Here is a 72,089-nt window from a genome sequence, read left to right as displayed (position 1 = left end):
TTAAACAAATTTTAAACTCTGTGTGTTTGTATGTAAAACTCATTTTCTAATTTGCAAAATACATACAATCTCATTTGAAAAAATTGAGAGTAAAAAACAAAAAAAAATATAAACAAAATGAGAATCACACCTAATTATACCACAGAAGAAAATGACCTTTTAACACATTACTGTATATCATTTTCTTCTTCCTAAGTATTTATATTTACGTTTATATTTATATTATTTACAAAGTTGTTTTCTTTTTTTAAAAATATATCTTTATTGATTTCAAAGAGAGGAAAGGAGAGGGAGAGAGAGAGAGACAGAAACACCAATGATGAGAGTCACTGATCGAGCCCGCAACCCGGGCATGTGCCCTGACCGGGAATCGAACCCCGATCGCCTGGATCCTAGGTCGACGCTCAACCGCTGAGCCACGCCCGGCCAGGCCAAACTTGTTTTCTTGATGTACATATTATTTTGTATCCTTTCTTCACTTAAAAGCATATTTACACATTTTTCCATAATATTAGAGATTCTTCAAAAAATCTAATTTTAATGTTAGATGGCTATAACATAATAGAAGCTAACATATAATAAACATATTAAAATGGCAGCATTTGAATTGAACCCTTTGAAAGACATTATAAGGTCAATAATATTATTGTATTATTATTCTACCTAATTCTTCCCCCCTCCCTACAGAATAATTTTTCCCACAAAGGGGACATTTGGCAACATCTGGTGACATTTTTGGTTTTCACAATTGTCAAGGTGCTACTGCCAGGGATGCTGCTAAACATCCAAGAAGTCATAAGACAGCCCCCCACAGGAAAGAATAACCTGCCCAGTCACTAGTGCCAAGACTGAGAATCCTGTGACAAAGTCATAACCTTTACTGTGTGATTTTTGTCACTCCTTCACTTGAGTCCTTGACTTGAGGCTTGTTCACTGTAACTAGCTTGAGCCAATAGAAGGAGGTGGAAATAACTATGCAACGTTATCTTATGCATTTTCACGCTTCCCTCCTGTGGCTTTTCTATCACCATGTAAAGAACATGCTTATTATCCCGCCAGGACAGAAGAGTGTGATGAGGGACATGTGACGCAGGACCACCCCGCAGCCCCACAGACCTGCAGTGAGAAGAGGCGCCCAGCCAAGCGCAGCTGCCAGCAGGCCCACTCCAGCCAATCTGCACGCGTGGAAGCGGTGATAATTAATGATTGTTGTTTTAAACCACTGAGTTCTGGAGCAGTTTTTTATTTAGCAGTAGCTAAATAATGGATTAGATGAGAAAACTAATTTGCTTCAGGTCACAAAATTAGTATGTCAAAGAGCTGGTTTTCAAACTCAGAACTGCCTGACTCCAAAGCCCATTCTTAACTTTGAGATGATTCTGTTTTTCTATTGCCATCTCTTGTGTGATCATTCTGTTGGATTCCTAAGTTATTTTCTGAATTTTGCAATTGCAAATAATGCTTCTGTGGTAAACTTTTTTTTTTTTTTACATGTAGAGTTACCTCCCATTCTGATTTCTCTAGGATAGTTTCTCTGTCAAAGGATACGGACCTTTTAAGAAACTTGATGCATTTTGATTGTATAATTTTTAAAAGAATCATCCAAATAATTCTACTAATTAAAAAATTCTAGTAATCATTTCATAATATATATGTATAAAATCATCACATTGTAAACCTTAAGCTTACATATGTCATATATAATATAATATCTCAATAAAGTGGGGGGAAATGAAATGAACCCCCCCCCAATTCTGTTAATTAACGAAGAGCTTCATTAATGTGTTTCATAGCCAACATTATAATTTTAGATAAAATACACAATGCATGATATATGCACTCTTAGACAATGTTTATGAAATTTAAGGATGAGGAATGCTTCTATTACAGATAGCCATGGGATTTGATGCAAGATTCAATATATCTGTACTTTTAGATTATATATTATTGGCTGCATCTGTAGTAAGATATAAATTGATTCTTGGATCTGGAAAAATGCAACCCACTTCTATAGCATTTACCCTCACTTTTGAAGAGCCATTTTTAACAAGACACTCCCTGCAGGTGAAGTTAGCAGCAAGTGTGTGGCAGCACAGCAGTTAAGGCTGGAGGGTGATACTTTCTACAGGGCCCATGTCTAATAAAATACATCTAACAGTGACATGTGAGTAATGTAACTTGGCCACTGTAAGCCTCAGTTAAAAATATAGATAGACTAAGTGAAATAAGCCAGGCAGAGAAAGACAAACATCACATGATCTCACTTATATGTGGAATCTAAAGCACTTAATAAACTGATGAACAGAATAGATTCAATGACATGGAAGCATAGATGAGACTGATGAATGTCAGAGGGACGGAGGAGGGCGGGTGGGTGGAGGAGGAGAGAGTAACCAAAGAATTTATATGCATATATACATAACCCAAGGACAGGGACAATGGTGGGGAGAGGGACTGGGGAGGGGGGTGGGACAGGGTGGAATGGGCCATTGGGGAGAAAAAGGGACATCTGTAATATTTTAAACAAAAATAAAATTTTTAAAAAATTAAATAAAGTAAATATATAGATAGATGTAAATGGCTCCCTAAAGCCAGCATGTGATCCAGTGCATAAGACAGGATTTATTAGTGTTTACTTTCACTTATCATAACCGCGTCAGCCCTAGCACATCATGGTCAAACCCTCCTCCCAATGGGTGATGGTCAACAAGAGCCGTCTGGTGGTGACGTCCTGGGAACAGGGTGCAGGGTAGAAGAGATCAATGGGGGGAAAAAGGAGTCATCTGTAAATCTTTCAACAATAAAGATAAATTTAAAAAAAAAAAAAAAAAGAGTGGATGGAACAGGTGAGTCTGGGGCAGGGAATCTAATAAACATTTGTTCCTCTCGACACTGGGGCTTTGGCTATGGAACATGTGCTCTGAGGCTGCCTTTAGAAGCCGCCACAGGCTGAAACAACCCCACCTCCCTCACCAGGCCAGCCACCCCTTGCTGCAGAGGGCCCAAGTCTGTTACCGCCCAGAGCAGGGAGAGAGCTGCAGCCAGAGGGACCCCAGGCTTGGGTTTAAGGCCCTGCCAGGGCCAACTTAAGTTATTAGTAATTTTATCTTTTAATTAATTAGTTTTACATCTGGAGTCTGATAAGACAATGGAGCATGAGCCGGGGGCTTGGGGTGTCAGCTCACCTGTGGTCCCACCGGCCACTAAGACCCCCTTCCTCTCCTTCCTCCCCACCCTCACCCAAGACTAATTCAACCCCCCACCCTGATGGTGATGAGTCTGGGAGGTTAGGAGGGAGCAGAAGCCCACTCTCTGCTCTCGGCCTCAGCCCCTAGCAGGTACAGGGAATGGGGTAAAGGAGATTAACTTCCGCCATGGTCATTTTGTCCTGGGCCCCTGTGTGGGAGGCTCCTGTCACCTCACACACTCTCTCCTCGCACACTCCACGTTACTTACTAACTTAGTGTCACCGGAGGTCGGGGGGAGTCTCTGCCTGAGAGTTGCCACACTCTGTCCCTGCCTGTCCCAGCAGTGAGGAGCGTGTCTGTTTCATCAGCCTCTAACCCTCCAGGCCCACAGCCATAAAGACAAGTCATCCATCTAGTATTAATATCTACATTTCAGTAAGGAGAGAGGTTAGAAGACTTGTTCAGAGTGACAGAGCTGGCAAATGGCAGAGCCTAGACTGGAGCCAGAGCTTGTGACTAAATCCAGGCCCCGAATCCAGGCCCCTTCCCTCTGCAGCATCACTGAGGTCCTTCACTAGGGCACCTCATAACTGATGCTGGAGCCCAGTTCCTGTCTCAGGGCAATGGCTGCATTTGGTTCTCATTAACTTCCTTTGCCAGATATTTAGACAGGAACTGAACAGAAAATGAAAGACAGAATATACCTGGTCCATTATATTATACATAATATAGTGCTGGGCAGTGGCCTCTGGAGCGTCGCTGCCTGGGTTTGAACTCGGGCTCTGCCGTGTGTTGTGTGTCCTTGGCCAAGTTGCTGAACCTCTCTTGCCTCAGTTTCCCATTTATAAGGGGAGGATAATAATAGAGAGGGAGCAAAGACAGATTTGGGGAAGAAAAAACAAAAGAAAAAAATAAGAGACTGATCATCTGACTTCTGCACTCAGGTTCACTGTGGCATGAAAGCAGGAACATTCTCTAAAATACAGGAGCCAAAGATAAGGCGGAGAAGGGGGACCTTGAGCATCCAGGGGTCAGAAACAACGAAGAACTAAAGAGAACAGGACAGTTTTGTGAGATGAGAAAAGGGCATTAAATCTGAAATATCCAGAAAAGAAGATTAAGATGACTAAATTGTAGAACACTGAAGGTCATGTTTAATTCATTTTTAAAAAATATCCATGACACTTGGGACTGCGTGGCACAGAAGAGACTCTCAGTAGAACATTTGCAGAGTCAGGGGCATCTGTTCCACAGAGAGAAGGTTGTTGCTTGTGCTCTTTAGGCTGGTCTGAAAGAGCTACCTGGGCCAGCTAGACACCTTCTAGATGCTACCTTCAGGTCCTCTCTTACCTTCAACTCAATTTGCACTCTTGGCCAGACTTGAGAGGGAGATAGAGAGAACTGGGATTTAGGATAGCATGTTGACCAGCTTCCTTCATTCCCACTTCTCCCCTCCCTCCCTCCTTCCCTCTCTACCTGTCTTCCTGCTTTTCTGCCTCTTGCCTGACTGCCTTCCTTCTTCCTTTCCTTCCTTCCTCCCTCCCTTCCTTCTCTCATTCAATATTCCTTGAACAGCCTCTAGTTGCCAGTCAAGTGTTAGGTAGCCTGCCCAAAGATGAGTAAGACAAGCCCTGCATTACTGAGGGGAACAAACAGGTAATAAGTAATTACCACTCAACCTTTAAGCGCCAAACCAAAGTGCCACAAGGGCCCAGAGAGGGGACTGACTGACTGATGGCCATGAGAGTAAAGAAAGCTTTATGCAGAAGGCAATGTTTGAGTCCCTTAAGAATGAGAAGCAGATATGATGCAGAGAAGGAGGAAAGGCTGCCTTGAGCAATCACAAAGGTGTGAAAGTGTGTGTGTGTGTGTGTAGTCAATGAGGCAACAGGTGGTGTTTTTATGTGACTCGGGCATAGTATGTAGAGCCCAGGGTACAGAGATCATAGGACCAAAACTTGCAGAAAGTGGTTGGCGCCAGTAGATGTTTTACGCTTAATCTGTTGGCATTGAGAAATGATGTAAGGCTTTGGGACAAGTGAGTGACATGAGTGTAACCAAGGTTTGGAAAATTATCCGACAGAGGATTGGGAGCAATGCAGGAGGGTTGGATAGGAAGCACTAGAGTTTGGTCACATCAATTTGCTGACACGAAATCCAGTGTTGTTCAATCAGGTACATCTTTCTCAGTCGTCTTAATGACCAATTTCTACAATCATTGGGCCAGTTGTACAGTTGATTCAAAGCAATTGTTAAGTCATCTAGAAACATAAAAGGGTTATTGATCTCATGTTTTGAGCATCCACACAAGTTTGGAAGAACATGCCTAGAATAGGTTCCATCGGGCCAGAAAGAACTAGTATTGAAAGAATAGAAAGTTTTTATTGGCGATCTTCATTGTGTTGGCCAAAGTAGAAAATTTAAGGAGGATTTCAGATTTCCAAAAAATGTGTGCCTGCTGGAAATCCAGCCCCAAAGCATTACTTGTAAGCCAAGAAAGCATGGCAGGAAAGGTTCACGTGAAGGTTACACAGCTACGAGTGGATTAGTGCTCAATGGGCTTTTGCTGCAGAAAAAAATCTTCCAGTTTATGTTCTGTACTCAAAAGTGGTATAAAAATCCTTACCAATACACTTTTCTTAAGCTAAGCACATAGCTCCCTCTGCTCTCTCTTGATTTCTGGTGAGAAACCGGAGTGTGGGAATTGCCAGCCTTACTCTCTTCACCACTGGGAGCCCCTCAGGAGGCCTGGGCCAGTTGTGCATATTATTGTTCAACAGCTTTACAGGGTGGAAACTCATCAAGTCCAAGGGAAGAGAGATCCCTTCTGCCTCTCTCAGGGTAGGCCTGGTTATGCTACACCAACAAACAATTTGAAAAACAGAGGTTAGTATCTTTCTCACGCTATGTGTACATTGTGGGAGGCTGTGCTCCACATGGTACTCACTCAAGACCCAAGATGTTGGAAGTTATGCCATATGGAATGCTACCGATTTCCAGAGCAAAGGAAAGAGGCCTCCAGATGGCTTTGCACCGGGAGTTAAATGCTCCTGCCTAGAGGTGTCACAAGTCACTTAGCCTACAACTTATGGTCTAGAACTAACGATATGATTCCATCCAATTAGAAGGAAATAAAGATATGTAATCTGTTCAGAGGATGGAAAGGAGAAGAGAACCAAATATAAATGAAGACCAGCAGTTGCTACCACAACTTCCAAAAGCAGAATTAGGCTTCTACTGAGCTGAGTTCCTGGGGAAAACTTCTCATTGTGTATCCAAGAAAAGAAACAGATCGTGTTGGTTCCCAGAGGCCTCAGGTGTGATGGCTCCATTTTGTGACTTGCCTTTTTCAGACCTCATTCTCAGGTTCCAGAGGAGCACACATCTCCCACCAAGAATTGAGGCGAGTTGTGCTACTGAAGTCCAGAGAACACCATTCTGCAAGAAAATATGTCTACCGACTACATTACACTGTTAAGTAGGGTGGAAAAGCGCTCCCTGGCATGACAAAGAAGACCTAGGGAAAAAAGGTGAAATCCACTCTTGGGCTTCATTCTTATATCTCTATTCTCCGCCCCTCCTTCACTACTCTACCTTTACGGGGGTCCCTTCCCCCGCTCAGCTGCCCAATGTGTCTATTATTTCAACTTCCTTCTCATCTTTCCCAGTTAAGTTCTACTCTCCATTCCTTCTTTCTCCAGTCCTTTACCTACTTAACTCCTACCCAAGTTTTAAGACTGTCTTAGTTGTCAGCTCTTCGATGCCTTCTTTGAACTTTCTGGGATGGACACTGTGCCCTTCCTCTCTATTCCTATTATAGCACTTTTTTACCTTATAGTCTCTTTTCAAAGTTCCTAGAAGTAAGGAACTCTGTCATTCATTCTTTTGTTCCTACTGCCTGTCTGGTGCTAATAGATGCTGAATAAATGGAAGTGTGAATTTCTACTAAGCCTCTTGGTTCAGGGTGGTGCCTGCAAATGTTCTGCAGAGTCCAGTCCTGCTCCTTTACTCCAGGTAGAAAATCCAAACACTCCAACAGCTGTGAGTGGCAGACCTGAGGAGGCTGTGGCATCCCTGAGAGCTGACTGTTCACCTCATACCTAGAACAAGCACTGGGTGGCAAGAGGGCATCTGAACCAAGAAGGTAGTTTCTTTCAAGGGGTTGGGAGCTTTCCGAGCTTTTTTATTCTTCTGTTATGGTCCCTTGTTCTGGTATTAGTCCATCATGTGGAAAGGAGAGCTAGGGCGAGAGGAGTGAGAAGGGGAGTGGAGAGCCTGTAACCACCATCAAAATGATCTTAGACCACAATAGAATCACATGAGTTTAGCCTAAACAGATGAAAGTTAGAAAGTTTCCAGCTCTCAGGAGAATTTTTGACCTGTCCCTGTTTGAGGCGTGCGACTGGAAGAGCAAAACCAACCAGAGCCCCCACACACCTCAATCCCATGTCACCCAACCAATGGAGCAGCAGCTGTTCCCCACTTGTCAAAGTTTTCGTGTTTGTTTGTTTGCTGGTTTTTATTAGTTAAGGCAGCCACCATAAAGTTATGTATAAATCAGCAATAGGCTAGTTTGTTGTTCCCAGCAGACCCAAATGACACTGTTTGAAAGAAGAGGAACATGAAATAAAGAAGTTGGCTGTGCTCTGCAAAATGGGACATTGCAACTGTTGCGAGAAAGGCAGTCTTGCAAATTGTATGCACAGCTGGTAATATGTTTCTCTTCTTCAAAATAGATTTATACTATGTAAGCCTAATGATTTATGTTTGGGGGAGGTGTGTGTGTGTGTGTGTGTGTGTGTCTTACTTAGCAGTTATTCACTGAACAAGTAGTTGACTAAAGAGGATTGTTTGCAACTCTCACTGTGAAGAGATCTGGAAGGAGACTGGACCTGGTCCGAAACTATTCTGAAGGGCTTGGATGGCCAGAGCCCAACTGAGAACTGTCTTGCTGGCATCTTGCAAAGTTGGATGGATGCATTGCTTGTGAGTGTGATGCTGGGATGAAAGGTTGGAGCTTCCAGATAAGTGGGTATTTCATATGCGGAGACTAATAAGGAGACACCGACACTGAAACATTCAGGGCATAGAACTGACCTTAGAATTTCAGGTCTTCGTAACAGGAACTTTAAAAAGAGCTTAACTCCTGCCTTTTTTGCTTTGACATATGGCACATTAGTTAGGGTAATGCTGCTAGCTAAAGTAACAAATAAACCCCAAAATATCACAATAGAAGTTTACTTCTCACTCACATAGCAGGTGTGCCTAACGAACAGCTGGCTTCCCTTCACTTGAAAACTCAGAGATCCAGCCCCTTCCATCCTGTGACTCTGCTATTCCTTAGGCCCTTAGAGTCTTCTTGCCTTCAGTCAGAGGAGTGCTCCTTAACCACTTGGCTTGAGGGGACATTTCCCTCTGCTAACGTACCACTAGCTGGGCAGACAATTCCGAGCAGCAACCCAGAAAGAGGAGGCACATATTTCTGAAGAACAGTTAGCAGTTAGGTGTCTCCGCAGCCTGAGTCAGTTGGAGAAACTTTTTAGAACTCAGTTCTCACTCAAAGCTCTCAAGCTTTCAAATGACTTGGTAGAAGTATTCGAGAACGTCCAAACATGAGATATGTTGCCTTCAGAATTCAAATTGGTCCCAAAGCATTGAGACACTGTGTTAGAAATAGAGAATGGAAGATGTAGCAACTTGTCCTACACTTTACACATTCATATCTTTGGTAGCCAGCACTACACAGGATTCAGAATGGACCTTTGACCCAATCCCTGGGCAGTCATTTTTCTGAAAATTGGTTAAAATTTTATTCATTATTTTATTGCATCCTTACCACATGCTAGACCATCTAGACTGTGAGGTTTTTAGGTTAAAGGGAAGGGCCAATAGACCGGGTGGTCTTTAATGAACTGGGTTTTTTAATGATGAAGAATTGTTTAGGCCACCATCTTCTTGGACTTCCCTCATTTTTACCACAAGGCTCAGCCAGGCTGATGGCTCACCTGCCTGAGAGAGGAAGGTTATAGACGTGCTCAGTGGAGATGAAGAAGAAGATGGGTTTGGCTCAGAGACTCCAAATCATTGCTACTTCAAGGACAGTTTAACCTTGCCCACAGGAAAGAGAAACTGACCCATTGCTGCCGAGATTGGAGTAAACTCCCTTCCTTCTTTCCCCTTTCTCTTCTCTTTTGGAAAAGAAAACATTTGGAAGAGATAAACCCAGTCTATAGAATGTGAAAACAGTTCAACAGGAGAAAAACCACTTGAAATGTCCAATCAAAGTAGAATTAATTTGAAGAGCTGGATCAACCTAGAGACCAGGGCATGAATTGACCCCAATGACCCCAAGAATCTTCCCTGGAGATGATAGCTGATTTGGGAGATGGAGCCGGAGCGGGTATGAATGGGCCTGATGTGGGAAAGCAGCATCAGGAAAGCTCCTGGATGTCGGGCGGGTCCAACTCTGACCTCACTGACATCAGAATAATGACACTGTTCAATCCATATTACATCTTTGTGACATGTTTGCACACTTATTATTTTACTTGTTCAACAACACAGGATAAAATATATGGCTATTATTATTTCAATTTTATGAATAGAAAGTGGATTTCAAAAAGTTAAGTGTCACATCCAAGTTATGAAACAGTTATTGACGAGACAAGACTAGATCTCTGATCTCTCAACATCAAATTTGCTCACCTTTCTGGTCTGTTCCTTGCCATGGGATTCTGTGTAAAGGCACTAACCTGAACAAAGCCCAAAATGCCAACATGGCCCCTTTGGCTTCATTGCCCCTCCCACTACTCACCCAACTCTATGTAGTCCCAGCAAAAAATTAGGGCAAAAATTCAAGGGACCCTTAAAAGCCGCACAAAAAAGCTGGGTTGTGGATGCTCACAACCGGCAGAGGACACAGGTGAATTCATCAGTTGTGTATTCAATAAGCCCCTGTCAAGTTCCCTGGTGCCATCACCTCTCAGCATCTTTGGGAACACAAGAGAAGCATGGAGAACAGACTCCCCTTGTACCAAAGCAGCCCGCACTCCTCTTGGAAGGCAAGGCCACGACTTAGGAGACAGCCGAAAGGTGGGAGAGACAAAAGATAACTGAGTCTCACGTTGTGTGGTGAAAACACAAGACAATAGGCGTTCACAAGAAAAAGCTGACTAATAGACTCATGGGGTGGTGGGGCTCACACAGAATTTGCAGGATGGTGAGAATCTGGCCAGGTGAGAAGTGGGAAAACATTTCCAATGGAAGGAACCACATCAGTCAGTGCCTGTGACAGCAAGAGCGCAGAAGAGGGGAGCCTGCTATTCTTACATTCAAATCTCCAACACACACACACACACACACACACACACACACACACACACACACACACACCACTCCAGATGTCACTGAATACTTAGGAGTCTATCAAATGGGTTAGTGAGGGTTAAACGAGATTATGAATAAGAACAGCCCTAGCAGAATGTTCACTTCATGGGAGACTCTCCACACTTTTGGGCTGAACCTGAAAAGAAAAGAAGCATGTCTTGCTCCTACTATTCCACAAGTTTTAACCCTGGGAAGAATACTGGGCTTAAGCCCATAAGCCCTTTTCAGTGATGAAAAGGAAAATTCTCTTTTGCAGAAAGACTGATGACTGCAGTGCTATGTTTTACAGATTGGATGGGCTAAAGGGCAGTGCCTGGGGCACTTGAAATGTAAGCTAGGGATGGAGAGAACATTTACTTCTCCATGTACTAGAAAGAAATTCGTTCTTGGCCCCAGGGCCATCCATAGGGGCGAGACTCCTAAGCATGTTCCTCCAACAAAAGGAACTATGCAGGGGGATTCTGATGAACTTCAGGAATCCTTTTGCCTGAGTGGGATATGCAAGTTTAAATCAGATTGGACCAGATCTGAACTGTTCAAGGCAGCCAAAAGGAGACTTATTTCTGCCACCAGCGACCCCCTTCTCTGCCCTTTCACAAGCACCACTCTCCTTCTCTCCTAAAAAAAAAAACCTTGAACAGATACTTTAAAATATTCATTTTAAAGTGGACTAAATTGCTCCACCCCTTTTGGTTCAGCATCATTCTGGTAGACCCAGGGAAAGAATGACTCCTTTCAGGGACACCAGTGACCACAGGAATCTCCCTAAGTCCCCGATAAAAACAAGTTAAAGACTGTAAACATCAGTATTAAGAGTGCACAACAAATTCTAAAGGACTTTAACACAGAGATAGGAAAGGCTTTCTAACCCTGTTTGCCCGTTTCCCCCCCTTTTGCCAGCTTTTACTGATAGAAAATCAGAATTCTTTCCAAGGTGTTGGGCAGGAAGCTTCACCCTCTTTTCAGGCCACTAGATGTTTCTACAGACATTGTAGTTTGCTGGGCTCGACTTCTATGGGCTAATATCTCAGGCTTAAAAAAGAATTCTTAGTTTTTTAAACACCAAATTTAAAACAAAGACTTTATTACCAACCTTTATTATATTACAAACAAATATGTTCAACTGACTTTAAACTCCTTTCAACAATCCAGTAAACGCACACACCCCGCCTTTATTTAATAGCTCTGCCACAGGATACTATCTTTACCCAAGCAGCTTGCATGCTAAGGGGACATTTCAATTAACTTGTCTCCGTCTGTCAAGCTTACTCCCTTGTTGAGGGCAGAAAACAAAGTTAACAAGTTGTCAAGTCATCTTTAAAAAATTAGCTCCGAGCCTTTGAGTTTGTTTAAGGTGTTCAAGAAAACATTCTCTTTCTTTGAAACTGTCTTTCTTTATCTGCTGGACAAATGGTGAAAATCAGTGTTAGGAGGGAATGAGGGAATGTTGGATGTGAAGCCTGGTTCCTGCAGGGTTTTTCATTCCCAAATTTCAGACACAATCTAAGTCAAACACTGTAAACAGTGAAGGGCAGCACCCTGGGGGGCAGTCACTTCGTCCCAGAACAAAAGCAGGCCCCTCACTCCTCCAGCTGGTGTGCTCGCTGCAGCCTCCAGCTTAAGCCTATTTGGAGCTCACAGGCCTCACATCGTGGGGATCGTGGAGCCCTAGATTCATTTAGTGCCAAAAGCTGCAAAGTCATCTCTCTATTGAAAAGATCAGTTTTAATGCTCTTTATTATTGAATTCAATGGCAGCAACAACAGTCAGGAAAATTTTGAAATTCCTAACACAGCAACATTCTCATATTTGTCTACCCCTCTGGGACCCTTCTCCAGGCGTTTGCAGTTTTAGAAAGTCACAGGTCCAAGATGGTTGCATCCTTCAGTACTCTATTTATTAATTGCTTCCCCAATCTCAGCCTCTTCTTAGTGGCTTCCCTGTTTCTCCCTGGAAGCCGTTGTTCCACTAAGAACTATATTAGGGTGACTGGCCCCATTAATGGTTGGGATTTAGAAACAGTCATTTGGAGGGTGTAGTAGGTTGAATGGTGGCTCCAAAAAGATATGCACACATCCTCACCCCAAGAGTCTGTGGATCTGACCCTGTTTAAAAAATGGGTCATTGCAGATGTAACTAAAGATCTCAGGATGGGATCCTCCTGGGTTATCCAGGTGGGCCCCCTAAATCTAATGACAAGTGTCCTTAGAAGAAACAGAAACTGAGGAGACACAAGAAGAAGAGAAGTTGGCCACAGACAGAGGCAGAGAGTGGCATGAAGCAGCTGCAGGGAGCTCAGAAAGCAGCCAGAAGCAGGAAGAGGCATGGAGGTTTCTCTCCAAGAGCGGGGCTCTGCGATGACTTGATTTCAGATTTCTGGCTCCAGAACCCTAGAGAATAAAGTTTGGTGTTATATTTTGTTTGTTTTAAGCCACCAAGTTTGTAGTAATTTGTTACAGCTCCAGGACAGGAGGGTGACAGCCTTTCATAGTTTCAGGGACAGCATTGCATGGTATCTTCCCAATTCCACCCCATAGGAGAGCTGTCAGCTGGCCCAGCCCACTCTTCCCATCTCGCCCATTCTGCCCGGGGATCATAGGCACTTGGGCTTCCTTCCCTGGAGCTCCCCATGTCTTGGCAGGGGGCACCACCCATACCCCCAAGCAGCTGGTCTTTGAGCCATTTCTTTGGATCCTGCCAGTCTCCTTCAAGAATCGAATCCTTCTTGAACCCTAGACACACTGCATTCACATCCCCGAGTGGCATGGGGGTCTCACAGCCAAGGTGCACTCTTATTACATTCCCACGGGCCTGCCTCTGCTCACCTCTCCTGTACTATTGACCTGAACTTGGATGGACTTGCCTTTTGGATGATGGGCCACCAGTGTTGGAAATTTTGTGAAAGAGAAGGGAATGGGAGGTGCTACTCTGTCTCTGGTGTCTGTCTGGCACTCTGTGGGTGTCTCTTCTCTCCGCCATTATACGTAGTGTCTCTGAACCTTGAGATTTAGGAAAAGTCCTCTAGATACCCCTGTCCTATTTCATGACTTATTTCCTGATTTAGGTATTTTCAATACGTCTTGTTTATTATTTGTGTTTCCCTAAAGTTGACTGTGAACTTTTCTCCTTTTATTTACTAAGGTCTAGGATGTTTTCCTTCAAAATGTGAATAAACTCCTTTAAACCTGACCAATATCCTCAGTGCAGGCTTTCCCACCCAGAGAAGATTCAAGGACCCTACCTCAAAGCACAAGCACCTCTACCTGAGGTCATGCCTCTGGCCTTGCACTTCCCTCTTCTTCTGGTTCTGCAGGCTGCTCTATTCTACATCTCACAGTGGCTGAGTAAAAGCTTCCCTTCCACTGGCTGCCCCCCAAAATGTAATAATAACAAACCCACATGACCACCTTGCAGCCCCCAGCACACAGACAGAGCTCCTTGCTAATGCTCACCTTATAGGTAAGTATTCCTGGGAAAAGCTCCACGAAGCGGGTCTGCCTTCCTCTGCACTCTGGAACTCCAGGAGAGGAACATTTTCTCCATTTTGTTACAGATTTATTAGAGAGATGAACTCTTTCAAAATGATTGCTTTTAACTCCTAATCCTTGAGCAAAACCGCGTTTATCATTAGAACTAAGGAGCAAGTACAAATCCTGGTAGTGGCCAGGATGCCCTACTGTGGACGGGGGGGGGGGGGGGGGGTAAGGAAATTGCACAGAGAGGGAGGTTATAAGAGAGTGTATAACAGCCTGTCCTAACCCCAGCATAATCTCATGAAAATACACAGCCAGCACAAACACATCATAGTTATTCAAATCCAAATATGATTTCACTCATATTGCAATGAAAATAAGCCCTCACTTGGTTAGGGGGGTACAAGCAAAGTACAGCACATTGTTGTACTTCTATTGTGGCATTAATTTTATTCTAGTTTAGTTATGGTTTGATTTGTAGATATTTATTTCATTCTTGGACTCTAAGTCCCTTGATATCTATACCCGGTTGAATGGTGTCGTCCTATACTCTGTGTCCACCCAGAACCTGCGGCCTTATTTGGAAATAGGGTCTTTGCAAATGTAATCAAGGTAAGATGAGGTCATACTTGATTAGGGTAACCCTACATCCAGTGACTGTTGTTTTTATGGAGAGAGAAGATTTGAGACACAGAGACACACCAAGGCACAAGGGAAAAGGTCCAGGTGAAGACACAGGGAAAATGGCCACATGACAATGGGATTAGAGTTTGATGCGATACAGCTACAAGCTGAGGAACACCCAGGATTGCCGGCAGCCACCAGCAGCGGGAAGAGGCAAGACAGGATTCTCCCTAGAGCTTTTAGAAGAAGCGTGATGCTGCTGACACCTTGATTTCAGATTTCTAGCCTCCAGAACTGTGAGAAAATACATTTCTGTTATTTTATGCCACCCAGTTTGTGGTCATTGTTACCTAGGTAGCCCTGGGAGATTAGTACAATATCCATCCTGGTGTGTTTCACAAGGCAGAGCACAGTGCTTTGCTCATTACCGGCCCTGCACAGCGGCTGGAGAAAACAAGGTCAAATGCTTGAGCCTTAGGACTGAGGATGCAGAGAATGGGAAAGAAGGATAATATTGGTGGCTCCTATTTGTTGAGCCTCTCCCATGTGCCAGTCAATCCTCACAACCCTTCAACACAGACAGAGTGACTCCTGCTTCACAAGGCAGGAAAGTAAATCCCAGTGACGGCCACCTGCCCAAGGTTAACACAGAGAGAGCTTCGATTCCAATTTGGATTGATGCCCAAATCAGGGATCATTCTTCCAAAAGATGTTCATATCTCGTAAGAAACTTCCGTTCCACCAATCTGAGATTGAGATTGTTGAGATGAGGCTTTTGAAAAAATGAAGCTTCTGCCGAATCTAGAGGAAAAGGGAGAATTTGGTTTTTGCCCACGAGAGTGACATCCCCTGGTTTTAGGACCCTCATATATAAACTTGAAATGTTTATTAATCTTTAAAGAGAGCTTATTGTCTCTAAAGCCAGCTCTGATCCCCAGCGAGCTCTGGGTACTACTAATGGAGTAAGTAACTTCTCACTCATTTCTTTGCCAACAGGAAGGGGCACCTCTTCGAATTTTTAAAACAAAAGATTCTATTTTGTTTTGTTTGTTTTGTTTTTCACATGTAAGTGAAATCATATGGTTTTTACCCTTCACTTAGCACAATACCCTCTAGGTCCATCCGTGTATGGTGACAGATGGTTACAAGACTTAGTGTGGAGACTGCTTCGTAAAGAATGTAAATGTTGAATAACTATGGTGTATACCTGAAACTGATGTAATATTGTATATCGATTGTACTTTAAGTTTTAAAAATGATTCCGCAAGTTTTCTCTGCAGATGTTGAAAACCAGTAGCAAGATAAACAATGTTATAACTAGTCCACATCTGATAAAATCAAAGAGACTGTCACCACAAATAGCTAGAGTACTGGTCAAGATGCAATAAAACAAGCTCCTGTAAAAAACAAACAAACAGTCAACAAAGGAGATGGCAGATGATTAGAAAATAGAATTTTTAAATGACAAGAGTAGAAGTATCATAAAAGTGTTATTAACCAAAAGGATAGATTTCTCTTTATAGTTAAAGTCTAACATTCGAGGTGTATGAATATTTTTATTGTAAAAAGTGACACAAGCCTAAATCATAATAATGTGAATCAATAACTAATTAGCATTTATAAATGCAGCTACTGGGGAACATATTTCAATTTCACAGCCTAGGAGTTAAAGAATCGATTAACAGAGCCAAAAGTGAAGTGAGGACATGCCTCGTGTGCCCAGAATGACTTCACAGGCTAAACGTGGAACTGAAAGTTGGATCAGAGTTGTGTCCCCAAAATGTACAAGTATAACACGAGGCCACTATCTCAAACCAAATCAATAATTGGACACGGAGAAAAGATGAGGCTTGAAGTGCTCGGACTCCCACCTGTGTCACTGAGAAAATAGGTCATCTTCTCTGGAGATTTTTCTAGGGTGGCCTGATGGAGAGGAATGACATGGAAGCAGAAGAAAAGGGGCGGGGTGAGGGGGAGCAACCTCACTGAACAAGAATTGCCAAATAGGCGGTGTTTTGGAAAGGCACAAGTGCACCTGACTCTGGTATGGTTGTGTAAGTTGACTCCAGACGACAGATGACTTTAAATGTTCATGCTTTCCTTCCTTCAGGTTTGACGTGTTGGGAAGAACATTGAAACCGAGTAGTTAAAATGAGCAAACAGTTCAATTTGCCATAGCATCCAGTACCTGGTTTCCTGACATGACCTTGTCGCTCCTCAGCATGTTTAGTTCACTGATGCTGAGGGTGGACATGATCTGGTTCCCTCTCAGTCAGAGGCAGGGGCCACCGGCGAAACTAAATGGTTCTCTGAGGCAACAGCCAGGGATTTGGGGTGGGGGGAGGGAAAAAACAAAAGGAAAGGATTACAACGCATACAGGAGAGTGGAAGTGGAAAAGGGGGTGAGAGAGAAGAAAGGAGTAAAAAGTGGCATGTGCGTGGGAAAAGTAAGGGTTTGGATCCTGCCCCTCAGATCCAGGAAAGCCTTGAGCATCACTAGGAAAGAAAAGAAGCCTCTTCCACACTTCCTCCCACATGCACTTGATACAGTTGCCTCCTTTGAGACACAGGCCAGTGTACACCGTTTCATATAGATTCATTGCAGCAAAGTTCTAAAAGTCCCTTTAACGTACATAAAAATCACATTACAGCCAAGGTCCTCTGTAGAGGACTCCCTTAGCATTGCAGCCCATCCACCACGTGAGTTCCCCAGTCAGGCTCGTGCCACCATGTGTTTCTCACTAGATCCCAGGTTCTTTCCATCCCTAGACTTCGAGTTTTAGCTCATCTTTGAGAGATTGTAAGTCAGCTGCAGTAAGTTAAAAATAGTAATGGATATTCTACATTCACTTTCGGAGCCTTTCAGCCCACCTCCTGTCCAGCCTGATGTCATCTCTAGACCTCCTGTGATCCCCTGCATTGGGTTGGGTGGCCTCCCCTCTGCTCCCACAGTGTGCTCCATGTGCCCATACCCTGGAGTCACCAAACTGGAACAGAAACCACTCAAGGGCAGAAAGAGTGCTATACCCAGTGCCCAGCACAGTGCCTAGCACATAGTTGGTGCTCAGTAAATAACATGGAGTGAACAAACGAATGTTACCTTTGGAAATTATAGAATCTCTTTACAGGAGCCAGGACAGCTAGTAAGGTTCTCTGTGCAAGACTTTGTGTCAGTGGGGAGTAGAGGAATTCTCTGATTGCTTGTCAAAATTAATTTTCCTTGAACCAAGGCTCAGCCATTGGGTTATGCAATACTGAAACCATATTTTGTATCAATCTATCTTAGATTTACTGATAGTTTTAAAACAATAGGTGCATTTTGGTCAATGATTGAGTCCCTGCCGCAAAGCTCTGATGTTTAGTACTTACAAGTTCTTTGTAACATCCGCTATTTCTTTTCTCCTTCCATCCTGTCACAACCACCAAGAAACATTTATCCACAAACATCCAGGTGCCTTAAATTATGACTGTCTGTGCTTCTCCAAGATGCTCGTTTTCTCGCATCTCTCAGCTTGGGTTGAAGAGGTCATGCACATACACGTCCATGAGCATGAGCACCAGTCTCCTGCTAATCCTTCCTCACTGTGGTAAGGTCTGAAATGTTCAGGGGCTCCTCCAGGTCAAACCGCTGCTCTGCAAGGCATTACGAACTTGTGTAAAATACCATTTTTTCCTCATAAGCATAACATAAAATTTTCCTTTTTGAGTGAAGAAGCCTCTGTTTTCTATCTGGCTATATTCTTGCATACAAATCCCTTGCAAATTATTTTTCAAATTCTAAGGCTCATTAATTTAATTGAATCTGTTCCTAATTTTTAATTAAATCTGCATTTCTAGGTAACCTTTGGAAATATAGAAGCCACATTAGCATATTGGAAAGGGCGAGGTCACAGAACAAGACAGATATAAAAGAGAAGCACAAAACCACAAGACAGATTTTCTTATAAATTTATTTTTGTACCAAAAAATTAACATTCAAAGGCAATGTTTTTATTGTACAGTATAAAATAACTTCCATTCAATTAAAAATGGTATTCTCTTGCAGATAAGCCACTGATAACTTTTCCATTTAAAATAAAAACAAAATTTACAATTTGTAGTACTTGTAGAAAAAACACCTGTTCAATAATTCTATAAATACTCTTGACAGATTCCAGTCGCCCAGTACGTATCCTTTTGACGATGTCAGCTTTCTAAAGTCAATTAGCTTCTAAATTTGAAAGGCACCTGGTGGCCAACATTCTGCTTATTATTCAAGGCATCCATTTTAATTTTTTTTTTTTTTTTGCACAGACTTGACAAGTCTGAAAAATCTATTAAGTTAAAAAGAATGAAGAAATATAGTACAGTTGATATTAACAAACAACATTTTTTCCCTTAGCTACAAGTTTTTCCCAGGGAATTTACAAAGTGCACCAGTTAAATATGTCTGTACATTTAAAACATTAAATATATCAACAGTAAGACATTTTTAAATATTATGAATCAAATACTATAGCACAAATATAATTTACAATACTTTGCACAGAAAACATTACATCTGAAATATAACTTTAGATATTATATAAAAATACATATATTTTCTCTCCTCATTAGAAAAAAAGTATTTATTTGCAGGTTCCAGCATGATGTAATAATTCAAAAGAACGTAACCCTTCAGATGGTCATCCATTTGCAATTAGATAACACCCTCTCTACTTCGGCCGCATAGTGCTACATAACCAAGGGCTAGATCCAGAGAATTAACCCCACCCGGGGCACAAATGCAGTTTTCCAAAGAGGCGACCATAACTGCTCCAGTCTGGTTTGATTCTAGGAATTCATTACAAAATTTAAAAACCATTGTGTAAGAAAGCCTTCAGGCTGTAACACACCTTGAGTCCAACATCTCCCTTTGGCTGTAAATACACATGCTCTCTCCAGAGTCAAAAGTTTGGATAGAGGCCTCTTATGCCTCGTGGGTCATACCTCCTAGTAGTCTCACACCTATATACATCTCTCTCGGCTTGTTTAAAAGACAAGTTTCCATACATCCTAGGAAATACACACTGATGCTCCACAAAATGGGGCTCAATCTATATCTCGAACTTTAAAAGCCCCAAAGTACGTTGCGTCTTGATCTGGATCCAGTAGTGAAGGGTTGGACACCTCGATGCTTATTTCCTCACCAGACCGTAACTTAAAAAATCCTCCAACGTTTATGGAGTAAAAGTGGAATTCAGAATTCCCTGACCAGTATTTGGTGCTCCCTCCTTTCATCAGGGTGTGAGAACTTGGGATTTTGATGCTGGTTTTAGTGACATACACCATCAGCTGAAGATACTCTGTATCGAGGTCTCCCAAAGTTTCATGATGGCGAAAGCAAATGTTGGCGTACAGGTAATAAAAGCCGTCTTGGTTGACTATTAGTTTTCCATTGCTGAAAGTCATGTTGGAGATCTTGGCCCAACCTCGGTCATGGTACCAGGAGGACAGACTCACTTTGTGGGAACCTGAGGAGAGGAGAGGCACATGACTTAAAATCCACCCCTTCAATGACAAGGACACCCTCACAATTCTGTGAGGTTAAAAAAATCCATAGCATAACAGTCACTGCTCCAATAGAATAGCTTTTCAGAATTCATCTTCTAAAAGGGGAGAGATACATTAAGAAGTGCTTAGTGCTCTCTGCTAGGCACCTGAGAGGGTACAAAGACACAAACTCATTTTTCCTGCCCTCGGGGATAAGTATGGCCTGTGTCCAGGTAAGAAGCAAGTCAGAAGGCAAATGGGAGGAAATGCACAGAGGCCAAGCTACAGGGGGGCAAGCCATCGTTAAGCCTGTGAAGGGAAGGCCAGCGGTTCCAATCCTTCCGTCTAGGGGCAGTAGATTTACATCTCAGCCATGGGAGGGCGCTAGCGCGAGTATTAGAAGACCTTACAGGCACCGCCCTCCAGGACCCACCACAGCACGTGTCCTTCTTTACCCGAGGTCCTGCCTCAGGTCATCTCAGATTAAAACATCCCAACTGAGTCAAGATGAGACTACAAGACTATTCATCACATCCTCATAAATACTAGTCAAGTAATTCCACCAGACTGATAGTTATGCAATCCATCGACAAAGCTAACAGAATTCAAGATGTTTTGCATCTCAAATGATCACATTTTCTTCCTTTTTACCCTACTCCTGAATTCAGCACTTACACAATCAATTATTTGTCTTATAATCTGCTCCTACGATGGCTGTTAGAGAGGAGCAGAATGACAAGGGTGAAGTCTACCCTCTCAACGGGATAGGCCAGCTGGTGTTAAACCAAGGGCTCAGAGATATGGGCAGGGAGGCAAGGAAGGAACATGAACTAGAGAGGGGAGAAGACAGGACCCTTGACTGCACACCACGCCCACTGAGAGCGAAAGTCAGGTGGAAGGGGTGGCATTTCCTATGAAGCATGTCTCTGTTTTTACCCACTCACTCATCCATTTGCTGATCCGTTTAGTTGATCAATCATTTAATAAGTGACCGTTGTGCTTTCTGTGGGTGTTCCCTCTGCCCATAATTGAGAATTATATCCAGCAGCGTGCCCTCAAGGCACTAACCACTAGTAGTGGAGAAAATGAGAAACGGGCATACACAATGAAAAATAGGACATTTTCATTTCTGCACGTCACATAGCACATGGCTGAAGTTCCGTTAAAGCAACTGAAAGTGAAAGCTGCAGAAATTAATGACAATCAGGAGAGCTCAGCCCAGTGAGGAAACAAAGGAGCCAGAGGATGGGAAGACTTGGATCAAATATAGGTGAACTGAGAAAAGGGAGAGTCCTGTCAGTGAGGGAAACTTCGAGCAGAGTACGGAATACACACAGTACGCAGAGGGGAAAGGACTCCTGAACAGACAATACTGGGAAACAAGTGAGGTGATTCGGCCACAATCAGGGTGAAGGGCCTCTCGTGGCAGATCTGGGTCCCCAGCGTTGGTGAGGCATGCTGATGGCCTCTTACCCCAGCCCCTCCCCAGTCTCTAGTCACTGCTGTTGGATGTTGGAAAAGAGGCCTCTGCAAATATTTAGCCTGAGAATCTCCCTAAAGAAAGCCACATATTCTAACCTCACAAAACATTTCCCAATGCATAAGCTAGCAGTCAGTATAAAGCAGATTCTGATTTTTCTTGTGTGTAAATAAGTATGAATCAGAGGCCCAAAATGAACACGCAAAATTAACGCCATCTTCCTGTGAAGGACCTAGTACTGGGAGATAGATGGACTCAAGGGATTGTTGGCCCAGCCAGAGAAACAAATCCTATTTTCTAAAACAGAAGCATACACTAACTCATTTCACTCAGTCTCAAACTCAATAACCATCAGAAAATAGCCAGAAATTGTGCCTTGTTTTTTGGCAATGATTTGATGTTAGGTGCCTGGAGAGAGAGCTTTGAAACTAAAACATGCTTGCTATTGCCAAACAAACGTTGGCACACAGTCTAATGCAATATTTATCACATGCCCTTTAAAATGAACTGAGGAGATAAATGCAGAGAACATCCACAGCACACACAGCTGAGACATCAGTATTAATTTGATTGCCTTTGCTGACATGAAAAATAGTTTTACACTCAGAAAACTGGTGTTGTTCCACTGTAAGGCATACATCCACACACAGAGAGAAAATGTGTTTATGAAGCAAGTATCTAGGACAGAATACACAGTTTCAGAAAATCTTCTAAAAACTTGAGTTGGCTTCTCACTTTCCATGTGTGCAGTCAGGAAAAATCCCTCCATGGCTCATGCTATGATGATGATGGCTTCAAAATTATTTACTAAAACATGGATTTTTTTTCCAACTCTGAGAAATATCTGCCTTAACTCATTTTTAGAACAAAGTGGAGTATGTATAATTATTTAATTAAACTCAAATAATAATAGCAAACTGTGTGCTTACTAAATGTTCAATGGGTGCTTACTAAATGTCAGCTGCCATATAGCAATGTTGGTACACCACCTCGTTAAGTCTTCATTAAGTCTGCACAGCTCCCCATGAGGAAGATTCTACCACCATCCCAGTGGAGAAGCTGAGGCACAGATGTTCCAATAATTTGCACAAGGTCACACAGCCAGTAAATAGTGCAGGGGGCCCACAAATGCAGACAAGTCAGACGTTAGAGCTCCTGCCTATTAAAACTACGATAATCTTCTTACAGAAAAAGAGGAACATAAGAGCTCTGAATTGATTTCCCTCTGACTAAACCAACTGACCACAAGGTACTTAGATCTGAGACCTATAGTGTAAAAAGCATACACTTGGGCATCAAAGAGAGTGGAATTCACCTTCTAATCCTGCCATCACTGTGACCTCGTGCAGGTAAACTATGTGGACCTCAGCTTCCCTGCCTGCAAACCTGAATGATAATCTCTACCTTGCAGGGTTGTAGTAAGGATTAGAGATAAGGAATACAGAGTGAAATGCCTGATACATAGTGTGTGTTGAATAAATGACATCATAATAACCATAATGTTCAATTGTCACTCGATCATAATGTTCTTGTAATCTTTTTGATGCTCAAACACCCCAAGATGCACTAAGCAGCGGGGATTATATGATGAAAGAGCTGGGGCATCCAGGTAGATGGAGGCACAGAGCTCTGGCTTTCCTCATTTCCAAAAGACAATCAGATCTCCAGTCCATTGAGGTAAAGTCTCACTCAGAGAAACTGATAACCTTCTGAAGGAGGAGGAGTATGTTTCCTATTCTAGAGGGCTACTGCTTCTTAAATATCACTCTGTCAAGCCCCTACCTGGAACTCGGCAGGAGACGGCTGAGTATCTGACCTGGATGAATTCACGCACCTCACAGGGCGGCAGTGGGGATGTGTCAGCTCTAGCTTGGGTAAATGTGGCTGAGCATGATACGGGATTGTCCTTCCCAGTTGTGAGATCTTAACTGGCAATCATTTAAAATAAACACACCCTGACGATCTGAAAGTGAAGACAGTAATGATGTCCATGCTGACATGACTGCCGTTCACTGTTTCCAAGGGTGGATCACCAACCGAAGGCTAACTAAGTGATCTTTCTTCTGATCTAGAAGTTAAGGGCTCTCAGAAATTTAGTAAAAGGCTAATACTAGGTTTGAGTACCCAAATGGAGCTGATAAATGACTCTTGAAATGTCTTTCAAGCTGAATGCAAATGAAACTTACCGGATGGGATGTCAGTGGCGTTGATCGTGAGATGAGCATAGGGCTGAGCTTCAGGCTTGCTCCTCCTGGCCAGATCTAACCACGGACCTTCCGCCACAGCTGAGTATGAGAGAGACCACGTCAGCCCAAAGAGTAGTGACTTCATGGGATTTCAAATATTCATACAGATCCATACTTACGTTTTTCGGCTCTGATGTGTTGAGATCTAACAATATGCTGTAACTCCTGAAATAAAAGGACAGAATCTTATTTATATATCCTTTCAATAAAGCAGTAAGAATTCAGGACTGTTGGGCATACCATAAATGAATCCTCTTTCCTTTAAAATATGCCAGAAGTACATAGCGAGTACAATCCCTTGATGTTCTGGCTAGCTATGAAGGGAAATACACCCCAAAGAATTCTGTGGATGTGCTTAAAAACTAGATTGCATGCATACTATCTAACAAAATAGGTTGGACAATAAGAGGAAATAAAAGACAATGTAAATTCTAAAACACAGACTAATTGAACATAATTAAAAGTGTATGGCAGGTTCACAAATGAAGATGAAGGTAACTAGGAAAACAACAATTACCACAGAATACAGGACCCTCTTAAATTTTTAGGGAGACTCTGCTTATGTCTATTCCATTAGCGAATTTCTGTTATAACATGGCAGGGAGGAGAATGATGCCTAGCTCCCAGTGGTTAGTTTTTTATTTTAAAAAGTCACAGTGTGTTTTAAGTACTACCTGGAAGTCTAAGAGCTGTTAGAGTACCAATAATTAACTTAAAATACTGCTGCAAACAGAGGTTTAGAAGCATGAATCACAGAAGGAAAGAATACAAGTCCATGAAGAGCGTAGGTAATTGCATATCTCAATTTGAGCCCACGAATGAAGGATCTAACGGGTGACTCCACGCTCACCTGAATCAAGACCTTAGCTGCCACTAAATAGGTGGAGTGAATACCTTGGGCTTTGACCTGGATTCAAATCCCTGCTCAGCCACCTACTTACTCTGAGGATATTAATAGCAACTCTATCATCAGGTGGTTGTGAAGACTCATTGAGATAGTGCATGTAGACACTTAACAGAGAGTAAATTCATATATGTAAATACTAGAATCACTCTGGAGAGATTCCTAATTTCTGTTATTGGGATGACAATGCATGCTAACCATGATGTTTAAAAGATAGGCCATAGAACTTAAGTTCTTTGAGTGTCTGGAGAGAATTGATTTGAGAAAGATGATAGATAGATGATAGATGACTAGATAGATAGATGATAGAGATAGATGATAGATAGATAGATAGATAGATAGATAGATAGATAGATAGATAGATGATAGATAGATAGATAGATATAGATAGATGATAGATAGATATAGATAGATAGATGATAGATAGATAAATAGATAGATAGAGATAGATGATGATAGATAGATAGATAGATAGATAGATAGATAGATAGATAGATGATAGATAGATAGATAGATAGATAGATAGATAGATAGATAGATAGATAGATGATAGATATAGATAGATAGATGATAGATAGATAGATAGATAGATAGATGATAGATAGATAGATAGATAGATAGATAGATAGATAGATAGATAGATAGATAGATGATAGAAAGATAGATGATAGAGACAATAACACAATTTCAACTGTTAACAATTGGAAGCGTTCTAGAGATAAGACAACACTGATTCTTTTCCCTACCTTTAGGACCCCCAAGAGAGATGAGAATCTATTCCATACTTGAATATCCTTGGAGGAGACAGCACAGCTGTCTTCAGTTACCTATTCTAAAGTCCTAAGGAAATCACAGTGTGACTGACTTTCTAGAAACCTTGCTCTGACCCAGGGCCCTGCACTGCACAGCTCTGGGAGCACCATCTGCAGGAAATTCTTGAGTTGTGCAAGGCAGAAGCCCTTACCAAGCATTGCTCTTCTCCCCACTCCATTCATCCAAGTTTTCTTTCTTTCCCCTGCTGACCTCCTGTCTCTCAAATCTCTTCTCATGACCTTTGGATTTCCAATGGTGCCCTGATTTCTGGAATTTCCTGATTTGGTCTCTCCTGCATTTACAACAAAGATTTTATATATGCACAATGTATCTTTATAAATTTATATATCTATGTAATATATATACCCATAATTATCCTTATACTTTTATAATGGGTATCTATTTATAATACAATATATCTTTATGCATTTATATAAACAATATGTGTTTACCTGAGCACCATCTCTGAAAAGATTGGAATAGGAACCTTGACGACAGAGTAATTAAAAAATGTTCTACCCCCCCTTTTCCTTCTACCCGGCCGTGCCTCGTCATCAGATGGAAGGAGGAGGCGTGGAGAAGGGAGCAAAGCCAAGCACGGCCTGCAAATTCCTGTCTCATGCTTTTCTACTGAGAAATACACACTTATTCTTGAGAAAAACAAGGAAAGAGCCTCTGTGCTGCTCAGTGGTTTTCAGACCTGAGCATCCATCACAGTCTCTGAGGTCATGTTGAAACAGATATTCTGATCCAGTAGGCCTGGGGCGGGGCCTGAGAATTCACATTTTTAATAGGTGAGCTGGTGCTGCTGGCCTGGGGCCTCAATTTGAGAACAATCCCTCTCATGTCCCAAAAGACATCAGAGATGGGCCAATCTGAGGTTTTCTTGAAGCTTGAGATCTAAGCCGAAGAAGCATCAGGCTCAGGTCACTGATTAGTAGGCAGGGGAAGTTTGTTCTCTCCCACCTGGGAATGAACTTCTGCCCATTTAATCAGTGGTTTCTAGGTCAGAGCTGTCACAGATTTGTTCTAAGAAAATTCAATAACCAGCACCATTCAGAAACACTTGCAATGTGTGCTATAAAAAAATAAAAAACTGTGTCATAACCGAGGATGAATTAAAACTCTAGCTGGAGACTCATGAGGCAATGTTTCTTTCGTGTTATATCTGTTATTGGGTATCTGGGGATTGCAATTCCTCTCAGAAACTCTATAGGGAAGTTTCCACGTGAAAAGGGGTAAATGATGTAAATATAACCTCAGTCTACAAAAAAAGTGTGTTCTCAGTGTCTGTTCTTGTATGTCTACCCCACCCCCAATTTTTTGTGCTCTAAGATTGTTGTTATTTATCTGCGTAGATAACCACAAACAGCATTCTTCTAAGACTACACTTTTAGGGTGCCCTGGCCCCAAACCCAGCCAATCTAACTCAATTAGATGTTGACTTGGTAGTTTGTAAAAGCAGCTCTCCCAGGTGATTCTAATATGGAGCAGGTACTGAGAATCATTATTGCTAATGGAGTGTTCCCATGAACAGCTGTTTGATGACATCTCTATTTAGTCATAGATTTATGATACCCTCACAATTTATATATATATTCCACATATTGAAAATTAAATAATCTCTTACATTCATAGCCAACAAAGTGTTTTCCCTTATATTATCATACTTGATTCTTTCTTTCTTTTTTTAAATCCTCACCTGAGGATACTTTTTCCATTGCTTTTCAGAGAGGGTGGGGGAGAGAGAGAGAGAGAGATCATGGATCTGAGAGAGACACATTGATTGGTTGCCCCCCACATGCGTCCTGATGGGGGCCGGGGATGGGGCCTGCAACCAAGGTGCGTGCTCTCAGCCAGGATCAAACCCCAGGACTCTTCAGTCCGCAGGCCAACGCTCTAGCCACTGAGCCAAACTGGCTAGGGCAATCATACCTGAGTCTTATTAAAATCAGAGGCTGGGTAACTATTACTAACCTCATTTTTTAGACTGGGAAACGGAGGCAGAGAGAGAATAAGAACCCACCTTATAATACTGGGACTTGAACCCATGCTCATGATTATATTTCTAGAGCTAAAAGCCCATACCCCTTTTTAAGACACAGTCATCAAATATACTCCTGAAAGCTGGGGGAAAAGTGTTGATGGCCAGTGATGAGGTTCAGAACATGCTACCCTCAAAAATGCTACCCTGGCCGACTGAATACTGTAAGCTGAAGGAATATGAGAAATATCAGGTGCAGGAACAACTACCTGATGTCCTTCTTCTCTGACATTGGTCATAAGACCCTCATGTGAGAGATGCCCTCTCCAAAACTGGAGGAAAGGAATATCCTTAAGACCAAAGGATGCTGAAAAAAATCAGAATGAACAGGCCTTGCTAAGTTTCCCCCAGTTTACTGCCCTTAGCTCATGCCCTTTTGTCATATCACATTTTTTCCACGCCTTTCCACTCCTCATCAAACCTAGTACAAGCCTTCAGGTTAACAGTTTCTTCAGGTCTTCGCTTCTTTATGAAGGTTCTCATGTCACATAAAACATAAATTTATGTGCCTTTCTCTTGTTCATCTGTCTTTTCTCAAAGCTACAGGGCTCCAGCTGGAGAACCTAGAAGGGTAGAGGGAAAAAGATCTCTTTTTCCCTTCCCCACACCTGTCAAGAGGGTGGTTCCCCCCATGAAGTAATAACTCCGAAAGGAGGCACAGCTTGACTGGGGACCTGACAAAAAGGAGCCTCCACATCAGGAAATATGGTCTCAGAAGTCCCAGGGGCTGCAGAAAACAATGGGCTCAGAGGTGGGTGAGCCATGTTCAGGGCTTGGCTGGTGAATCCCCCAAGCTAGGCCGTTCAGGTCCTGGGGGGCATCATGTCTCCAAGCACACCACACAGAGCAGAGGCCACTCTGTCGTTTTTCTCAAAGTCAAATACTTTGCTATGTACACCCAACCATGGATCTTCCTTGAATTAATACTTCTCATTTTCAAGATCATGGGAACTCCTTCTGAAACAGTATCCAAATTCACTCTGACAATTCCATTTACTTTTTTAAGCTTTGAATTTACATTCATTTTCATCCACATTAGTCCTGTACTTCTGTCACATTAATTAGTGTGTTTTAAAATTTGCAGAGCTCTTTATTCCCCAAATCTTATCATTCAGACATTGTTTCTGGTTTCTTTAAATTCAGAAAGTTCTGATTATCTAATTTGGGAAAAACACTACAAAGAACATCCTAATTTCTCTCCTCTGAAAAAATTATTCAAATGCAAGAGATCTTTTAAAAAAGTGTTTTATCTTATTATAAATCCTGCTGTACATTAATTTTTAAAAACCAGTTAGTTAACTCTCTGGATAAACATCCAATGCAATTATATGTTGTCTACACTATCAGAATGCCCAAAGATTGGCATAGAAGTGCGGATAGCTTTGACACACTTCCCAGCAAACAGCTTCCAGGAGAAGCTAGAACCGTCCCCAGGGTGAGGAAACTGGGCAGAAGGCCCACCCTGCAATCTTCTCTGGGCTAAGAGCCACTAAAGAGAACCCAAAAAATGTCCTGCTCCCCAGGAACACCAGAGATCTGTCTTCTCAGAATACAGCATGTTTAGCATCTGTTGTTACATGCAAGGGACAAAAAGAATTGCCTGTGGGCTCTATAAACTACCCATGACACTTAGGATCATTACCTATAAGTTACTAAGAAAATTCACATGAATGAACGAACTTATTTATGGTCACACTGTAACAAGTAGGCTTTTCAGCGAATTTATGCAATTTTAGATAAGCGTAATTTGGGCCTAAATTGTGATAGCTTCATTTCACCCTTCAAAACAGGACAAAAAGGAAAACTGAACCACTGGTAGGTAGCCAACGAAATCGCTGCCAATTCAAGCCTAAAAGAAACCCTCTAACATACTGCCACCTAGTGGACGTTTTCCAACATTGACAAGCAGGAGGAGCCACAGCCAGGCTTTGCAGATTTGAAACTGCCCTCTGCCCTGACTCCAAAGTCTAAAAATAATAGAAATGAGGAAATTTCACAACATTTTTAAATCTTCTCATTGTGGTATTTTCCTATTTAGACTGCATTAACTTTTCATCTTTGCTGTCAGAGTACATTCGAACAGACAGGAAAACAAATGATAATGATTTTTTTTTTTTTACTCTCAACTTTTATTTCACTCACAGAAAAATGTTGGGATTTCACAATTTCACATCCAGGAAAGAAAGTACACGAAGGATCAATGTGATTGTGTAACTGTGGTCTCCAACACTGCTTTTCTTCAACTTCTCCTGAACTCAACATCTAAGAAGTGCAATTCCCGGGGGAGTGATAGTCTTCATTCTGCTGGGACCAGCCAGGCTGATGTTCATCTTAAATGTTTTAGGATCTTTTGCCAAACATAAGGAGGAGAGAGACATCCCAGAACTGGCTCAGTCTTGATAAGTCTGGGCCGCTTAGGAGAGAGTGTACTGTATAAGAATAAATATAAACACCTAGGAGTATTTTCAACTCCTTTGAGCAGTTATGGGAATTTTGCCCCGGGAATTTCAACATTTACAGCAAATGGTAGCTAAGCCTGCCTCTGCAAACTCCACTGGGTGACTGCCCCAAACAAGATTGGTATCATTCCAATTCAAGAGTGATGCTATTCAGTTGGGCTTAAGTCTGACTGCGTGGGGTTTGGGGGTTGTTTCTTTATTTTTTTTATTTTTTTTGTCTTACAAAATAATATAAATAGATTTAAGCTCCCACTGAGGACATCTCCAGCTGTAAAGATTCCCTGAAAAGGTGAAATTGCTGGAGTCCAGGTTTATCAGACTGGAAATCCCACCTGTGCATCATGATGTGAATTGTGTGATCCATGTGGTACCTGTCAATCCGAGCACAGAAGAAGGAATTTGTACAGCCAGATGCTTCAGAAACCACTGGCACCAGCTCACAGCCAGGGTCTCAGGTGGCTGCCTCCCTCCACAATTCCAGCAGCAGCTGCTGGGGCATCTGGCGGGTTGAACAAGGATTTAACACCCCGTTTGCCAGATATAACACAGGGTTCATACACTTGTTAACATATGTAACGCATTTATTTTAACATCTTAATGACACTCTTCATGCAATTCTTCTCCCACCTAGATACAAGAGTGTATTTGTCAGCCAAGTTAGCACATGAATTCCACACATCAGTTCTTTCTAAAAATGAGTAGCCAGTTTCCTGTTCCTGCAAAGAGGTCCTGCAGATGTCCACCTTGCAAATAGCTCAGAAATCCAACCCCCCTCTCCTGCCCAGGACCACTGCCTTCCTTCAAGCTTCCAGCACTTCTCCTTAGGATTGCGGTAAGAGCCTCCTACCAGCTTTCCCAGTCTCCTGCTCTCCTCACACCGAGAGCGCACGTGGGAGCATTGCTCCTTCCCTTCTGAAAACCCTCCAGGGGCTGCCCGCAGGCTTCAAAACAAGTCCACATTCCCTACAGGGCTTATAAGGCCTGACAAAGAGAAAATTCTGAGATGTTGTAAATTAAAATTACAGCAGCAGGGAGTCAAAGAGACAGAACAGTTAGCCTTGTTAATGGCTGTGGACCAGCTGGGACAAAAGACTACTCACATCCCTGAATGTCTGTTGGAACCTCAGGTTAATGTCCGCGTGGCTATTTCTGTAGATTTCTGAGCCGGGCACAGTTGGACTCCAGGAGCCTCCGCCTCTTGCTACACCTGGGCCCTCCGCTCGCTGCCACGGCCCCTGCAGACGCTCCCTGTGGACTCTGCCTGTCCCAGAGCCGCCCGCTTCACCGTCTCCCACCCCTCTGCCTAATGTCAATTCTTTCAGCGGGCTTACATCTTTCTCCCCCTCCCGCTACTTGATGCAGAGACATGTCTGCAAACTTGGAGAAGATGGACACGTTGCCGCTCCTACCCAGCCGTGCTGCTGCTGGTTTAGACTCCCTGACTCCACGCACCAAGGCCAGTCTTTTTTTTTTTTTTGCTAGCAATGGCCTAATAACCCCTTTCTTTTTTTCTTTTTCCCAATATATCTTCATTGATTTCAGAGAGAGGAAAGGAGAGGGAGAGAGAGACAGAAACATCAATGATGAGAGAGTCATTGATCGAGCCCGAAACCCGGGCATGTGCCCTGACCGGGAATCGAACCCCGATCACCTGGATCCTAGGTCAATGCTCAACTGCTGAGCCACGCCCGGCGGGGCAAGCCCTTTCTTTTAAAAAGACTTTCAGCCATGGAAGTTAATTTTTTTGTTTGTTTTTGTTTTTTTTTGTTTAGCAGGCCTTGCACAGCTAGGCTGGTTACTGCTCCAGGCTCTCCTGCTATTCCTCCCCTGCGTCCCCAAACCCCACTGCTCCTAAGGATACCTCTGCACACCAAAGGTCAGTTTTTCCTGCAAGTACCCTGCCCTCCGGTTCATGCAGACTTAGCACAACTGCTCCCTCAGATAGCTCATATTTCACTGTCAGGATTTTATTTCCATGGCGTTCTTGGTTTACAGGGCCCAGAAAGAATACCCGCCACGTGCTGTGCAGCAACTAAAGAGACAGGGTTAGAATCAATGTCTCAGTTGCTGGCTTCCCTCCTCCCCTAAAGCTCACACTGACCTTCAAATCCACAGAAGGTGGGGGACATTCCATAGCACCTGGATGGAGCTGGAGACCCCCCCCCCCCCCCCCCGGTTCCATATGAAGAGCCAACAGTGACGGCTCAAAAATACCTCTCAGCAAAGTAAGATCAGAATGTGATCTGTCACTTAGGTATATATTATGATAGGTGTCATGAAGCCCATGCTGGTCAGCTCGGGTCCCCTGGAGCAGAGCCCTGCAGGATCCCCGGGGCTGGAGGGGACAGGAGCACTGGGGCAGGGGGGTTGCAGCTCTTCACCAGTGCCCCAGCAGGAGGCCGAGGAGGGAAGAGGGGAGACCAAGCACCGGTCCTCTAATCCTGAAGATAAGAGCCATCTTCCACTTAAATCTGTAACTTTACATTTCGATCCCTAAATACTTCATGTCTTAATATAAACTACTGATTTTAAAAATTCTCCCAAAGACAGTCTTCTCAATGTGCATTTACCTTCCTCCCACTCGAGGACCCGTTCTTCGCCTCCTAATCTCTTCACCTCCTGACTGAATCAGCTCCACCATCCCACGTTCATCTCTGAAAATTCTCAGTGAAGAACTTTACCAGCTGTGGCCTGGCCTCCTCCCCCACCCCAAGTAGGCACCAGGGGCTCATTTCCTCGGATGAAGGCTGCTGATTGGAAAATGCATCTTTGCAAACAGATAATGCACCCTCCCCACCAGAGGGCTGAGGAAGAGAGTGCCCTTGTGTTCCTAAGGCAGAGGGATGCTTTCCTGGCAGTGTGATGGCTGTGCTGGGAATAGAGAATTAGTTTTTATTGTTTAACCTTCATGGTTTAAATGAGGAAGCTTTTGCTACTGTTAAGGGTCCCCTCGGGTTTTCATAAGGCAGCCTTAGGACAGCAATATTAGTCTTCATAACCAGTCCAATTCTAAAACGTCTATGGTACTTGATAGAAAAGTGTGATGTAAGGATTTGGCAGAGTAACTGCAATGGGGCACTGGGGCTAACTGTGCTATTTAGCATGTCTCTTTCTTCTGCCACTTAAACATAATCATGGCACTTGACATTGGCGGAGCTGCTGACATTCATAAACCTCCATTTCCTCTGAAGAAGGCTTACCCTCACACATCCTCCAAAAGTGTTTCTGACTGCTAGGATAGACTCCCGGAGGGAGAGGTGCCAGGCCAGCCACTGTGGGTGAATGAGGCCAGGAAGGAAAAGGGCAGAGTGGCAGCTGAAGGGCCTCCAGTCTCAAGGTTCCTAACATGTTCATGCTCCAAAGAGGGAGGAAGCTTCCCTCTTGAAGAGGGAAGACCTCTGTCTAGCCCTTACAGATCTTTCTGGGCATTCGTAATGTGGCTAGCTTCTGGCCATATTAAACTACCAGCCATGTGATGACCGAAAATAGGGATGGGCAGAGATCACTCACTCATTCATTACACTGGTTCTTTAAACCTTGGTTGAGCCTGCCAATGGGGAGAGAACCTAAACATCACACAGTCCATGTCCCTGAAAAGCTCACCGGTGAGGGAGCCAGACCAATGCCAGACTCGTACAACTGATGCAATGATGAGGTGAATGCAAGAAGCCCTGGGCATGCACAGCAGGGGTTTCCTAAGCCCGAAGATGGGCAGCTGGGTCTGAGTGTGGGCCTCCTTCGGAAGTAATGCCTGAACTGAATTTTGAAAGACAATTAGGAAACTGACTACACAAAGAATGGCCTGGAATGGCACCAGAAGGATGACACACAAAGACCCATAATTCATTCATCCATCCATTCCACAAAGTCTACTGATGGCTGCGGGGGCCAGGAGTCCTGTGGGGTGCTCAGGATGCTCCAGGGTCACAGCAGGAAGGCAGGGGGCCTGGGCACAACCAGGTTAGGGAGCTCCAAGCACTTCACTCAGGGGGGCCACTGAGCACTAGCTGAGGTGGGTGATGAGATGCAGCCCAGGCATGAGCCTGGAGACGCAGAGGTTGCAAAGAGGGTTTCCAGAACACAGAGGACTCTGTGTTCCATGTTCAGCAGCTCAGACCTTATCCTGAGGGGCCTACCAAAGGATTTTTTAAGCAGGAAAGGAAGCGATATGTTCCGATTTGCATTTTAAAAGTCACTCAGCTGTGGAGAAATGAACTAGAAGCTGTGAAACCATGGACAGGGTGGTCACTGCACTAATCCAGGCGAGAAATGATGGTGACACCTATAGCAACCTGACAACAGTAGTAACACAGAGTAGAGAGAAGTATTTGAAGATTTTATGAAAAGGGAAAATTCACAGGATGGGGGTGAGGTGAAGAGTTAGTGAGTAAGAGTGTAAGACCATCTTCTGGCTTCTGGATCGGGGCGATGGAGGTGACGGTGTCATTCACCATGAAAGGGTGGGTCAGATGAGGAGCACTGAGGAGAAGGGATTCTGAGTCCATCAAAACTTCCTGATGAATGTAAGCCTATGGTTTATACTTATCATTATTACTATTTATTACTACTATTTATACTTATCATTTTTACTACTGCTGCTGCTACTGCTACTACTACTATAGCCACTGCTATAGCCACTATCACCACCACCACCACGGCTACCTAGTGTTCTTCTCTAAAAAATATGTTTTTATTGATCTTTAGAGAGAAAGGGAGAGGAAGAGGCGAAGAGAGACATTGATTAGCTGCCTCCTGCACGCCCCCTACTGGGGATCGAGCTTATAATCCGGGCATGTGCCTTGATCAGGAATTGAACCAGTGACCCCTCAGGGCATGGGGCCATGCTCAACCAACTGAGCCACACTGGCCAGGGCCCGCCTAGTGTTCTTGAAGGAGAAGATTGAGGACTGGGGTAGCCCCCTAGTGATGAGGAAACTATGTGGGAACAGAACTCTCCCAGACTCTGAACCTCAAAAAGTTCAAGCAAACATTTGTTGTCTGGTCATCTCAGATACACACTGCTCTCTGAAGTTTCCAAGACCCGCCTTTTTACAACACACAGGCTTCATCCCACTCCTTAAATACAGTCACTTCATTCACCAGTGGTTTCCCTGTGTGGCTCTCGCTTCTTCTTAGGATGCTTACAACACCTTCTTAGTCCCAGGTGCTTTATGAAACTCTTCTTTAAAGACAGACCAGCCTTACTAAGAGACGATTTCCAAAATCATAGACTCTAGTCCTGAACTACCAAATCAGAGTCTTTGGGATAGATCTGGGAGACCCTTATTTATTATTTTCTTAAACAAGGGCCCCAAGCGATTAAGAGCAGCAGGTTTGGGAAACACTGCTCTAGGGCATCCTTCCCTCCAATTCCACAGGCTGTCCTGGGATCAGCCACTCCAGATGGAGCAATCCAGTCCATCCTTTACCACCTTCCTCCCTAACCCAGGACCCTCAGGGTTGTTCGCTTCTGAAATCTTAGCCCAAGATTCCACGCCAGGTAGTTAGACGCTCCTCTTTCAGGCATGTCCTTCCTCTTGTCTGTTTCTTTAAAAATGTCAATTTGCAATACCTTCTTTTCCATCCTAGAGCATTTCTAGCATGAAGATAAGCCCACTGTCTGGTTATTTCCCTCCTTCAAACCATCCTACCTCTTGCCCCAGGTCTCCCCTGAGATTGAGCACATCACAGTCAATAGCCCCTGGTTAGGCAAAAGCAGTAGATGGCCTTAAAATTGTAGGAAAATTCTGTGGGTCTTACTTCAGCTTTCCCATAAAGGCAGCTTTTATAAATGCTAGATATGACTGGGGTTGATTGAATTGCAGTTCCCAAAACTGTTATGGCAAACAGAGATGAAATCCCATTGGAAAACCACTACATGACTAACATCTTGATTTGGGAACATCAGTGTCCCAAACCCCAAGTTTCCTTGTGGGTTTACAAGAAACTTTCTTGAGACACATACTCTTATATACAAAGGCAAAGAGATAATGAATGGAGTTTAATTTTTCCCCTTTTTTTTTTTTTTTGGAGGGGGGAGGTGTTTAACCAGAAAGCAAACAAGAAATAATGTCTGTATAACAACCCCAATGATTATAATTTCATAAGCAGCTAAGATCTACTCACATTCTAATTGATTTCTTATGTACTTTAGTTTTAAAAGTGGAAATAGGCTTCTTGTAATAACTGACATTGGAATTCTAAGGGATCAGCTTTACATATAGAAAAAACAAACACTTTATCTGATGAACTTTCTGGTTTTAAATTAATGTTCTTGAATCCACAAAACCTACTACAAACTGCAAATGACGATCCAGGTTTACTCAGAGATCACAGAGGCATATTGTCTAAACAGGTTTTTGGAAGTTCCTCAAAAAGATGCATGCTGTTAAATCTACTTTTAAATTTCTCTCTTTCCTGCATCTAAATAATTCTAAAGTATTTTAGAAACTAAAATATTGACCATTCAAATTTTTCAGGGATTTGTGTATTCACAGAGTTAATTAGCTCTAGCTCATATAGTGAGCCCACTTTCTTGCTTAAACAGGGTTTAGTGAATATCAGAGACTGTCATTGTCCTCTAGAATCCATTCTCTCCTTGTTCCAATGAGCTAGAGGCAATTCCCTCCCTCAAGCCTTGGTGGGCAATGGCCACTCAGCTAGAGAGAGTTTTGTGCAGCCTCCCTGGTCGCAAGGTGTGGTCTTCTGCATAAGCTCCACCAACAGGATACTACTAGGGTGAGTATGTGTCAATTCCCAGGTGCTGCCCTCAGTTTTTCTTTCTCCCTCTCCTCTGTCTGGAAATGACAACAAATAAAGAAGCCACCTTGGTCCCAGAGATGGAAGGTACCTGTTGAAGATGCAGGAACCTTCCCACTAGCCCTGCACTGCTCACCTCTAGATTACTGCATGCAAGAAAAAGACCTCATTGCTCATTGAATGGCGGGGCTCTTTGTTACAGCAGCATAGACTATACCAAATAACAGTGAATATTTCATTGAGGATCAGAACTTGTTAATTTGGGGGTACACAGTTCTTAATATCAGGGGATGTTTGGCATTTACATTGTGAATCCTGCAGGAGATGAGGTTAAGTATGTACTGATCTCGAAGAAATAAAAAAAGAATTTCAAGTAAGAATACATTGTTCAATCATGATGACTCTCTGATCTCAGTCCCCATTTTCCAGTAAGTATTTGGAGGCTCAGAGGCTTACTGGCTCCAGAAAATAGAGTTGATCTTTAAAAATATGGGGGTTTGCGGCTCCAGCCCCTGCACAGTTGAGAATCCACATATAACTTTTGACTCCCCAAAAAGATAACTACTAATAGCCTACTGTTGATAGGAAGTCTTACTGATAATAAAAGCAATCGATTGACACATTTTGCACACTGTATGTATTATATATTACGTTCTTACAGTAGAGTGAGCTAATAAAGAAAATGTTAGTAAGAAAATCGTAAGGGACAATACATTTACAGTGTTTACTGAAAAAAATTCACGTGTAAGTGGACCTGCTCAGTTCAAACCCATGTTGTTCAAGGGTCAACTGTAGTTAGTCAGGAATATGCCAGCAAGACAACTTATTGGTAGTTGGTATTGGCTTTCCACATTCTGGAGTGAAATCGGAGAGTTTTATAAAATTGCACTCATAAAAGGAGCCAGAGCCACGTTCTTAGTTCACATTACAGGCTGATTCGCTATAGCCTGCAGTCTATGGAGAGGTAAAGAGACCTGAGAAAAATGTGACTAAAGGGAGAAATCAGGATGAAGATAACTTGCAACGAAAATTAACCTACATTATTGCCTCAGGCTGGAATGTTAATAATTGTCGATTGTAATGTTGGAAAGACATCAGATAAATGAGGGCCAGGTTTATAACATTCCAAACGGCGTTATGAGTTGGTAATGTCTGTTTTTATTTCAAAATATTAGTTTACAGAGTTCAATAAGTCATCAAACATTTGTTTTTTCCCTTCATTCTTGAGACTAAATTAGGGGTAATATACAGTCTGAGCTAAATGGCTGCTGCTCTCGTCCTGATGGAGCCTGCAGCTTCTTTCCACGATCTCTAAATATTTCTGATTGTGCAGCTCTTTCAGGAAAAAAATTTTAATACTCCCAAAGGTGCATATTTACTTATTTAAATGTTAAGTAAAAACACTCCTGTACAGGGGTTCACAAAAGCAGGTTTACAGTTGTGATGACACGAAACACAACTTATTCTTATATTATTATTATTATTACTTTTCCCCCACACAAACAACTGTAAACCTACTTTTGCCCACCCCTATATATAAGGTGCATTATAAAGCAGTTACAAAAACATAGCTTTTTTAAAAAGCTAATACTGAAAAATGCATGTACATGTAAGTCCCCATGCTTCCTTCCCATGTTCTGGGGGATCACCTTGAATACACTGAACATCTCGCGGTGGCGAGCAAAGTGGTTGTGTGGTTAGTATGTTGATCTCTCTTGTATCATTCTTTCAAGGACCTTCAAAAGTAAGTTTCCGGAGTTTCTTCCCAAATAGGCATCCAATGCGAAATCAACAATCTGGCATACTAATATTAGGAGAGTCACAGCCCCGAGTGCTGAGAACGTGTATTTAGTGCACAACCAGCTGGCTTTCCACTAAGACTGGCCAGGAGGTGTGAGGGCCAAGGCCCCCGCTCTGCTCCTCAGCCTGGCAGTGGCCACGGAGCCTGCCAAAGCTGGGAACAGGAATTGCTTTATAAATCAGACACCATATTTGTACTAGTGTTTTCTTTATTGTCATAGACTGTTATGATAGACTTTGAAAATTGTGGTTGGTAGGGCTGGATCACTAAGAGGCTTCAGAGTTCTGTGCTAAAGGGGAAAAAAAGCCAAGAAAACCCAGCCACAAACAAAAAAGGGGGAAAAAACAGCATTACTTGTCTGACCAAAGACGGGCTGGGTAAACACACTTTTTGCACACATACAATGTGATATTGTGCTTATGTCTAGCATTTGTTACCACTGGATGGGCTGATCTCTCAATAATGACTGCAGCCACGTAAGTAATTTTGCTTCACCGGTTCACTCAATATCTATATTAGAGCTAAAACTAAGGTACAAACCTACTTATAAATGCCTGATACATCCATCCTATTTTCAGCGTTGGCAAGAGAAATGAGAAATCTGATTATCTTGGCAAGATGTGTAGAATGTCACATTAACCAATAATCCTTATCAAAGGATAACACATTTGGAAAAATCATTACTTGGCAAGGATAAGACAAGTGTAAATCATTAGGCAGAGGAGAAGTTTTGGCAAAGTGCCTGGCACAGTGTGTGCACTTAAGAAACATTGGTTGATTCTAATGATAAGTATGGATAATGCTCGTCTCCTTCCTAAAGATCCTCTTGTCTTCTACCTCCAAATATGCATTAATATTTCATGACAGTCCTTATCCTTTAAAAAGTATTACTTTTGTAATATTATTACCCATGCTTAATAGGTAAAGTCCTATAACGCTACAAAAACAAATGTGAAATTAATAAAATAAAGATCTGCTCATTCTGTGAGTCACACTAACCTATCAGTACAATTAAGGCTGTGTGCCTTTAATAAGAGCAGTTAGCTATTCCTGTACGCCCACAAATTTTTCTCCTTCTGGCTTGACAGGTACTGAATCTCTTATAATTAACGCTACTCATTTGGAACGAGGCACCCTGTCTCCAAAAGACTTCTAAAACAGTAAAAATTCTGCCATTATTGCTCCAAACTGGTTTATCATACTATCTTGGCAGTCGCTTAGAAAGCTCAAAGGACATGCGACATCGAACAGGGGCGTTGTCATGGGCCAGGTAAGGGCAGAGGGGTTCCCTGAAGCAGCAGCAGGTGTTGCTGGACTGCCAGGGAGCAGCGCTTGGCCACCGCGTGCTCCCTCTGTCTGGGATTTGTTTTCCCGTAGGATATGAGAGAAGGTTATTACTTTTTAATAAATTATAAAGTTAGTAAATATTTGTTAAAAGATTGCAAATATTGCAAAAACAGTGACAATTTCTTGAAAATTGTAAATAAATTGCCCCAACACCATTTTTCAATAATTCAAACTATGCCCACTGATTTAAAATCATTTTATATTGTATTATGTACACACATACAATAAATTCTACTCCAAGGTCAGTGTTGTCTTTCATGGATACAACTTTGCATAATTACATCTTTACATTATCCAATCCAATTTTAAGAGCTTCTGTAGAGTTTCCTAGTTTTACTTCCAGAAGTTTTGTACATTCCTTATTAAGTTTATTTTTAGGGATTTTTTAAAATGTTATGAATAGACTCTTTCATTTATATTTTCTGATTATTGTTTGACATGAGGGCAACTAGTAATTATTATTTATTAATTTTTACAAACCATTTTATTTTGCTTATACCTTTTCAGTTTCCTATGAATTTTCCCAAGAATACAATCACATGACATACAAATTCTGCCTTCTCCACATATACATATTTTCTTATTTCATTCTTTTGTGTAATTACATAGCTAGTACATTCTGAGTGGTAATTAACATGGGGACACTGGGCATCTTCCTTGTGTTAAGAGAAATGTCTCTGTTTTCACCATGAACTAAATGTTAGTTTGAACTGTCTCAGGTAACATCAAGAATCTAGTTTTATTTTCAAATAGATTTTAAACATCAGAAATAAAAGAAAAAAATTTGTCTATCACTTCTTAGTGTTTATGAGTTAATAATGTTTTTATCCTTTGACCTATTAAGATGAGCCATTCTTGCATTCTCAGATAAATACTAATAGTATCTGTTCTTCTTAACATTATTTATTTTCAAAATCATCTGGGCTGATCTTGCATATTTATTTTTCCAGAAGAAACACAAAGAATAATTTTTAAGACTAAGCCAATGGAATTGAAAGTTTCCTTTCATTGTAAGGATATACAATCTGGGTCAACCTAAACAGAAAATGAGAAAACAATCATTTACCTAACCAGAATTACCTTAATTAGGGATTCAGTTATGAACTAATAGATTACTTCTAGTACATGTAAATAATTGTTTGTAGATAGATTATTAAGTATTTGGGAAATAGAATAAAGAGCAGACTAATGAAAATGAAACACAAAACAAAACAAAAATGAATAGACTAGCATATTTGTTGTTACTATACTTCAAACATTATAAGGAAACAAGATTGAGTTTAAACCCACATTTTAAAATATGCATCTACTGCATAAAGCTAAACACCTACACATTAATTATAATGAAAATGTGACACTTATAAGCAATCTGTTCTTATAGATATGAGCAATCTGCATTTTATGGATTCTATGAAGCAATTTTTTCTTTACATTTTAGATGCAATCTGAAATTAAGATGCAACTAGAATCTATGACGATTATGTTTAATTTCTTAGTCAACATTTTTTTCTTTCTTTGTGATGCATGAAATAAGAAAGTCAGTTGAAAATTGGTGGTGCCTTAGATTTGGTAAAATAAGTAAATATCACCTTTAAGGGTTATACAAACAGCTTCATCGCCCTACCTCTGCCTCTAACACAAATCCTCTTTTTCAAAAATACTATTACTATAGCTCTGGCCAGGTGGCTCAGTTGGTTGGAGCATCCTCCCATACACCAGAAGGTTGCAGGTTCCATCCCCGGTGGGGCGCATGCTGGAGGCAACCGACCGATGTTTTTCTCTCTCCCTTCCTCTCTTTCTAAAAAATTTTTTAAAAATCAATAACAATGTATCCTATTACTATATATGAATTTTCAAAAAAATAAACTGAATTCAAATTCAATTTAGATTTAAGAAATTTGAGAACTTGAGGATTTACTCTCAGATGACTGGAGATAGCCCAGGGAGCTGCAAACTAGAGGCTGGGATATAAAGGTGGATGCCAGAATCCATGCAGGTGTGCATGCACTGGAGTCACGGGGCTCTACCCAGTTTTGGGTAGAGTCAGTAAGTAAAATGATTGCAAGGCTGATGAATTTTCAAGTGACCTTATCAAGGAAGGTAAAATAGGCTGTTAATACAGTATTTCTCAATCAGAACTTGGGCATAAGAGACGTCGCTGGTGTTCTCTGTCCCATGTCCTCTCTTCTCACCCAGCTCTCCCAGAAAATCAGAAAATGGACACATCACATCATTTCCTGTTCTCCTTGCTGACCTCTTCAACACAGATGACAACAATGGACCAGTTACACTTATTCTCAACAGAGCCCTGGATCAACACATGTAGAATCGGAGATCCTACCATTACAAAGCAAAATATAATGGAAATAGCTAGCAGAGTTCTTTGACTCGAGGGAATGGTTCTAGGGCAGGGAATTCAAACTAGCAAACTAACCCACTGACTACCACAAACCATCTTTGTCTTCCTTCCAAGTGTGAATTTCAATCTCTTCTCTAAAAAGGAAAAAGAGAGAGAGAGGGAGGGAGAGAGGGAGAGAGGGAGAGAGAGAGAGAGAGAAAATAAAGAAAGAAAATAGAAAGAATATTTCCACGAACATGAATATCTCTGGTCACCATATTCAACCAACAACTTCAAAACAATTCTGCTAATTCCTTAAAACAATTCTCTTAGGCTCTTTTACAAATTCTTTAAAAAGAACAAAGTCAATAGCACTTAGCCAGTTTTAATTTCATTATGAGTAGAATCAACGAGGGCCCTTGACTTACAGCCTCAATGTGAACTCACCTTTCCCACCGCTGCTTGAAAGGCCTGTTTAATTCTCTTACACGAATCAGGTATTAATTTTGTGTCTTGACTCTCCAGACTTGTGTCTTGCAAATCTGTGTTTTCGTGGAGTTTGAAAATTCTATTAATGCAGTGAGTGTCATCTTCTGATATTCTATTGGGATCCATCTGAGAAACAAAAAAGTAAGAACATTAGAGTGTTTAATATTAACCATCCTGCTATTTAATAAAATGTGACATAAGAACAAAAAATTCATTTTTCATTTCGGCAAGTCTTTATGTTCCCAATAATTAATAGTTAATACAATTACCCCAAAATTGTTAAAAAAACACTGACTTCATTTTTATAAATTTATTTTTAATTGAATTTAGTGTGACATTGGTTAACAAAATTATATAGGTTTCAGGTAAAACATTGACTTCGAATTCATTTTTATGAGTAGCTATCATCCTCAACACAAGTGTACACATGTGATTCATGGGGAAATTGTCAAAATCGTCTGACAGGGTGAAAGTCCTCATAGAGAACAAGGGGTGTCAGGGAAATCCTGTGGTCAGTGCAGGTAGAGAAAGCAGCATGCTAGAGGGGATTGTGACGCCCACTTAGATAGTCAAAGCATGAAGCCTACATAAATCAAATGAAATTAACATCATCTTTAGCCACCATGTTTGCCTGGTCTCGTTCCCAAAATAATGTGTATTTTAACAAGCCAAAGAAGAGCAAGAGAAATCCATTTCCTAGTCCCAAAGAAAACCTAAAGACAGAGCATAATTTTCCTTTCTGTTGAACCTCTTACCAGTGTTTCTCAGCCTGGAGTGGTGCGGCTGTCAGGGGTGCCTGGGAATGTGCGTGGGTGAGATTTGGTGCCACTTGTGATGAGGAGGGGTGCATGGGGTCAAGCAGGCCATGGGGCCATATCTACTGAGGGGATGATAAAATTCTTGTAATGCAAGGGATTGTGCCACCCAAAATATCCCCACCAGGTTACTAGCTGGTCATCTGATTAAACCAGGTGTGAGCACAAGCATTTAAGTACTACTCTTTTCTTAAAATTCTCTGCCTACTCCTTCCAGGGCTCTGACAAGCCTCTGTAGTGTTTCAACTGCCAAGTAAAGGGTGGAGATAATTAGCTACCACTTGTTTTAATAATAATAGTTTAATTTTTTGTCCTTTTATTTCAAAAATTCAAGGTACTTCATGTGCATTTACTCATTAGTAGGTACAGACTAGATGAAAAAAATGAAAAATTACAAAAGTTTACAGTAACCAAAACTCGGCCAATAATACCAAGTCTCCATTTGGAGGTTTAACTATCTTTTTAAAAGTAATCAGATAGTTGTTCAAATTTATTAAAGAATCATCAGATGTAAACTGGAAAGTACCCTGTCCACATCTGAAATTCTCAAGATGAAACGACAGCCTTTCAACAAGTGTGTGTCCACTAATATAAATTTTGTTATTCCAGTCTTGCAAAATATAAAGATTATCTAAAATCATAGGAAAGGGATCACTCATAAAGCAAAATTATCTGCAATCTATATTTACTTCCATATTTTCTTTAAAATAATTATTATAAATAAGAATATGTGAGGTTTTATATAAGGAAAGCTTTCAATCACGTGTGTGTTTGTCTTTTTTTAAAAAAAGCTCACTTATGCCAATGTTTCCCACAAAACCAGGGAAGCCTGGGCAACTGATATGAAAGTCATTGAGTTCAGACCTCAGGAAAGAAGAATCATGCAAGGGCCTCAGTAGGCTCACCACCAGAAAACTGCTGAGCTATAGGAACAATATGGTGTCAGTGAGGAATGGCTGGTAACCTTAACATTGGGTCAGCTCAAGTCCTGCCAACAAGCTCTTTACTGAAAGTGTAGCCCAAACACCTGCAGCGTCATGGCTCAGGGGGAACTTGTCAGGAATGCAGAATCACAGCTCTCCCCATCCCCCTCCGCCCACTGCCTGGAAATCTGCATTCTAGCTAGATCCCGGGTGATTCTGATGCCCCTTAAAGTTGAACAAGTAATGCTTTAATATGTCAAATATGTAAGTATAGATTATCTGCTATTAAAGTGACTTCAAATTTCCTTGGACACCAATTTTAAAATGTGTTCACAAGTAACAATAATTAGTTTCAAAATACTGCAGCACCTAATAATGATTAATGCTTTGAGGCAAAGAAACATAATGCAAAGATTTGGTCCCCTCTCATTAAATTGGAGGGGAGAATCTCATGCCCAGGTCCTCCCTCCAGTTTAATCTATACTCCCAAGGGTAGGGGCCAGCCGAATCTCTCCGCAAGTGTTCTAATGTGCAGTTGAGAACCATTCTTCAGAATGTATCTTGTACCCCACCTATCTCTTAACAAAGGAGTCTGGATAGAGAATTTGCATGACTAAAACATGATACTTTTTAGTCTATTTTAGTCACTAATTAGATAAGTCACATATTACAAATTAGAAATGGATATATATCTACTGTTGCAGAAATCTGAAAAGCTTTTTCAGAAAATTAAACATGCCAGATACTGGGCTAGATGCTGCAAATAAGACAGTGAGAAAACGGGCAGTCCTTACCTTCACGGCACTTACACTCCACGCAGAAACCCAGAAATTAATTTAAAAATCACAGTAAACTTAGTTACAAATGAGTTCATTGTACCTAGAAATGTCAGAAAAGATGAAATAAATCTTGAATTTCTGATTTAAAGTGGACTTTTAAAACGTATTTATTAGATGATGTAGTTCATAGGAAATGAACTCAGTCATTTCAAAAGAACTTTCCTGAAATTTAATCATGTATAGGGTTAAATGAGGCAGGATGCTTGACATTTGTGCTATTTCGTTATCTGTTTTTACAAACAGGCAGCCTGCACACCTCTACATCAGATTTTCAGTAGTGACTGCTCTCCTATTTGAGGAGCAAACAGCCAGAGAGGTTGATGTGCCTATTGGGGGGATGGGGGAGGGAGTTAAAAGGGCAACAGAGACTGAGTTTTCTGAAAAGCTTATCTCTAAACTTTGAATATAGTTGTAGGGATGTTTTTAAAAGTGCACATACATCTTACAAGCAACTTTTTGGAAGTTTTTCTGTGTGTGTGTGTGGTTTTTTTTTGTAAACCAAAGTATGAATACTATGTGGTAAGTATATGGCACAAGCCACATACTATTTTTTTCTTTTGCAAGGTTGGTGAGTGAAATCTGCACTGGATCTAGTGCTCTTTTTTCTACATCTAAGCGCTGGCGATATGCAAACATTAAGGAGGCTGATTCATTTTTAACTATGCAAACATAAGTTGAGAAGAAAATTTTTTAAGTCACTGTAATTTTTACATTATTTTGGGCATTCTTTTTAAATGCATTTAAAAACTAAATTAAACTGGGTTTTTGTTGTTGTTAAGGATTTGTATGGCTCCCCCTCCCCCCTTTAAACAAAAACAATAAAACTGGCCCCTTTTTCTGTTTTCTTTTTACTGTAAACTGCAATGTTACCTGATACTAGATGATTTCATTCTAATTCAAATGAATTCACAAACCCCAAGCAGTTGACCCACAACTTTAGTAGAAGTCAAAAAACTATCTATTTAGTACCAAGTTCCAATACAAAAGAGCTAATATATAAGTGTAAATGTTAAATCAGTGACAGGTCAAACTGAGTCTATCCTCTTAGTGAGAACTTTGAAAGAAGGCCTCCACCATATATAAAAGTGGAAAAAAATTGTAGAGTGAACTCCCACATACCCATCATGATCTTCAGCAATTGCCAAGGCATGGCCGGTCTTGTTTCATCTCTAAATAATCATTTCCCTTCCCCTACCCCCTCCACCGTTATTCTGAAAAATTCCAGACATCATAGCATTTCATTTGTAACTACTTCAAAATGTATCCCTAAATTATTAGTTGTCCTCTAAGCATCAGACTTAGATATCATTCTCAATAAAATGCAACCAGATCCAGCAGTGTATTCTTATGAACACATTGCTCCTAATATAACTTCTTTACTGAAGGAGATGACCTTTTAAAAATGCAATACAAAATTGGGTTCAGAGTAATGGTTAATATATTTTGCATAAGTCTTAGAGAAAACCAATTTTCATGCCATTCAGGAAAATTGTACCCAGAAATATCATGACATTACATTCTCCAAATGAAAATTTCCTAGCTAGGCTAACTTACCTGTTTACTTTGGAAAAGGGCTTCACTGTTATCCATGTGACATCAAGACTACTAAGTTATGATAGGTGATCATGAGAAGGCGATACCCCTCATCCTGCCAGACCATCAATATTAAGAATTCCTACCAAGAACTAAACAACTGTAATAAGAGCCCAGCAGGTCACTCTTTCCTATGTGGCCACACCAATTTCCATGGTTCCTGCCAATCTAAACTGCTCATGGTCCTTAGAATTCGTTTATTTCCTACTATTTCAGTGCTGAACGCTCCACTATTACTGCTGTGAAGACGTCCTACACCAAAGGAGTAAGAAAAGATAGGTAGAGATCTAGGGCATCTTCTGGCCCTTTTCTGAACGCTGCTCTCTTGCTGGACTAAGAATTTTAAGTCTTATGTTATAGGCTTCTCCCTTACCTGGCACCATGCCATGCACATAGTCAGTAGACATTGTATGTTGAATAAATGATTCTTAACTCATATTCCACAGCATTTAATAGTGCCATGTGCAATGCAGGCACTCAATACACAAGTATTAAAGGGGAGGGGGACAACGGACTGGATGGGAAAATGGATAAACCACTCATTCTTGACTGCAGCGTACTCCAATGAAAGAAAAATATTTCATCACTTTCATAGAGATTTGTGTTGCAAGGAAACCACTTAATGTTGTTCTTTTAGAAAAAATTATTTCAATAGATTTTTTACTACACAAACACAAATTTTCTAAAGTTTTGTTAATATTATTTCTACCTTTGTTTTAGTAGATAATCAAACTAGTTCTATAAAACGCAAACTAGTAGGTAATGACAACTTAACAGAAAGCCTATGATGTCAAGTAATGGAGTTCAGGACTCTGGCACATGTCAAAAAACCCATACAACCCAAGCACTGCCGTGTTTCCACGCATCCAGTTGGGTTTAGTAATCACCTTTGAATCTGAACACCAATGAAGTCCAAACCCAACTCTCTTTTCCCATAAAAAAAAAAGAAAGAAAAAAAAAAAGAAAAATGCACAGTCAGCCCTCCACTTCCTCTGAGAAAGAGTTCACAGCACCAGACAAGAATATCTGAATGAATCCAACCAAATGCCCTGCAATTTCCAAGAAAACACAAGAGCATAAACCACCAGAACGCGTAATGTTACAAACTTACCCCTTCCTTTCTATCTCTCCGCAGTTCCAAGCTGTCTTCCTCATCTTGTAAAAGGCTATTTGCTAAAATGTACCGAGGCTAGGTCAGGGGAGAGAACTTCACCATTACCCGCGCCTGGTCCCTCCCTCGGCTCACCTTGGTGGGGAGGCGCGTGGGTCCTGCCCTCCTCTCTCCCCGCCCGAGAGCCCGGTCGCGGTCGCCAGACCAGCTTCCTCGGGTCGCCCTGTCATTCGGCCCTTCTGGCAACTCGGGCATCGCCGCCCGCTGGCAGCGCGGACCCGAGCGGACCTGCAAAGCGGCCGGCCCGGCACCCAAACCCTGGGGTGGGCGGGGAAGGAGAGAAGGGCTCGATGCCGAAGTGAAGGCGCTTTTCTTCCCCGCTAAATAGGCAGAAGTTAATTCTTAGCTCCCAGTGAGAACTAGAAGGGCGGTAAAACGCAATCACTTCCAGAGGAGGGGCGCGGCCAATGCTGTCTCGCCGGGGGAAATTCAAACGCACCGGGCCAGGCGCGCTCAGCCTCCGCGCGCCCCGGACCGCGTGCGTGCGCGGGGAGCGGAGACCCGCGCGGCCCGCCCCGCGCCAGGCTGTCCCCGAGCCGGCCCTTCCCTCCGTAGAATCACTTTCCCCTCCGGAACAGGCAGGAGCTGGCGAGCCGCGCCGGGCGGCCGGGCTCAGTTTCCCACACGCGGGAGGGAGGCACGAGGTGGGCGCGCCCGGCCCGCGCCCCGGGGGGCGAGCACTCACCTGCGCTCGGAAGTACAGGAACAGGGCGACGCTGCAGACGACCTGGCCCAGCCCCAGCCCCAGGAGGGCCACGAACATGAACCGGGAGGCGGCGGCGGGCTGGTGCGGCAGGGACGGCGCGGGCGGCGGCGGGGCGTGCAGGGGGCCCTCGTGCGGGGCGCCGGGGCCGCCGCTGCCCATCTCCTCGGCGCCGCGCAGGTACTTGGTGTAGTCGCGGCTGGCGCGGCGCATGGCGCTCCGCCCGCTGTCCCGGGCGCTCCCCGCCTGCCTGCTGCTTCCCTCAGGGGCGCGCCCGCGGCCGGCTCCGGAGGCGGCGGGCGCGGGGCCAGGCGGCCGGGACGCGGGGCTCAGAGCCGGGCGCTGCTCCTGGGCGCGCGGGCGAGCGGGCAGGGCGCCCGGCCGCCCCAACTCTTATAAACCGCCCCGAGCGGCCCGGCCCCGCGAGCCAATCAGCCCCGGGCGAGGCTGCCGCTTCCACTCCCCCGCGGCTCGCCTTCCTTCCTTTCGCCCCCCTTCTCCCTCTCCTCCTCGCGGAGAGGCCTCCTCCCCCGTCGGGCCCTCCGAGGGGGCGGCTGTGGGCTGCTGCAGTGGTTACGCAGACCGCTTGCCCAGCCTCAGCTGCCTTTCCCGAGGTCCAAGCGACGGACCCGGGAGAGGCAGATGCCACGTCTGGGTTAAGGAGAAAGACGACCTCAGACGTTGCTCGGGCAGTTTGCAGTTCTGAGCCTCAGTCTCCCCTACAGGACTTAGCCAGCTGGAGACCCCTGAGGGCCCTTCCTCTCTGTTTCTCCTCCCTGTCCCTCCCACCCCACACCCCCCAAAAATAAATCAGCAAGGACCATCCTCAGGGATCCTGAGAGTGCAGTTTCTATCATGGTTCCAAATATAAGTTCTGAATTCGTATTTTGGCAGACAGAGAGGGCCAGAACCCCTTTCCCAAATCCCTGTTTCCGCTCCCTCAAAGTGGCTTTGAGACAGTCAGGCTTTGAATGTGGCAGCGGGAAGCCTATAGACACCAGCTCTAACTTTAAAAAATAGAAGGGTACAGAGAGAGGGGTAGGACCCAGTAGCTTCATATATACAATCATACAGGGTGTCCCCCAAAAATGTATACACACTTTGAATAATTATAATTATAAAAGCAGTGTTTATTAACATACATTTCATTTTCAGAATGTAATAGAATCTATAGATATGGTGTGTATGCATTTTGGGGGGACACCCTTTATATTACGTTCTTACACAGTTCGTCATGTGCCACCCAACTGCTTGGCAGTTATTTCCTTCGGTACCCAAATGATAGGAGTGGTCTGCACCCCATGTAGGCGACCCCAGGAGGGCTCATCCAACTGTCCATCAGGAAAGACGGATGTTATACAAAGCTGGTGGTGTCGTTAAACATTCGTTTCATTGCTAAAGAAAACTTTCCAGGACTTTTTAAAAGCCTCTATTCAGAATTGTGCCCATGGGTGAGAAAATGAAAACATGAACATTGCCCACAAATTCTGATACATCTTCAGCAGGAAGTAAAGGAGGTTCTGGCCAATTTAAACACCTAGAAAAACTTCGGATGTTTCCACTTTTCATTAATGCTTTTTTCATCATGCTTCTTTCTGCAGGGTTCTCTAATGGGCTCTTCTACGGGCAAGGTTTATCACAAATGACACGTCTCTAAGTTGTTAAAGCTGGTGATCTCAGCTGAGCACTTAGAACTCAGCACACACTGAGGGAGAGCAACCAGGTTGGATAAAAAAGCACCTGTACAGCCCGGCCAGTGTGGCTCAGTGGTTGAGCATCAACTAGGAGATTGCCATTCGATTCCCAGTCAGGGAACGTGCCTGGGCTGCAGGCTTGGTTCCCCGTGGGGAACCTGCAGGAGGCAGCCGATCAATGACTCTCATCATTGATGTTTCTATCTCTCTCTCTCCCTCTCCCTTCCTCTCTCTGAAATCAATAAAAACATATTTTTTAAAAAAAGCACCGGTGCAAATTAAATGATTTGTTCAAGTTCGAAAGTGCTTTTAGCATTTATATGTGTATGTATATTAGTTTGATAGGGAAAGAGGGGAAAACATTTCAAACTCTAATATACAAATAATTCATATTAATCTTCTACTCCTTGCAGTCCTGGGCTTCTTCCTACTTTCTGTTTGTGAACTTTGGGAAGTAAGGGTTGCTTTCCTCCCTTTCCTTGTCCTTCTTTTGGGAAACAATTCTATATTCCACACTTTTTCTAAATCTTTATAAGGACCAAATACTTTTAAAATGTGTTATAACAACTAACCCACAATGATTTTACTGCACCTTTCACTTTTTCCCAATGTTTATCCATGGTTTTTATACCTTAACATCTTCATACTCAGAGCGCAAGAAGGTCCCTCAGATCTCTGAAGCATCTTCAGGTATGTTTGGCCCTATCTATAGGACCATATATTACATCTTTATTGAGTTCTTCATGTGACACTCCTTACCGCTGAGCAGTTATTTCCCTCTGTTACCCTAAAGATGCCATCCCACTGTATTCCCATACCCATAGTCTAGATTGGAAACTCCACTTTCAGTCTACTTGTTCCTTCAAAGGTAATGAACCTTTCTTCCAGCCTATTTATTTACATACTCATTTGTCAACATTCCACTCCCCAATTAATATATAAACTCTATATTTTCAAGGATTTTATCTGTATTACTCATCACTGTATCTTCATTTTCTGGACTGTTGCCTGGTGCACAGTAAATACGTGTTGAATAAAAAATGATTGAAGGGATCCATAGAGCCTCTGCCACTACCCCAGTCAAAGCCACACTGTTTCTTACCTGAATTAGTCGCATCACCTAACTGGTCCCACTACCTCCAGTCTTGTTTGCCCCTGAACTGTTTTGTATAAAAGGTCTTTCACTTCCCTATTTCCAATCTTTCAATGACTTCTAAGTATAAAGTCTAAACTTGAGATAAAATCTTCAAATGGTCCTTCACAATCTGGCTTAAGATTCCTTTTCTACATCAGTTTCAAATACAACCCCGAGCTGTAGTGTACTTCTCTCCTATCTCTTCACCCTGGATGACTCTCCTGTCCTTCCTCTCTCAGCTCAAATGTCCCTTCTCTGGAAGTTCTTCTCTGTCCCCCCAGCCCAGGCTGGCTCCCTCTGTTCTGTGCTTTCACAGCAGCCTTAACTTCCATCATGACACTCAGGCATTCATTCATTCACTCTACAGATGCGTTAGTGGGAACCCACTATATCCCAAGCACTACGCTGGACCTAGGGACAAAGTGGTGGTCAAAATAGAACATGGGGCCTACTCTCTAGTGGGAATGAAAGCATATAGAACAAATCACCTAACAAATAACTAAAATCTAAAATCGTGATAACTGTTCTTGCTTCAAAGTGCAAGAACAATGAAAACATTTTAATAATAATTGGGCCAGCACGGCCGGGCGTGGCTCAGCGGTTGAGGGTCGACCTAGGATCCAGGCGATCGGGGTTCGATTCCCGGTCAGGGCACATGCCCGGGTTGCAGGCTTGATCCCCAATGACTCTCTCATCATTGATGTTTCTGTATGTCTGTCTCTCTCTCTCCTTCCCTCTCTCTGAAATCAATAAAGATATATTTAAAAAAAATAAAAATAAAAATAATTGGGCCAAGCCTATTCTGGAGAGTCAGAGAAGGCTTCTTGGGCAATGGTAACGATTAAAACTAATCCCTAAGTAATAGCTACCCAAGGAGAAAGTGACCAGGGGGCTATCTTAAACAGGATAATTGTATTATTGTAATTATTTGTTTACTATATCTTCCCTGTTGGATTTGCATGTCTTAGTGTGAATTCATTAATATATTTATCATTATATTAATATGTCACTTACTCAGTTAATTCGCTACCAAAATCAAAATAATTAAGTTAAGGCCCTAGTAAACTAACATATATTAAGAGATGCCAAGACCAAGAACACAACTGAAGATTCACCTTTATATCGCTACTCAGCTACAGACAAAACATAATTAGATGAACATTTCTCAAACTGTACTTCTTGGTGCCCTGGTCTTAATTCTTTTGGAGTCAGCTAACATTTATTGGTTCATGTATTTGAAAGTGTAGGGTTAGGTTTAGACTCAGGCATGGCTGGATACAGACCTGAATGAAATGCCTTTCCCTTGAGCCAGAGGATTAAGTTAACCTAATCTGAACCGCATGGGCTGAGAGGCTGAGAGAGATCAGTTCAAAGGAAAATTAAAGTCCAGATATGAAAAAGATAAGGAGTCGATGCTGTGCTGCTGGCAGGCAAAGATAATAGTTACCCTCTATTCTTAACTCTGCTAGGCCAGCAATGTTCACACGCCTGGCTTCCAGGGCTCCTTTACAGCCTAAAAGTTCATAAAGACCCCAAAGAACTTTTGTTTATGCGAGTTGTATTTGTAAATATTTGGCATATTAAAAATCCAAACTGGGAGATTTTGTTAACCTCTTAGCATGTTAACAGTACAGTTTTATTTTTTTTAAACATATTTTTTTAAAAGTAGGGAGAAAAATGACACTACACATTTTTTCAAATCTCTTTAATATCTGGCTTAATAGATTCTCATATCTACTTCTGCATTTCATGTATTATAATATTGCATATCATGTAGCCTCTGGAACACCCCACTGTACACTCTAGGGAGAATGAGAATGAAAAGGGGAAATAATTCCTTCATGTTATGAAAGTCTTTGACTTCACAGCACCGCTGCGAGGATCTCAGAGACTCTTAGACATTCCCACCACACTGTGAGAATGGCTGTTTGAGACGTTAGTTGACATTCACTTAATAAAAAGAGTGATCGCACGGTCAGATTAGCTTGGAAAATACTGTGTTAAGCAACATTAGTTGTTTTATGTTTCATGCAGATCTTATCAGTGGAATTAATATACAAATATATATTATAAATCTCCTGAAAAGAGATTTGGTATTTACTATTTTCCAAAAATGTTTAATCTTTGTAGGGGTTTAGGGGTGGGGTACTTCACATATCAAGGTTTTAAGCAACAAGATTTGGTAAAAACTAGATGAGACATCTGTAGGACACAAACGGACAGTACAACACAGATGGCCTGTGTCAGTAAAATAGTAACCAGGGGACATACGGGGACTGAAAGAACAGGAAGAGGAGAGACAAGGCCATGGAGAATGTTGAAGATTGTAGCAAATTGAAAAACTGTATTTGAACCCATTTTAAGCATCATGCTTGGCCATACAAAGCATTTCCGCAGACCTGCAGTTTTCGGTCCTTGCTGGGGCTTCATGGAGCCCCTTCAACACTGCTAGTTGATCAGATTACTCTCAACCCCCTTATCGTGGCTTATGTCACCTTCTGGTTCCTACTTCCTTTGTTGCCTCATTTTCCCCCTCCAGCCTCTCACTTTATGCCCAGCAAGGCAAAATTACTTGCACGCTCCCATTTCTTACCTCTATGCCAGGATTGCCCTTCCTCGGCTTCCCCCCCCCCCCCCCCCCCCCCCCCCCCCGATCACTGGCTTGTCTTCATTCAGTTAAGGCCCCAGGTCCTGATGCTCCTAGGTTGGGCTCTGTGATTCTCCATTAAATATGTGCATATGTGGATCATAGCTCTGAAACTTCTTTTGATAATCTTTCATTTACTTCTCTGTCTCACCTGCTGGACTGTAAACTCCATGAAGGAACTCATTACTTTTGTACCACTGCCTTAACACAGTGCTTAATGAATGCTTTTAAATACACGAATAAGTAAAAGAAAAGAGCATACAAATGTTTCTAGCATTTCATTATCAGAGGGCTGAGCTGAGCAGAAAGCTAAGTGTTAGAGAGGAAAGTACCCCAAATGATATCATTCTCAAAATACATTGATGGCCTAATTAAACTAGGAAAGCGTACAGCAAACTTAAGGGCATAATATGCCCAGATAATATAGAGCAATAAATATAAGTATTTTTAATGCTAATATTATACAATTTTAGTATCAAGCTTATAGAACCTAAGAAAACTTGAACTTGAGTGATTTTCAGATTTTATATTATCCTCATAGTAGCAGTTCTCAAACTTTTTAGTCTTGGGACCTTTACACTCTCTTAAAAATCAAAGACCCCTAAAAGCTTTTAAAATGTGGGTTATATCTATCAAATATTTACCATTTTAGAAATTCAAAAAGAACATTTTTTACTAATTTGAGGTAATATGTGAAAAACAACTATAAAAATAAAACTAACAGTGAAAAGATTTGCATTGTTTATTTTTGCAAATTTCTTTAATAGAAGACAATTGTATTCTCCTCTGCTCTGTATGCACGCTGATGTGATACATTGTCTTTTCTTGAGTTGTATGAAGAAAATATAGCCTCACACAAATACATGGTTAGAGAAGGGAAGAAAAGTTTAGTTGCCTTTCCAGATAATTGTGGAGTTCTCCTTTTCTATTACACCAAAACACAGCACGCGGTCATCTCTTAACCATCAGCTGCACTGTGGAATCTAAAACTGTCAGTGAGCCTTTCCTCCTCTGTTATAATAATATCCATTGGTCTGTCTTTTCCTTGAATGGATCTCTTACTCAGAGGTAATTTTGCATCAGGCATTGGTCATTTAGAAAATGTTTGTTCACTGAACTCCACAGATCTTCCAAATATTGACATTTTTCAGTATACAATATGAAAAACCTAATTAATATCACCACTGATTTTATCACGAAAGTCTTTAGTATTGGGAAGCTAAGTTCACAGTGTCCGATAGTTCTGAAAAATTCTATTTTTTTCCTTGAAAGCTTGAATTATATCGGCAACAAATGCTGCCAATTGTTTTCCTTAAATTGACAGGCTCACTTTGTTCATTTTCCAGATAATATCTGCCAAATACCAAGTCTGAAAAGCGTAGTCTGTATGGTGTTTATTTACCTTGTGCCTCGAACAATCACGTGAGTGCTTTTCCTCACAACAATCACACTTAGTTATGTAGCAGAAGCATTCAAGTAACATTAAAAAGATGTTTAAGATTTAATAAACATAAGAATTTGTACTGCTTCATAGAGGATATTCTTAAGTGAAACTTGCTTTGTAAAAAAGCCATGACTTGGGTAGCAGTGAAGAATACAATGACTACCAACACAGCTTTCATATCAACTGTATTTGATTTGGCACCAGCTGTGCTAGGGCTCCAGCATTTTACCCATGCAAATGTCTACACAGTAAAAACAACAACAACAATAAAAGCAAATTATGACCTTAGTATTACTATATAGATAGCTTCAATCTTGAGGAGCCCCTGAACTGGTCTCTGAGATCCCTGGGTCTCAGGACCACTTTTTAGAACCACTATCTATCGGATGGAGGCATCTTGGCAAGGCTCTAGTGTAGCCTACTTCCACTAGATACGCAAACAAAGAAAGGCCTGGGGACATTAAGATCTGGGAATCATGAGGCAGGGAAGAAAGTCCCATGCCCCAGAGAAAGGGAGAAGCCGAGAGGAAAGGAGGGACCCTAGAGAGAAAAACACTGAGCATTGGGACACTGCTTGGGAGTGGGCTGTGCCCAGCCCCGCATTCTCTAGCAACCTGTTTGTCTGTTATCACCCTTAGGCCTCCAGGATTGTCTCTCCCTGGCTGGCTGATGCAGGAACTAGTGGCCTGGCTTTCTCAGGTATCTCTCATGCTGCTTTCAAATCTCCACTTAGGGATTCCTTAGAGCCCCTTCTTGAACCATCAGACCATCGCAAGGCTAGAGTTTCAATGAGAGCTCGTCAAGTTAAATATTTTATTGTTTTCTGTTAAACTTTCCCTTGAAGAAAGAGTTCTGTGGTCAAAATCAACAAGCACACTTAAACAAGCATACTATTTCCAGCAACAGTTAAAGTAAAAACAAGTTTAAAATAGGAAGCCATTGTTGGATTTTAAGTATGGAAGTGGTATTGGATGGGCAATTTAAATATCTGACTCAGGGCTTAGTTGAGGTTGGATTTGAGATGTGACTGACTGGAGAAAGACAGACCTGTGAGAAGAGAGTCTAGGCATCTAAGTGAGGGGTGGTGAGTGTTAGTGGGGGCAAGGAGGGAAGATCTAATCCTGACCGATTGGGGCAGGAGGCCTGAGGAGAGGCAGTCAAGTGCTGAGTTAAGCATACTGAATAGAGCTAGTCTGTCTGGGTTCAAATAGTAACTGCACTACTTCCTGTCTAAGCAACTGTGGGCAATTTACTTAACCTTTCTGAACCCTCCTTTGTAAAATAAGGATGGTAATGGGAGTGCCCACACCATAGGGTTATGGGTAAGTCTAAATAAATTAATCTAGATAAAGTGTTTAGAATAGTGCCTAACAGAGTTGGCACTATATTAGTGGTTATATTTTTTAAGTATTTAAAAGATAAAGTAGATAGAACTTGATGACCGGACATGAGAGGTGGCTGGTGGGAGGATTAATACGGGAACCTCTGGCTTGGGTGCCTGGGTGGATGAAGGTACCGTGAATTCAGATGAAGAACGTAGAAGGTGTTGGTGATGCTTGGGGATGAAGTCATCGGGAAATAAGATCACACTTACACTTGCTATTTCAAATGTCATCTTGTACTGTTTAATCTATTTATCTCACTGCCTCTATGCATTTACTCATTTTTAAGTCTTTGATCTTCTTTCTTTTTATTGCATCACTTAAATATATATGTATGTATACACCTATAATACATATCTGCTATCTTTGCAGTAAGCAAATATTTTAATCACATATAATATATATCCACATACATACACACACACTGCCTTTTTAATAGAGAGTAAAATAATATTTTATAATCATAACTTAGTGGTATAAAAAGTCTCTCACCCCAATATCCTCTTACTAAACAATTTAAACAAAACACTTCATAACTATTTGGTCACTGACTTTATAAATTTTCTATTTCTATAAAATTGCATTGAAACCCCCTGCCAAAGACATTGAATCTCTTTCATTTGTTCACTAAATAAGCTTTTTTTTTTTTTTTTAAATATATCTTTATTGATTTCAGAGAGAGGAAAGGAGAGGGAGAGAGAGACAGAAACATCAATGATGAGAGAGTCATTGATTGGCTGCCTCCTGCATGCCCCCGACTGGGGATCGAGCCCACAACCAGGACATGTGCCCTGACCAGGAATCGAACCCTGATCGCCTGGATCCTAGGTCGATGCTCAACCGCTGAGCCACACCCGGGCAGGCTAAATAAGCATTTTTAACAGTCTGAAAAATTCCTACCAGTGCCTACCCTCATAATGTAGAAACTGAGAGAGATATTTAAGCCAAATAAAAATGTGGCTCTCTTGCTGTCTTAGAAATCCCAAGCAAATGCTACAAGTAATCAAAGAAGGTTCAACTAACCTCTGCGGGGGTGGGGGGGTTGGGGGGGGTGGATTCAGGAGGTTTTCACAGTAGTCCTAATGAGTCTGGATCTTCACAGACATATAGGAGTCTGTGGAGTCAACAAAAGAAAGTTGGCATTTCTGGCCATGTGGGCAAAGGCTTGGAGGCCCGGAAAGGGTGTTGCACATTTGGGGAAGAGAGCGCATTGACTGCAGCTAAAGTGCAAGGGCCTCTGGAGGGCAAGTGGCCTGATATGGTAGGTTGAGGCCAGATCTTGCACAGCCTTTTGAACTCTTGAGAGAGCTGGATTTTATCTTGTGAACATCAGGTGTCCATTGACTTCTTTTAAGCAAAGGAATAACACCAGCAGTTGACTGTTTTTAGAACATTTATTTTGACATAAATGAGGATGGTGGCACATAAGAGGAAGAAAGAAGAAATAGGAAAGTCAGTTAGATGGTAGCTGCAATTGTCCAAGCTGAAATGATGGATGCATAAATTAAGGCATAAAGGGTCAAAATGGAGAAGGGGTAACTGCTCACAGAGATATTTAGAAGGAAGAGGCAGCTTCAATGGGGGTGAGGAAGGGAGCACTGTCAAGGGTGACCGGAGTTTCTAGATGGATGTTGGAGTAGTGATGCTGTCTAAAAGAGAGAGAACACACGAGAAAAATCAGGTGTAGGAAGACTGGTGCAAAGAACAATGAGTTTTATTTTGGATATGCTGAATTTGAAGTGCCTGCTACTCCCCAATTAAATTTATTTCATGAGCGCTCTTTTTTTCCCTTTCAGAGATTAAGTATTTTGCCTCAATTACTAGGATTATTCTGTTAATCACATTTTACTATAAGTCCCAAAAGTAGCTTCCCACATCTTGCCATTTTATTTTCCTCTGACCTAATGTAGGAAAAACTTAAGTATTTTAGATCTTGTCTTCCTTGAAATGGCAGTATTCCCTGACCTCCCTCTCCTCCAACATCTGGGAATGAGAATTCTCATTATTTGTCACTATTTTCATACAACATTTGTTGTCATGGTTCATGTCTCTATGAGGAAGGTTTCTGTAAGATACTTCAAATAAGGATCCAATATCTCCATGTTTAACATATTTAACATGGAAGTTTAATCACAACATTACACTTTTGGTTAGTTACAACATTGTTGAAAGTGTGATGCCCAGCCATATATGACACACCCACAGCAAACACCATACTCAGTGGGGAAAAGCTAAAAAGTTTTCCTTTAGATCAGGGACAAGACAAGGCAGTCCACTTTCACCACTCTTATTCAACATACTGCTGGAAGTTCTAGCCACAGACATCAAATAAGTAAAAGAAATGAAAAGCATCCATCTAAATTGGTAAGGGAGAAGTAAAATGATCATTATTTGCAGACGACTACATAGAGGGAACCCTGAAGATTCCATCAAAAAACTATTAGAGCTGATAAATGAATTCAATAAGTTAGTAGGATATAAAATTAATATTCAAAAATAAGTTGCATTTGTATACACCTATAATGAACTGTCAGAGAAAGAAATTAAGAAAAAAATGCCATTGACAATTACATCAAAAGAAATAAATTACCTAGGAATAAATTTAACTAAGGAGGTAAAAGACTTGTACTCAGAAAGTTGTAAGACACTGAAGAAAGAAATTGGAGAAGATACAAATAAATGGAGGCATATTTTGTGCTCATGGAGAGAATTAACATAATTAAAATGTCCATACTACCCAAAGCAATCCAGAGATTTAATGCAATCCCTATCAAAATGCCATTTTTCATAGAACTAAAACAAATCATTCTAAAATTTATATGGAACAACAAAAGACCCCCAAGAACAGCAACAATTTTTAGAAAAAGAACAAAGTTGGAGCTACCATGCTACCTGATATCAAACTATACCACAAGTCTATAGTAATCAAAACAACATGGTATCTGCATAACAACAGACACATAGATCAACTGAACAGAATAGAGGGCCCAGAAATAACCCACCCCTGTGTGGTCAATTAATCTATGACAAAGGAGGCAAGAACATAGAATGGGGCAAAGACATTTCATTCAATAAATGCAGTTGGGGAAAATGGACAGGTGCATACAAAAAAATAAAGTGACCACCTTCTTACACCATATACAAGAATAAACTCAAAATGGATTTAAGGCTTGCATGTAAGACTAGAAACCATAAAACTCCTAGAAGAAAAGAGGCAGTAAACTCTAACATTGTGCTTAGGAATATTTTTTCTGAGTTTACTGCCTGTTTTCTCCTAGGAGTGTTATGGTTTCTAGTCTTACATTTAAGTCTTTAATCCATTTCTGAAGATACTCAAGTGAGACTTTATTCAAAGTAATATGTATTGAACCCCTGAGCAAATGTTATATCAATTCTGTCTGACTACAGATCTTAGGTTCTTTCTGTTATATCAAGCGGCCTCTCATTAAATAGTACATGGGTTCTACCAAGGTCTCCATGCAAAATAAAGGCTAGAAATAAGTGATTGTTTAACATGCATGTGTCCATGCTCTACTACAGAGTGAAAACTTTAGAAATCTATCATAAAACAAAATGGTTAAAAACAGGGGCTCTGGATCTGTGAGTCCTCTGATTAAATCAAGGTTCTGCCACTTACTGGTTGGGTGGCCTATGTTTCTATGCCTTAGTTAACTCTTTTGAAAATAAAGAAAACAACATTTACCCTACAGGGCTGTGATGAATACAATATGACTCAACATATCCAAAATCTTTAAGATAGTGTAAAATATATACATATTACTGTTCCTATCATTCTCGTTGGAGTTGTTGTTACTAGGACTACTGCACAGCATCATTTATCTGCCAGTTAGGTTTCTGTTGACATCAGTCAGTATGAAAATAAGAGGAAGGGCACTGAGAAAAAGGGTTGTCCCAAAGTCTATGCATTTTACTTAGTGGCAAAGATTAGGAATCTTAGAAGAATAGTCATTTCAGGTTCTTATCTTTAAACATAAATCCAGTGTGCATGAAAGAGACCAAAGAATTGAAGCAATGAAATCCCCTCTGTAGTAAAGAATAGCCAGCTGCAGTTAAAAATGATCAGTGAGAACACTGGAGGATTCGGAAGAATTACCAAACAAGTAAGGAACACACACAGTAGGATGGCTGCAGGGTCACAGAATAGGGTGGCTGCAGGGCTGCAGAGCCGGTGAGCCTCAGTGACGCACTGGCCCAGTCCAGCCCCATAGAGCTAACGATAACAAGACCTCGAGAGAACGTTGGAGTGCATCACCATGCCCTGCTTACTCAAGCAGAGACATTCTACGGAAATATTTCTATCATGGTTATTCTCAAGATGTGGGTGTGATAAAAGGTAAACTTAATCTTTCTATCTGGAAAATTCTCTCATTTTGCAATGGTAAAATATTTTTGAGAAAAAAATTGAGAAATATGTAAAATAACTGTTAGGAATAAGTCACCCATTTGCCTATGTTAATACGTTCAAACCTATTTTTTATTATTATTAGCATACCACAGAACAAGTGGGCAGACAACTGTATAACCTCATTTTATTTTTGACATTTGCATTTATATTTGACATTTATACTTTCTATACACAATTGAAAGAGAAATTGTATGATTCATCTGTAAAGGCAATTGTAAGAATATGGAATTCCTTAATATTTTCATAGAAAAATTATCATTTCTAAGAGCCAACCCTTTTGAACTCGGGGGAATTCACCAATAAAATCCGCTGCCTTGAAAGGCAAATGTCTGTTGTTGGAATTATCAAGCCCAACATAGAATGAGTCCTGGTGGATATGTTGTGGAGTGGATTAATCCTAAAATGGGTAGTTAATCTGGGTAATCTTTACGTTTGTTTCCAGTCCTGAGATAGAAATTAGCAACCTTAAATGGCCCTTCCAGGCATTATAGGATGAAGTTTGCAAAATGTTTTGAAATAAAAATATTCCATATGAACCCATATTTATTTGTCTGTTAACGACATTTGCTCTGTCCAGTAGAACATTCTGCCCTGATGAGACTGCCCTATATTTGTGCTGCCCAATATGGTAGCCATTAGGCTCATGTAGCTATGGAGCACGTAAAATGCTCCTAGTGCAACTGAAGAACGAATTTCCTCAGTTTCTCACCAGTCACTAAGGCCCTCCTTATTGGAGAGCACAGATCTATATTGTATTCATTTTTTTAATATCTAATTTATATCTGCTTATTAGTATTTTGAATTTAAAACACTGTTCACAGAAACTGAGGATCAGTACCATGCAGTGACTCTAAAGAAAGCCCAAGCGAGTAGAGCTCTTTTAGGGCTGAGCAGAAAATTTACTTTCACTCTGATCCCAGAGCCTTGCAAGCACAGTGCCTGCCACACAGTAGCTGTCAACAAGCATTATGCAAATTTCTTCGAATTCCTTTGAATCTCTTAATTCAAAGTCAAATATTCAATTCACTCAATCCCATAGGCTTCTTTTAAAGATAGTACCAGTTTCTTATTTCATTTTCACTGTGCCAAATGTCCAAGGATACTAAAAGTTCAAGAACTTCATGAACCAGCTCAGCACATGAACTCAGAGATTAGTCAACAGCTTAAACAAACAAGGCTGGCCAGCTGGTCCCTGCTCTATTTTACCACAGTCTGGGGCAGGGACAAAGACATTTAGAAAAGAATTTGAGAGTGTTTCTCTTGCCTCATCACCCATCCCCCTCACTCCAAACCCATCAGTTTAATCTGCAAAGTGTTTGACTGATGATAAGTGAGATAGTAGCTGGTCTTGGGACCTCTGCAGTCACCCCACAGTTGTGTTCAGGAAGGTCTCTCTCCATGGGACCTGGTGAACCCATGTCGTGCAGAGCCCCTTCCCAGGGAGACGCAGCCTGCTTCCCTGTGCCTCCCCATCATAGACCTGAGCCACAGGGCTCTCACTTTCGTGTTGTTTAATGTTCTAGAGGGGCAGTTCTGCAATACCAAGAAGAGCTTAGACAAATAAACATAATCAGGACAAACTATAATTAATGGGCTCCACCACATAGCCAAACTGCCCAACTCCATAGTTTCAAGATTATTTTGGATTCACCATAGAACATAGAACTTGCTTTTTCGGTAAGCCATTTAGAAGGAGAGCAGGTCTGACCTGGGTTGGGATTGAGTGGGAGGTTCCTTCAGTACCTACTGTTAGAAAGGAGTCTTGCATGCAATGCTTGCTGGTTGATTTTCTTCACCCCTCTCTCACTGGGGCAAAGAGTTGAGGACCCCAGATCTACAGACACCAGAGATGGGCAAATACTACTATTCCAGAGATTACCATAGTCAGAACTGAACGCACTTTGTTATGGGTTGAATTGTGTACTCACCAAAATTTGTATGTTTTGAAGTCCTAACCTCGGGATGTGACTGTATTTGGAGTCAGGATCTTTACAGAGGTAATTCAGTTAAAATAAGGTCATTAGGATGGGCCCTAATCTGATATGACTGGCCTCCTTGTAAGAAGAGGAAATTTGGACACATCCATACAAAGGAAAGATGTGAAGACACAAGGAGAAGACCACCATCTACGAGCCAAAGAGAGAAGTCTAGAAAAGATCTCCCTGGTGGCTATCAGAAAAAGCCAACCCTGCTAACAGCTTGATCTCAGATTCCTAGCCTCCAGAACTATGAGAAAACAAATATCTGGTGTTTAAACCACCAGTCCATGGTACTTTGTTACAGGAGCCCTAATACAGGTTCCTCCAGCCCATCTCTGTAGGGCCACAAACTTTTTAGTAGGGGTATGATCTCTTGACTGACACATTCTTTTACTATCTTGAATAGCCAGAAATAAGACTCCTCCGCTCTGCGTTAGAGCTATTTTCCTACCCTGAACACTTTTATCCAAAATGTAGCAAGTTAGTCATGGCAATTAATTTGATCTCTCTCTCCCTTTGCTCCCTCCTTACCCATTTCCCAGAATAAATGAGTCTTCGGAGCCCCAGAAAACATCCCCAAAATCCAGCCTGCCCCCAGGGAGGCCAAGATCTGAGGGGTTTCCAGAGCTCAGGTCAATTCCTCCCATCTTGGCCTTAGGAAAGCCCAGGCTGCCATGGAAAGTAGCTCTTACCGGATGCTTCTGATCCAAATAATATTTTGTCAGGATCCATAGGAGTAGCATACTTTCTCCATAGAACACTCTCTTCCATATACTGTCCCCAAATAGTCAAAATGATTAAGGAAATGAATTGTATTGCTTTAGTTTTCCTTAGAAGATGTGATGTTTTTATCTTCTTTCCCATCACAAGTATGTGATTCCTTTCAATATTCAGTATTGCCCTGTTATTACCACTATATTAAAGAGTTGGCCATACTTTGAGAATCCCAAAGGCCACTACAGACCCCGGGAAATTTTCCTGCCTTCTCTTGAAACCTATCTTAGTCTAGACTCTAGATCTATATCTCTGAGAGAGACCTCAGGGCTTAAGAGTAGGGGTCAGAACAAAGTGCAAGATAAGAAAACATTCAGCTTAGACTGTTTCTGGCTTTTAAAAAATTTGTCATTGAATCCATCAGCATCTAGCACTGAGCAATGTCTGGGAGGCCGTGGGAGAAGCAGATCAACTCCAGTCCTCAGGGGTTCCATCATCTATAATGGTGGTGGGGTATATTGAAAGGGAACCTGAACAGGGAAGGGTGGCGAGAAATAGGAAATTTATTACCAGAGCTGGGCCCTTGGGAAAGTACTTGAGCCACCTCACTAGTAAAGCACTTGCCAGAAAAACCATTTCTTGCAGCACTAAATTGTCCTTGCTCTGTCCTTGTAATTAAACAGACAATAAGAGCACAGCAGTATTCAGTAGCCCAAATTGCCCATCCCTCAGATTTATTAACTCTTCAGGGAGACAAGTGAGCATCCTTTCCTCACAGTTCTCAAGGAGGAAATGGCCACACATTTTACCTGAGGAGCTCATTTCAAGTATTGAAAAACATTTTCCATCATTAAGTTCTTACTGTGTATGGTGACAGATGTTTACTAGACTAATCGTGGTGATTATTTCACAATATATACAAATATCAAATCATTATGTTGTATACTTGAAACTAATATAACTTGATATATCAATTATACCTCAATTTAAAAAATACCTGACCAATACTAGTCAAAATTGTCAAGGTCACCAAAAACAAAGAAAGTCAAGGAAACTGTCACAGTAAAGAGTATCCTTAAAGAAATAGGACACTAATTGTAATATGCTATCGTGGATGGGAACCCCAAATAGAAAAAGCACACTAGGTAAAAATTAAGTAAGTCTGAATAAACTATAGGCTGTAGCGAATAATACTGTATCAATATTGGTTCATTAATTATAACAAATGTACCATACTAATATAAGATGTTAATAATTAGGCAAATTGGGTGAAGAGGCATATATGGGAATTCTCTGTACTATCTTCTCAATTGTTTTGTAAATTTAAAACTGTTCTAAATTAAAGCTTATTTTTATTTATTTATTTTTTTAAATATATCTTTATTGATTTCAGAGAGAGGAAAGGAGAGAGAGAGAGAGAGATAGAAACATCAATGATGAGAGAGTCATTGATCGAGCCCGCAACCCGGGCATGTGCCCTGACCGGGAATCGAACCCCGATCGCCTGGATCCTAGGCCGACACTCAACCACTGAGCCATGCCCGGCCACGCAATTAAAGCTTATTTATAAAAAAAGTTCTTCTTTATAATTGACCAAATCCATCACACTGTAATTTTAATGACTTTCAATATGTTTATTATAAAATTTTACTTTAATATAAAAGCAATATATCCCTATATGAAAAAACATTAAGAAGAAAGTAATCACTCATAGTCTCTCGCTGGTGAAAATCCATATAAATAGCATATGACTATCTGTGTATATTTACATAAATATGTTTACATTATGTAGCTTATACTGTACCTACACTTTTGGGTCCTGTTCAATTTACTTCATATTGTTATAACTATTCCTACTCATCAATAAATACTCTTCACAAATATCGCCTTCATAAGTAAAGGTCTCAACTTATTTCTTTTGTTGCCATGTTTATTTTAACATCCACACCAATTTGGTGACACTGAAAATAAGTCATTAAGCTTTGATTTTATATTACAAATTATTTGACTATCAGATAACCTCATCCTCTCTCTAAAACCCACTCAACCACTAAAGCTCATGGGTCGAGGTCAAGGTAGAAAGAAATAAGGTTCTAAAGATGGGGCACATGTTAAATAGATCATTTTTTTCAACTTATGATTCAGTGGTTTGTTCTTTAGGGACAGAAAATATCCATGGTATAAAAGCAGCCACAACAAAGTGTCCTATTTTCCACTTTAATGGCTGCACCCCATAATTTTCTTAGCCATTGCCCATTGCTGAACATTAAAATTGTTTCCAACTTTTGGCTCTTGTATATAAAGATGTGATGAACTTTACTGGCTATGAACTTTCACTGGTTTCCATATTTTGCCTTTAGGCTATATTCCTAGAAGAATTCTTCTATGAAAAGGTAAAATTTTATATATTACCTCATATATCAAGCTGTAATTTATACTCTTGCAACCAACATCATCTTCAAAGAGCATAACCTTTCATATTCTTAAAGCGAGCCATTCAACTTCCTCCTCACCAGACTCAGCAACTTCACTTTCTTTAAACTTTAAGCTCCTCTTGAAGGAGTGAAAAGATTCTAGGCTCCCAAGGGATATATAATTTATTTGGATGGAGAAATTTGCATACTACAAGACTCTTCAAATATGATGGAAGAGCCTTTGGAGTTCCTTCTCCCCAAAATCACACACGGCCTTCACAGACTGCTCTCAAATGTATTCTCTCCCTAATTTTGGAAGACTCCTGTCCCTATCTCAACAATAAAAAAGAGAAAACAGACACAGTGAACACACTGACTGACCAAGAAGTTAGCGAGATTGTACACAAATATACATACAAAGACAATGGGACTGAATATTTTAAATCGAGACCATGCCATTAATATACATTTAAGTCTCTTAACAGATAGTAATTATTCAACAAATATGCACTGAGAGTCTGCGGTATGCCAGGCACTGTGGTAGATGTTGGGCATAGGATGGCAAACAGCATAGACATAGCCTCCACCCACGTGGAGCTTAGTTTATGTGGGCAAGTGAGTATGTGTAAGAAGTACCATGAAGCCAGATGGGGAAGCCTGTGGACAACGCAATGCAACTTGACCTTTCAATTCCAACCTAGCCAGCCCCACTGCCAAGTCTTCCCACACTCAGAAGAGAAGTCTTTGTGAGTTTATCTTCCCTGTGCTCAACATGCTATGAAGGAGAGGCGATACAGAGAGCAGAGGCAAAGCCCTGGATATAACTGAGACACCAAATCTGGAAAGAGCCAAAAAGATGACTTTCCCCCACCCCTCTCAGGCTGCACATTCAATGCTTCCATGAAGGTAGAGGGTAAACAGGAAAACTTACCACCACCCTGGCTGTGACCTACTATCTGCAAGGCCAGACTGGCAGGTTTCCTATGCAAATACATTCTCCTCACTGTGTGTCTAGGGCAGGTTTTATTTGCAGAGCAACTGACCAAATCCTGGGGCCCTAGGCAAACCCAGGCCTTCGTGGACCCCAGGTCTTCCAGAGCATGTCTGCTCATACTGCCAGTCTGTCCAAGGGTGTTTTCTGTCTGTTTCTTTGCTTGTCTGTTTGTCTTCTCTTCAAATCTTTAGCAATTCAATAATAAACACCAGAAACTTAACTCCACTCAAAACATTCACAAACACAAAGCAACCATGCTTAATGGCATTGAAGAGAAGGAAGTGGGGCTGGGGGAAACAGGGTGTTGGTGGGTGTTCCCAGTTCCTATGGTCACAGTCTAGCCACAGCCTTAAAACACACGGTATCGGGTTCTCAGCTAGCCCCCTCGGCGGGAAGAGCTGGGAGTTTCTGACCTCCTTTGGGGTTAAGGCTGCTGGTCTCAGTCTGTGCGTAAGCGAGTGGTCACAGTCCTTAATTGCAAAGGGGAAGTGGTCAGAAAACACACTCTGTCCTGGTGAGATTGATAACTTGTAAGATATCTTGGAAGGATGTCAGGAAGTAACAATGAGGTTGTATGTGAAACTAAATATACATGTATCACTTGCATGTTTGCTTATTATTTCCAACATATTCTGAAAAGGAAAAAAAAAAAGCAGAGGGGAAGGAGTTTGAGATGGAATCCATAACAGAAACCAATAGTATTCTCTACTGTTTCCTTTCTTTGGTGAAGAGACCACTTTGAAATAATAATGCTTAACATTAAGTCCAACACTGACTATGTTCTGGTTACTACTCAATGCATTTTCTATGTATTGATGCTGTTAAATTAAAAGAGTTCTCTGTCCCCATTGTACAGACAATAAAGCTGAGGCCCAGAAAGTTAAGTCACACCCACGGTCACAAAGATCTAGTAAGTAGTATAAGCAGGATTTGTCCCCAGGCAGATGGCTCCAGGTTCCATGCACTTAACAATTATACCATAAACCTGAATAAGTGCCATCAAGCTGAAAACCAACTTATCCCAGAGAAAAGGGATATACATTTTTAATCATGCTGCTAATGAAGTTGTTGCTATCAAGATCAAGTTACAAGGTCCAGGAGTGGTTTTAAATTTAAAACTAAAAGCATATTTCTTTTGTGCTGCCTTTCTTAAGACAAAAGAGAAATGAAATAGTCTTTGACCATATGAAACTTCCAATTCGACAATGAATAATGTTTTGTTTGGTGCCACCTTGTTATTTGAGCTACTGTTTTGTTACCTGATCTGAGGTGAAGGAATTGTCAGGATATGCTGTATTATCAATTGCTAAAGTTCTAAGTAATTAAGTCTAGAAACAAAATAAAGCCTCATTAGCTGGTAGACAATGAAATTGAGACCACAAAGCACATTTGGTGATCATAGGCCTACACTTCATCTTCCAATAAAGACATGAGAAAGAGTTTCTCCAGCTTTATGAGCTGACTCTGTTTAAAATGAAAGTCGAGAGCAAGGCTCCAGGTCTTTGCTTTTTGTGCCTAAAGGTTGATGAATTTTTTGGAGCCTACTTGGAAGCCTTCATTGGAGTGGCCTAGAGACTGCATTCAATCCAGCAAAAACTTGAGTACTTACTGTAAAAAGATTATTCTTTATGTTGTTGAGGACACACAGAAGTTGATGAGACAAAGGCCCTGTCCCCCAAGAACTCAAGGGGATAACAGAGTCATAATTGTCCCTGGGATTTCAAGTTAGAGAGGAAGTAATTCTGTTTGAAAGGATGGGTAAAATGTCTTTGGGGAATGTGAGGTTTGAACCGGATTTTGTGAGTAGGCTGTCAATAGGCAAATAAGGGAAAAGAAGGAAGTTTTAGGTCAAAGAAACACCAAGACTAAGACCCCAAGTGTGAGAGAATACACTCTGAATCCTGGGTGAAGAGGGTAAACCAGCCCACCTGGGAGCCCAGAATATGTGTGTGTTTGAGCGTGCGCTCGGGCCCACACGCACGTGCACGCAGCCACACACTCGCACATGCCTGCAGGCACCTGTGCATGGGGACAAAAGGAGGGGGTGCTCTAACTAGGTCTGAAAATATAAGCAGGGCAATGTCATGTGTGGTAAAGGATGAGCAACTTTATTCTACGTGCCAAGGCGGTGGACGGTCATCCAAGTTTCTGAGCAGGTGAATGATACGATTAGGACTTTAAGAAGAATTGAAATGTCTTCAGGAAGTGCACCCCAGTTGCAGGTCATAACGACCCTAATTGTCAGACCCAGAGGATGCCTTGGGTAATAGCATCCCTGAAGTCTCTCTCTGGCTTCAGTGTAGGCCTACAGACTATAGGACAGATGGACAGGGTCAATTTGGCACTGGCTTCTCCCTGGGAAATAATATAATCAGCATTTCACCAACAGTGTGATATGGCGGACCAGTAGTTACTGTGTGATATTGAGATTACATCGCACCCCTCACCCCACACTGATGAGCTCATACATTTTCATGGAGCATAAAGCCCAGAACAAGATTTCATTGACTCGGGGGCTGTAGAGGTTGGTGTTAAATGGAGCTTATGCTCCAGACTCAGACACAGAAGTTCATACGTGAGCCTCAGACCCCAATATCTAGGTGATCCTGACAGTGGATTAGTCTGCTAGGGCTGCCATGACAGGGTACCACACGCTGGGCGGCTTACACAACAGAAATTTCTCATCTTGCAGATTTGGAGGCTGGAAGTCTAGGAACAAGGTGTCAGCAGGGTTGGTTCCTTCTGAGAGCTGTGAGGGAGGATCAGCTCCTGGCCTCTCTCCTTGGCTTTGAGGGTTGCCTTCATGATCACATGGTGTTCTCTGTGTCCAAATTTACCCTGCTGATAAGGACAACAGTTTATTGGACTAGGCCCCACCCTAATGGTCTCATTTTACCTTAATTACGTTTAGAGATCCCCCATCTCCAAATAGGATCACACTGAGGGTTAGGACACTTCAATGTGAATTTTAAGGATACACAATTCAATACATAATTTGTGAGATGTCACTAGTAATATCACCCGCCCATTGTAAATGTTATGAGAAATAAGTGGCTCGGGCTTATGAATTGCTTTTAAATTAAAAGTGCTTGATACACAGTAAGTGCTCAGTACATAATAGCTAGTGTTATGCAAATTAACAAAGGGATGTAGAATGTTCTATATCCCTGCCCCTCTGTCCTGATGGCTCATGCCTTGCTCCCAGAGGAAAGTTGGGCTGATTGATATACAAGCAACCCCTCAAAATTCCAAGACATTCATTATGAAGGTGGTCACAACGGCTCTTAAGTGACCTTTCACAGCTTTGAATGCACATATTCTTCACTGAGCAAAGTTTCCTATTATAAAATGAAAAAAGGACACAGGCAGTTACTTTAATTTTTTTTTTCTCAGAAAACATAAGTCTCACTGCACTTTTAAATGCAGACTGACAGCAGCCTGATTGATGAGCTTGTATAACCAAGGCCAAATGGAGCTGCAATGTTGTGGCTCACTCTGCCTTAGCATCCCTCCTGCTGGATAAGAGAGCCAGGACAGCCCTGGGAAACAGACTGTGTTTAACTGCCAGTGCCGACTCAGCAGCAAGCGTGCAAGCATGGTTATTTGTGGGAGGCATGAAGAGTGGCTATTATTTTAAAAGAAATTCTCATAGAAAGAATGTTGGATTTAAAATAAATAAATGGGCTCATGGAAGCTGAATAAAACTGCAATATAAGTCAAATGCTGAGCATTAGACCGTGTCCATCCACTACACATGAAAACAGCTGTCACAGTTCTGTGCCTTCAGTACTTTCAAGATTCACATAATAATAATTGCAGTAAAACAGAGTGCTTCTAAAATAACAGTTCATTTAATTCATAATGCCTACTTTGTAATTTGGGACTGTAGCTTGGATTGGGCATGGCACATCACTGATTCTATTGATAGGCAAGATACATGTACCTGTTTTGTAGATTTCTTTTTTCATTTTAACATCCCCCAAATTAGCATGTATCTTAAAAATGATGTGATAAAAAGCATTGTGTCATAATTCAATTGTCAGCACTTTTTTCTTAGTGGTACATAAATACTGCCAGGCTAACAATGGTAACAGATTCAAAGTAATGTGGTAGTGATTGTAAAGTTACTTGAGTTTCCTTTGAGAATAGAAGCATGACTTGTGTCATCCTCCTTATATCCCCTTATATTTCTCCTTCTAGACTTATATTGTGGCATAAGTAAGAATATCCTCAAGATACAAATGTAAAAAAACATGGACGCAGAGATTAGGGATCTAAATATCACGCTGCAAATTAGCAGTGAGTACTTTAGACTCAACAATAGTGGAATGGATCTAATAAGTCATGCAGGTGA

At 41.6% G+C, this 72,089-nt stretch overlaps 1 protein-coding gene across 1 annotated transcript; it reads right to left on the bottom strand.

The window, feature by feature from the left end:
• Positions 1–18,684: 18,684 nt before the first annotated feature.
• TNFSF11 (TNF superfamily member 11) lies at positions 18,685–49,119 on the bottom strand (the record flags this gene model as incomplete). The annotated part of the gene is made up of 5 exons (XM_081127886.1): positions 18,685–20,163; positions 23,849–23,947; positions 24,028–24,073; positions 42,821–42,988; positions 48,889–49,119. 5 exons carry the CDS (start codon positions 49,117–49,119, stop codon positions 19,742–19,744), a joined length of 966 nt encoding a protein of 321 aa, XP_080984012.1. The 3' UTR covers positions 18,685–19,741.
• Positions 49,120–72,089: the final 22,970 nt, after the last annotated feature.

This window comes from Miniopterus schreibersii (assembly GCF_964146895.1).
Source record: "Miniopterus schreibersii genome assembly, chromosome: 2".
Taxonomy (NCBI): Eukaryota; Metazoa; Chordata; class Mammalia; order Chiroptera; family Miniopteridae; genus Miniopterus; species Miniopterus schreibersii.
Note: the sequence above shows the minus strand (reverse complement) of the source record. Positions and strands in the feature narration are given on the sequence as shown.